We start from the raw sequence: 72,089 nt of genomic DNA on the forward strand, positions 1-72,089 counted from the left end.
AAAAAAGGGATGTAATGGAAAACCTTCCACTCACTTGTCATCGTGACATATTTTTGAAAACTTACGTATTTAGAAAGATCACAATGATTCTGGCAAATTTTGCTCCATTAAGCAGAGCTTCCTCCTTGTTATTCCATCTTGCATGAGCTCCACGCCCAAGAGTGTTCCCGTAGCCACATTCCTGGCAGGTGAGCCAGTGGGAGGGGTAATGGCAGAAGGATGGGGAAAGGGCAGGTAACAGAGCGGCTGTCCTCTATTTATCTAGATTACTGAGACTGTATGAGTAAGCATTTTTGTCTCCCTGGCAGTCACAATGTATGTGTATAATTGAAATTCTTTTTTTTCCAGTCATTTACATTTTGCTTTGTAATTCTTAAGACTTTTTTATTGTATGAATGTATCTGTTGCCTGAAATAACTGAATATTTCTATCTAGGTCAACATACACAGCGAAAATGATGACTGACCAACAAGACCTGGGAAATTTGCATATTACAGCTGCACCACAACTTTATTGTTTGCTTCTACTATCAGAATCCTCTCGGCAGTCCCACTTCATCGGTCAAATATTCCATTGGGACAAAAAAGAGCGAAAGCCTATGTAGTCCTTTTGTCGTTAATTATAAAAATCGAATCTTTTCTTCCTGGGAGATCAGCTACTTAAAAAACACATCTCCAAAAGAATAGTTAAGGGTTCTAGTCTAAATAAAATATTCTAAGAATTTATTTCTCTCAGCATCTGTTTCTTCATTTTCCAGCTCATATTTTTTCATGGCAACAAAATAGCGAATGAAAGTTTCCCCCAGGGCCTGTCTCAGGCACTGATCTTCCTCCAGTGCTACAAGAGCGTCTTCCAGTTTCAAAGGGATCTCGGCAGATTTGGCCTGACAGAAGTCTGTGCTGTCATTGGGACCGGCCAGGACACCATCACTGCTTTGAAGTCCATCCAAGCCCGCAGCAACCGTCGCTGCCAGCACCAGGTATGGATTTGCAGTCGCGGAGCCCAGTTTATTTTCTATCCGGCTGCCTTTCTCACCGTGACACTTGATATTAAAAGCACAGCTGTTGTCATTGTATCCCCATGTTGTAGGCACACTCTCCTTGAGGTCTTTACTCTCCTTGGAATAACGCTTCCGGCAGCTAACAGCAGGAGCCATCAGGCAGCTGAGAGCAGCAGAGTGCTTCAAGAGCCCTGCCAACCATTTTTTCCCAGTGATCGTGAGCTCCTCGACTCCAGAATTGCTGCAAAACATATTTTTCTTCCCCCCGACATCCCAGAGACTGTGAGACAAAATTCCTGAATTGCAGAATCCCGTCTCGATGAAAAAGCTGGCGATGTAATTATATTTCCTCGCAACTTCTTTGACACCTGTTCTGAGGGTGAATGCATTATCAGCTGCACTGATGCCAAATTCGGGCAAAAAACAGATTTCCATCTGACCGGGCCTGGTGGAGGAGGAAAAACTCTCGACATTGGCTCCAGTGTGATACAAACCATCAACGAGCTCCTGGATGAAAGGCTGGTCATGATTATTTAGCAATGTTGAAGCAGGGAAAGAGATGGTCTTTGAATTGATAATCTCGGGCACAGCAAAAATGCAAAAATCATAAATGAAGGCGGAGAGCAGGGAAAAGCCAGCCTCCTGCAGCTGGCTCAGCTGCCTTTTGGCGATGTACCGTGGGGAAGTCAAAAGAGGCTCACCAGTCACAGTGAACGTGTCACATATCACTCTGGCAGTTCTCTCAGCCCATGGCAAAACCCGGAAGGTTGAGAGCTCCGGCATCAGGACGATGTCACTATTAAAACACGTTGCTCTTATGTGATCCACTTCATCGTCCTTAGGATTCGGTATCAGTTCCAGATAACCTCGGGGCATGCAGACGCCATGGATCACTTTTTCCTGAGGAAATTAAAGGTCAGAGCAATCAGGTTTTGACCCTTGAAAGCAAACAAAAGGGTGGGGGTGGGGAGACACATTGCTCATGAGGAAAAAAAAAAAAAATGTCTTTAACATCCGTTGGTTAACATTACCTTAATTTCAAATAAATTCTAAATATTTTAATTTTTTTCAGATATATTTATTTAGGGGAGCCTGGGTGGCTCAGTGGGTTAAGCCTCCGCCTTCGGCTCAGGTCATGATCTCAGGGTCCTGGGATCAAGCCCTGCCCCGGGCTCTCTGCTCAGCAGGGGACCTGCTTCCCCCTCTCTCTCTACCTGCCTCTCTGCCTACTTCTGATCTCTGTCTGTTAAATAAATAAATAAAATCTTTTTTTTAAAAAAGATGTATTTATTTATTTGAGAGAAACAGAGAGACGGTGAGGGCTGGGGCAGAGGGAATGGGAGAGATAGTTTCCTCAAGCAGACTCCCTGCTGATGGGGAGCCCCCACTCACACTTGATCCCAGGACTCTGACATCATGACCTGAGCTGAAACCAAGAGTTGCCTGCTTAACCAACTGAGCCACCCAGGGGCCCCCAAATTTAAAATATTTTAAAATAAATCCCGAGTTACTTTTATAAACAACTCTTAATATTTTTAGCCTGGAAGGTTTTATATGTTTTGGGATCTGAAAATAGCAGTCATTAAATAAAAGGTACAATAATAAAGGAAATGTCTTTATAGCAAATGACAAAGGTAAAGCCTTGTGAAATTGTTTGAAATGATCATAACCTAGTCCTTTTTAAAGCAGTTTTTATTTTATGGCATAGTTGCTAATATCACAGCTAAGGTTTTATTTTTGGCTTATTTTGTTGTAATCCCTGTAGTTAACTGAGAATCTTCAGTCCTTCCAGGAACTTGAGAGTGGTCAGTCCTAGGACAGACACAACAGTCATCCTAAGGACCCTGGTCTGTCATCCAGAGGTCCTAGGTCTGCTGACAACGGCACTCCTCTCTTCATCCACTTACACAACCCACTAAGAATGAATACATAACAGCCTCACAGTCCCCAAAACTTGGCCTGTGAGCGTGGACCTAGATCTCCAAAGCTATAGTTTCAAAATGTGTTATCGCCTTCAAGTCAGCCACGAACTGAGCGTCACCAAGTCTGACTTCTAGGTCTAACTCTTTCATTCATAACTTGGGTGAAGCTAGGCAAATCACTGGACCGAGTGAGTCGGCTTCCATGTCTGTGTAACAAACGTGTTAGGCTCGATGGTTGCTAAGGCACTTTCTAGCCATAGACCTCTTGGGGTCAGTATATTTGGTCATTCATTTAACTTTTGCTATGTGCCAGACAACAGGGACATGATGAGGTTATAAAGTTGAGCAGACACGTTAAAACGGTTTCTAGAAATTATGTCATAGCAATAGAACAAAGCTTCATGTGTTGAAGGTTACATTAATGGTAGGGGAGAAGCTAACTGTAAGGTTTGGTTCCCATTATGTCAGTGCGTATCATGAGGTTAATAACATATGCTAACATTCTGTAAGCCAAATTGTTTCTTCTATTACCTCCAGTCCCAAAGAGCATGGTACCAAAGACAGATGCTAAGAGGGACCACGCTACTGGTCCCTCTTCTGCCTTTGACCGTGAGCACCTGCACTTCCTCACATCTATACATACACTTTCAAATGCCATTTGACTTGACTGATCCAAATCTGCTTTTGCCAGTAATAAAGTTGAGAAAGTCAAGTACTATTCAGTGCCTGCTTAATTTTTTCAGTTCCCTCAAGGACCTGTATACACACACACACACACACACACACAGACATTTTGAAAATCCATATGTTAATTCTGTATATCCCTAAAACAAAGGGTAATGTATTTTATTCAGGAGATTTCCAAGAGTTCCTGCAATTGAAATCTGTGTTTGTATTCACCTGGTTGTGAACAATAGGGAAGAACTTGTTACATTTCATTCCGCTAGGCCTTCACAGATTTAAAGAATAGGAAAAAGTCACACTTTGTTCTTCAAACTATTTAACCTGTATTTTTCTGAGCACTCTTTTTTAACACTGTCATTTTCTTTGTTCTTTTTTGAACATTCTGAATTCAAACGACTCTTTATTAGTAGTGGGAGATATATAAATATACATAAACATGTCTTGCTCATGACAACTAATGAAGTTATCTTCACATGTGTTTATAAATACAAAGTATTGGGACAACTTCACACCCTAATATAGATCACCAGGGATTCAATAAAAACTCTAGCAAAATAGCTCAAATCTCTATGATAACTGAAATTTGGATCACAGTAAAGGCCACCGAAGAATTAGTTATAAATTCTGTTGCAATACATCATGTTTTGATTAGATCAAAGATAGAAAGAATCTACATTATCTGCATATAATTTAAATAAAAACTAGTCTTTTGCTAGAACAGAGACAGTTGGTTGTAAGGTTTAATCAGCTAATGTTTGTAAGGCATTTAGCACAGTGCCAGGCATATGATAAGTTTTCTTTAAAAAGTAGCTACCATCTGGGATGCCTGGGTGGCTCACTGGGTTAAGCCTCTGCCTTCAGCTCAGGTCAAGATCTCGGGGTCCTGGGATAGAGCCCCACATCGCATCAGGTTCTCTGCTCAGCAGGGAACCTGCTTCCCCCTCTCTCCCTGCCTGCCTCTCTGCCCACTTGTGATCTCTCTCTCTGTTAAATAAATAAATTTAAAAAAAAAAAAAAAAAAACGAAAAGAAGGAGGAGGGGGAGTAGGGGAAGGAGGAGTATTGTAACTGGAAGTGAAGAATCAGAGGTGGACATCCCAGCTCTGCCTGTAATTACCTGTGTAATTTGAGAACACTTTCCTTAACTTTTCTGGGCCTCCCTTCACTCATGTATAAATGAAGAAGATGGGTTATATTACCTCCTGTATTTCCCTGCATGGTCTAACAATAATTTTTAAATTGACATTTTATTTTCCACAAATAGAAAAAGGTTTAAAAATTACTTTGGAAAGATTGAAATTACTTTCACTAAGTTATAGGCAAATTCAAATCATGGATCCACTCTTCGTTTAATGAGTTCCCCATACAGAATTGTATTTATATCAGACTCATGTTGTTTATATTGTTTTGCACAGTTGAACTTATTTTTTATGTCCATTTGCAATGAATTTCACAAAATGAATTATTTAATTTTTAATTACAAATACTCATGATGTAAATATTCACTATTACCTATACCTTCACAAGTTCCAAAATGAATTCAAAGTGTTTTGTTAAAAAATAAACAGATATTCTATGATCATTAAATAAGAATAAAATAATGACTAGGTAATGAAAGGAGAAAGTGAGTTTGTATTTGCAAATTAAGACAAAAAATAAATACAGCGATTGAGAAGAAGTATAAGTTATATTAAAATTCTTATGATAGACAAACTTTTTCCCTGCATGAACTCCAGAAGAAAAAAATTGATTCTAATACATTGGACATTGAATGCGATAATGGAAAGTATTTTCAATAGTATTTAAAAAAAGAATTGTAGACGTTTTCTTTTTATGTCAATTTTATCAATCCCCAGCAAGCGGAGGGAGCATATTAAATTATATTTTCATAAAAGAGTTTCTTTGAGTAACTAGAATAATACTCTAAATATGTAGCTTTGAGATGCCGTTAGTGGAATAAATGATTAGGATTTGACAAAAACTGAATAGCAAGCAGTTTTATATTGAGGTCTCTGGCAAGTGCCTGAGGTGTCAGTTGTGTTTTCTTATTGATTGAAAGAAATTCATATAAATTAGATTCTTGGTCTGTTCACAGGAAATTTCACATTTTCTTGTCAAAATTAACCAACATGTATTCTTGCATGGATGAAGAGAAAACAATGTCTGCAAGCAGGTCTAAAGGATTTCTTAAGAGACAAATTTGGGGGGTCCATTTACATTTTTTTTCATTATTATTATTAAGTAGAGTTGACATAAATATTTTATCAGTTTCAGGTGTACACCACAGTGATTTGACAATTGTACACGTTATACTGTGCTCACCAAGATAAGTGTAGTCAACGTCTATCACCATACAATGTTACTACAATATTATTGACTCTATTCCCTTTGCTGTACTCTTCATCCCTGTGACTTAATTCTAACTGGAAGTTTTGTACCTTTTAATTGCCTTCACCCATTCTGGAAACGATCAGTTTGTTCTCTGCATTCATGAGTCTGTTTCAGTTTGTTTGTTCATTTGTTTTGTTTTGTTTTTTTAGGTTCCACATGTAAGTGAAATCATACAGTATTTGTCTTTCTTTGTCTGACTTACTTCGCTTAACCTAATACCCTCTAGCTCCATCCATGTTGTCACAAATGGCAAGATCTCATCCTTTTTATGGTTGAGAAATATTCCATTGCATATATACACCATGTCGTCTTTATCTATTCACTTATCAATGGACATTTGGGCTGCTTCCATATCTTAGCTATTATAAATAATGCTGCAATAAACATAGGGATACATATATCTTTCTAAATTGGTGTTTTCATTTTTGCAGAGTAAATACTCAGTAATAGAATTACTGGATGGTATAGTATTTCTACTTATAATTTTTTGAGGAACCCTCATCCTGTGATTTTCCATAGTGTTTCCACCAATTTACATTCCCATCAATAGTACACAAGGGTTTCCTTTTCTCCACATCCTTGCCAAGACTTGCTATTTCTTGTCTTTTTGATACCAGCCATTCTGACTAGTGTGAGGTAATATCTCATTGTCATTTTGATTTGCATTTCTCTGATGATGAGTGAAGTTGAGCATTTTTAAAAAACAAATTTGAACCTGTTAGAATTCTTTTAAAAAGTATTTTTGAAGGTGCCCACTTTTTCTCAACATAAAACAAATGAGAAAATTACAATTTTATATTAAAGTGATAAAAATAATCTATACCTTAGAAATAAAGTTAGAGGTGGCTTAACTTTTGTACTTTCATATATAATACTGACTGATGTCCCTTCCTTCTAAGAAATGTTTCAGTGACACAATAAATCAGTCATTAAAACAAATACATGACATAAACCAAAAAAAAAATTTTTTTCAGAAAGTCTCAAAACATATCCAAAAATACAATATTCTCAATATCACTATTTTCAAGAATTTAATGGTATTTATTAAGTCATCCAACAACAATAGGGTCTTTTCTTATCAGAATTAGAAGCTGAAAGGGATATGCTTTTTATCTAGCAAATTCTTTCCATTTAATCTTTTTATTTTTTTTTTTTTTCATTTTATATCTGCTCTTGGGTCTTCTGTTGCAATTTTCTCATGTCAACCCAAATATAATCTCCATAATTGCAATAAGAGAGAAAAGATAATTCTATGGAGGGAAATTATTCAAGGCAGAAAGACTAAAATTACCAGTCTTAATTAGTTTTATATTTCTATTGGGTAAAGGAATTGCCATTTGGGCCCTGAAAGTGTATGTTCAGCCCCTTAGGGAGCAGTAATGTGTTTGGGGAGGGACAAGGGAAAAAAACAAAATAAATTACTGGTTTTCAGCTTTAATTACTGTATAGATTACAAGAAAATAAGAAAGAGTAGTAAGGACCATTTGTTTGCTCATGGTCATGAAATTACATTCACTCATACCTCTACCTGTAAAACTCACTTGGAAAAAGTGTGCAGGGATACTCTTAGATCTGGACACACCATGGAGGTCTGTTGCTTCAAATCGCACAAACTGAAGGTGATTTTTGGCCATCTCTTGTTTAATGTGCTTCATTCTAGAGGAGAGATGAGGTGTGGTCGGAATTTGAGTGCCGTCCCTGGTGTTATCTGTAGGATAGAAGATGGCCCTAAGTCATTAGATCATGAAGAACAGAAAAGCAAGAGAAGACTACAGAGGGTGACTTTGTCATGATTGTTAACAAGATCATCATATACTCTTGTCATTGACTTACAGGTAGAGATCTTACCTTTCTTACCCTGCCTTTACCATAGTCCCAAGAACACAGTCTCTAAACAGCCTAAGCGATTATTTATAAAGCACTTGGGGTTAAGCGAAAATTAACATTATTTGAATAAGCATAGAGCAATATCATATGCAAATACTTACTGAAAATGCCTTTGCTTATGGAAATTAGGATACATTTGCATAACATGACAGCTTAGGCACCATACAAGTCTGTGTACAGATAACTATCACTGAAAAGACTGAGCTTCTTGCACTAACTGGTAATACTTAAAGGTTCCTGTATGATTAAAGGCAAAATTGTTTGGTTTTGTTTACCTTGTGCAGATTTGCATTTTTTGTTTTTGTTTTGTTTGCCAAAAGGGATTTATGGCATCTGAATCTAAGACATCTACATGTCTCTGTCAAATTTAAACTTAAAAATCAGTATAAATGAGCAAACGAAATTGTTTTTCAAGGAGGAGACTGTAAGAGATGAAAAATCTAGACTGAAAACCAGAAACCTAAATATGTATATTTAAAATAGACTGCAAATTCTAAAACTTCAGATCTAGAAGAGAGTTTGGCAATAAATCACCTAAGCCAACCAATTTGCTAGCTTGCAAGCAAATTGCACCCAGAGAGGTGTAGTGAGGTGGTCCAAATCACTCTCAGTTCATTGTCAAAAATTGAAGCTACAAACCAAACCTCTTAACTCCCAATGGGTGGCTCACTACCAGAAAATGAATGAATATATCCAAAGCATTTAAAAGGTCAGGCACATAGTACACATCACAAATGTTAGCTACCGTCCAAACTTTCAGAAGAGGTAACAGACTGTAGAGATTTAGCATAAACACCAAAGCCATCTGCCTCCCTCAGAATCCTGCCTGTGCCCTAGACACTTCCTTACTTCTCTGAGTCTGGGCTTTCTCATTGATACAATATTATCCACTTTATAGGCTTGTTGTGATGATTAAACAAGTTATTTAACAGTTCCTGGCAGACATTAAGCACCATATAAGTGCTTCTTAAATACGTAAAGTGAACACAATTACTCTAGCCTTGGTAATGGTACCATGATCATGCCTGAATCTGAATATCCATCAACCTGTCACATCACTGATGCTGAGCACCTATAATTTTAAAGTGATACCTGAATATCCTTTTCTGAGATATAATTGGCTTTAAAAATAAGCAGAAAGATTGACAGTTTAAAAACAGAGATTAAGTAGATTTTAAGTACATGAAGCATGAGGAAAACAAATTACTGGTTCCACCTATACAAATATATTAGAGATAATGTCCTGTCACTGATACATTTGGCTACTCAGAGACTCCTGAGGCTTTATAACTACCTTCCATTTAACACAAACAATTAAGCTGTAGCAATTACAATGTTTCATGCTAAATTAGCAGTTGCTGTCTTCCCAACCTATCCTGAAGTATTGGGTATTCTGCCGAAGTTGAACAATTCTCTTTAAAGAAAACACAATTTGTAAGCATTTTAAAATATGAAAAATTCCAGACAAGCAGCATTCTAAAAATAATGAGGAATTACATACAAGCTATAAATATTTTAATAACATAAAAAAATCAGTAAGCGTCTCCTACTAAAGGAGCAAAGACATTTTATTGGCTCACTAGTAATACGATCACAGACAATCTCATTAGTTCTTTGCTTTATCTGTATCTTCTAATGTTTCTACAATAAATATGCATTCTTTTAAAATAAGGAAAATATGCGCCCACTCAAGATGGGTTGTTTAGTTACCATGTACTATTTATATTGGACATATATCTAGAAAGAAGCCAGAAAAAGCCCTGCCCTCATAGAGCTTTATATTATTGAATGGGAGAGCTATAGACAATACATACACCATCAAATGCAAAGGCGGTATATTTTGTCATTGTTAGAAGTGCTGAAAATAGATAAATATAATCATCTGGAGTATTGATTCTATGAGACTTAATCACAATATAAACAGGTCTAACCTCTGATTCACTTGAAGATTGTCAAATTGCACTATAGCTGGACAGTAAGTACATGAATTAGTTTGCTAGGGCTACCATAATAAATACCACAGACCGGATGACCTAAACAGAAATTATCTTCTTACAGTTCCAGAGGGTAGAAGTCAAAGGTCCAAGTGTCAACAGTGTTGGTTTCTTCTGAGAGTTTCTCTCGTTGGCTAGTAAATTGCTTTCTTCTTCACATGATCTTCCCTCTGTGCGTGTTCTAATCTTCTCTTCATATAAGAATACCAGTCATGTTGGATTTGGGCCCATGCTATAGACCTCATTTAACATTAATTACTTCTTTTAAAACTCTATCTCCAAATATAAACACCATGTGAGGCATGAGGGGATAAGACTCCAAACACCTATGAATTTAGGGGAGACACAATTCAACCCATAATAATATATCATCCCATTTCCATTTTCTTCAGAGTCCTCATCACCACCCACCATATTGTAAAATCATGTGCTTATTTTCTGTCCTTCCCCACTCACATGTCTGTTCAAGGATGTCAGGAGAATAGGGGCTCAAATTTACTTGCTGCTATATCCCCAGCACCTGCAGCCATACAGACATATCATAGATGCTCAATGACTATTCCTTTAACAAGGAGGTGTGTGGGTAAATTAATTAATTAATACACTCTGGGTGATTTGACCTTGTCTAATTAACAAGTGGAATTGGTATCACATATTTCAGTGAGTATGTTAAGTACCATCTCATTCATTTGAAAGTTTAATTCTTTCACCAAATATGAGAACTCTATCCAATCTAATTTCATTTTCAAGGAATCAACTAATCTTACTGAATCATTGTCTGAATTTCTTTTCTTCAAATAAATCATACTTGTTAGTTACAATTAAACCTTTTGGTCAGACCTTCCCAGATGCACATGATGAATAGCGGGCAGATAATTGCTAGTTCAGGGACTCGTTTGTTTTTCTTACAGTATGGTTCCTGGGAGGTGTTCTCCTTTCCCATCCCCTCAGAGAACCAATAAATTAAATCAATCTGCTTTTACAGAGAAAATTTTCCTACTGTGAGTGTTTACGGGGCAAAAATAAGAAAACACTAACAAAAAAAAGTTAAAAGTTAAAATAAAACCTCAAAGCTCTATAACAATTAGAAGGCCTTAGAGAAATGTTGTCTGTGTTCAAGTGACAATAGGATATATTTTAGTCACAGAGAACAAGCCATGGTCACTTATAAAAGGCAGATTAAATAGGCATTTGAGCTTTCAGAAATACCAACTCAAAAAGAGAAAAGTGCATTCAAGAATATATTCTGAAATACATTGAGTTTATGGAATGCCTGGGATGATCCGCCAAACTCCTTTCCCAGAGCCTGCCTTCCTTCATCCACGTGGCTAGTCTGAGAGACACCCTCTTAGAGCAAGTGTGACCCCAGTCTCCAGCCATATCATGTTAGCCCAGGCGGCAGAATAACCAAGTAAAAGCAGTAACAAAAGCAAAAACAATTAAAAAGTGGGGAGGGGGAGCTTTTCTTTGAAAAAAAAAAATTTTTTTTAAGTCAAAGTGGTATCACAGAGAAGAAAACACAATGTCAAAATTTTAACACTGATTGAGGAGTAGAGTTTCATATTTATCTTTAAATTCTGTATTGGTGACTTGTTGGAAGCTATCAACTTGTTGGTGCTTTGGGCCGGTAAAAAGCTTAATCTAGCCTGGGGCAAAAGGAGGGAGCTTCTGAACGAACCAAATCAGGTTAATAATGATACCCTATCTTAGTCACAGTCGGTTGGTGCAAAGAGAGCTCACCACATGAGTTCGTTCTTCAGATTCTTTTGATATAAGACTAAGAAATGGTCAATTTCATCTATGTTATGGCTGAGTCTATATAAAACAAGGGTCACAAATGGCAGAAGAACCAAGGTGGTCTGGAGATACTTTCTTACTAGTTGTCCCAGTGTTTGAAAACATTTGTAATAGTCAACACCTACATATCTGGAAATTTTGTACAAAAGTCTTGAGTTCAAGCTTCTCTTAAAGAAACTAAATTTGGGGGGGGCGCTTGGGTGGCTCAGTGGGTTAAAGCCTCTGCCTTCGGCCCAGGTCATGATCCCAGGGTCCTGGGATCGAGCCCCACATTGTGCTCTCCGCTCCGTGGAGAGCCTGTTTTCTCCTCTCTCTCTGCCTGCCTCTCTGCCTACTTGTGATCTCTGTCTGTCAAATAAATAAATAAAATCTTTAAAAAAAAAAAAAAAAGAAACTAAATTTGGTAACACTGGGTGGTTATTTCTCCATAGTGACCACTGGCTAGAGGTCTGAGGTGGCCTGAAATGGGGCATGTATCCTCTAATCCATGGATTGGCAAACATTTTCTCTAAAGGGCCAGATAATAAATAGTTGCACTTTTGTAAGCCATTTGGTATCTGTTGCAACTTCTCAACTGTGCCATTGTAACACGAAAGCAGTCATAGACAATACATAAACTTTATTTACCAAAAACAGCCAGCAGACTGAATCTGGCCTGTGGGCCAGTCGTCAACCTCTGCGATAGTTTCTCACAAGCCAGCCTCATTGACTGGTTCCCTACACTAGCCATCTCAGTCATTTGCATTATTTACCTGGCCCCTGTGGCATTTGGATTGATAGTGTCCGATGCTAGGCTGTCAGTGCTCATCTCCATTTCATGGAGAATTTTACAAAGCCAATGGACACAGAAGCGCACTGATGAGAGACGCTGTGGTAGGCAGAACAGCCCACAAAGATGTTCACATCCTAAACCCTGAAACCTGTAGAACATGTCAAACTGCAGGCCCTAAGGGACTTTGCAAATGCAAATAAGGCTATAACCCTTAAAATAGGGATATTGCCTTGGATTATCCAGAGTTCTTAAAAGCAGCAAACTTTCTCCAGCTGTAGGCAGAAAAGAGGTGTGAAAGGAGGAGAATTTCAAGAGGTTCCAAACATTAAGTATTTGAGGGATTGTCTTGGTCCTGAGACACCAGACCAGAGCAAGGTTTCCAGGAGCTAAGGGCCACTCCAGTGGACAGTCAGCAATCCTACAACCCCAACGAACTGGATTCTCCCAACAATCTGAGCACTCCCTAGAGACTCTGGATAAGAATCCAGATGGCCAACACCTTGACTTCAACCTTGCAAAATCTGAATCAGAGAAACCAGCTGAGACATCCCAGTTGACATATGGAGTCCTGACAGCATTCACTTCCCAGGCTCTAGCTCCTCCTTAAGCCCTGTGTGTCATAAAGAATTTAACCTTGCCAAAAGAGACCTCTTTACCCTTGGCTCCTGGAAGATAATCTGGAAAGTCCTGCCTGACAAGAGAGTCTTAGTTTACCTGGGGCTTCTGGGCCACACTAGAAAATCTAATAATGTCATTTATTCTGGGAGCTTTGAGTCATGTGATATCAGCTTGACTCCCAGGGAAGCCAGAGGTCAGCCACATGAAACCCCACTATGGAGTCCCCCCCCAAAAAAAACTCTGGACACCAAGACTCAGGCAAGCACCCCATGGTTGTCAATACTCCATGCATATTGTCACATATCATTGCCAAAAGAGTGGTGCTGTCCATGACTCCACTGGGAGAAGACAAATGGAAGCTCTATGCTTAGAACTTTCCTGTACTCTCCCCGCTGGGTCTCTTCCCTTGGCTGATTTTCTTCTGTATTCTTTCACTGTAATGAACCATAACCTTGAGTATAAGACCTTTCAGTGACTTCTGTGAGTCCTTATAGCAAATTATCAAAACTAGGGTTAGTCTTGGGGAGTTCCCTAACTTGCAATTGGTGTCACTAGTGAGGGTAGCCTGGCGGACACTGTCCTTCTAACTTCACACCCTGCTATATTTCTGTCTTTCCAAACCTTGTTTATTCAACCGTTTCATGATGGATTCCCTTATGGAATAAATACCTCATTTTAACTAGTTTCCACTTAACCTGGATCCCAGAGATTTTGGGCCAATACACTGATAGGCCAAAATCGTTGTATTACTGTTAATAAGCCAGAAGCTTAGAATAACAAAATTTCACTTTTAGAAAAGACTAGAAAGATCATCCATTGCAACCCTTCCATTATAAGTAAACTATGTAGCCTTTTATAAACAATAGGTGTATAAATTCTTCTGACTCCCAGATGACCATTCCTCCATCCATGCCACATTAACATTAATTTAAATACAAATTTGGGATTAGTGGCTAGAATCTCGTGTCAGTTTGTTTCTGCGCCCTTACCGGTATGGTTGGAGTTTGCGTTAAATTCACGACAAGGAGCACTGGCTGAAGTTTTGAGGGGTGATGGTTTTATCCCTGTTGTCTGATTCTCGGAGTCCTTGTCATCTTGTGGCAGATAGGAGTCTGCGGAGCCAGCTCCCACAACCGGTTTGCTCACATCCTCCAACTTGTGGCACACCATTTGGTTTCGGATCCTTTCTTCAATAAAGAATGGAAAAATGTTAAAACACACTGCCTTTGTTTTCAACTGTCTTTTAACATGAGAAAATAATTTATTCCTGGGCAGTGACATACCAAACGAAGGGCAGTGGGAATGACCTGCACTAGTCGTGGGCCATAAAGTGGTGTGTTGTCTGTAGAAAATCTAAACTCTGGTTGCTTTTTACCATTACCATGCACGGGCCATTCCTATTACCCCTGCCTTGGAACACCACTGTTCTTGGATTAAGTCTCTTGTTTGATTATCTCCTAGTTTCAGCACTGTTTCAGAATCTATTGAGTCTAGTTGGAATTCCAACATGTGATACGAAAACTTGTTCCACATCTTTACTACGGTCTCCCAAATCCTTAGTGATGATCTTTACACTCGGTCTTGGAGCAGAAATATGCTTCCCTTCTTCCATATATGTTCCTTCTGTTGTGTTCTTTCTTTTTTTGCCCCCCTCTCCGCCATCCTACTTCTGCTCCCTTTCAATTCTGAATATTTTGATTGGTTAATTTTATATATTTATGTTATACCTTGACATTTGCTATCTTTTATGTTGTCTATGTAGAAATAAATTTTAGGTCTTTGTTTTTGCTTCTCCCTTAGATGAAAAGAAAATGTTTTATGAAAGGAGAACAAAATAGAGATTGTTATTGGCATCATATCTCTGAGAGGTCATAATAGCTAAGATACCTTTTGAGTTGGATATATCCATTTCTCCTACTTCAGTTGAGAAAACATGTTTTGTGACTTTCTTTCTTGTTCTTCTTAATTTACTCATCCTGCTGGCTTCAGTCTCATTACTTTCATCTCTCGTATCCTGTAATAATTCATAGACAAAAAGGCAAATAACAGATCTTGCATGCAACTAAATTTGCATGTCAAGAAAGTATGACAATTGGAGAGCTGAGTTTTCAAGTGAATATAAGAGACTTTGATAATGAGGTAAATTTTGTCACCTCCATGTGCTCTTGAATAATTCAAAATTAAGAAGACCAATATTCTGCTTACAGTCAGGATATTCTGCATTCCTTTTATATGTGGTATAGAATTGTTGTTAAATAAATTAAGATCTTGTCCAGTGAGTGAAGATTTCTATCCTTTTTTTTTTACTCTGGGATATTTTATATTATCAATTCCTAAAAATATTTTACCAAATCCATTTCAGCTTCAAAGTCCTCTTTTTATGAGTTCCATCTTTTTTAGAATCTCTAACCTTTCTACCAGAAGCACAAGTACCTGAAGAATTCAATTTTATTCTTTTTTCTTACCCTCATCCTTATTACATCAATATTTACTTTACTTCAAAAAAGCAGCTGCATTCATAAAATACTATTTTGCATATGTAAAACAAGTGTTATACTCAAACAGTTTTTTTTTTTTTGGAAGATTTTATTTATTTATTTGACAGAGAGAGATCACAAGTAGGCAAAGAGGCAGGCAGAGAGAGGGGGGGAAGCAGGCTCTCTGCCAAGCAGAGAGCCCGATGCAGGGCTCGATCCCGGGACCCTGGGATCACGACCCGAGCCGAAAGCAGAGGCTAAACCCACTGAGCCACCCAGGTGCCCCTCAAACAGTTTTATAGCCTGGGAAAATCTAAAAAATATTTTAAAATGAAACAATCTAACTTTTACAATCTAGTTCTAATCCTTGATAGACGGACCTGTCAAGGACTATTCCCAGCAAGGAGCTGGGCAGTGAAGCAGGAGCAGAGGGTGAAGAGCAGAGACATCTCTGCACCAGCAGTGGGCAGAATCACCCCTGATGTCCCAGAACACAAAAGCTAACACTGAAAAAAAAAAAAAAAAAAAAGAATAAGAAAAGCTGACACTGGTATTTTTATGTTTTTTACAAACTCTCATTGTAGTTTGAAGACAGCGGAGGAAAGGGGCAGGGGCAGGGTCAAAACTATAGTCTAAAATGTTTTGAGCTATTATCTTTTTGAAGAGCAGATTCTGAAAGATTCCATATCTTGGAGCAACTTCTAAATACGTGTCCAGAGTGGTTTCTGGGGAACAGCTGTACTCATTTGTCAATACCAATTCAGCCTCCGAAAGCTAAAAGGAGAAAAAATAATTTAACTGGTATTTATGTGTAATTAGGACACTTTGTTATTATTGTTACTATGCTTAAAAAGATGTATTTCAAAGGACAAAATCTTTTTTGTCATTTTAAAATCTCACATCTTAGAAAATTGTGGTCCTTTTTACTCCAAATAAATTTGTATTTGGATGATGTGATACTTATTGTGAGATATAGTAGCTTATTTTTTTCAAGCAGTTTATTATTTTATTTAAATATTTTTCCAGGGGCACCTGGGTGGCTCAGTGGGTTAAGCCTCTGCCTTCAGCTCAGGTCATGATTCCAGGGTCCTGGGATCAAACCCTGCCTCAGGCTCTCTGCTCAGCAGGGAGCCTGCTTCCCCCTCTCTCTCTGCCTGCCTCTCTGCCTACTTGTGATCTCTCTCTCTCCGTGTCAAATAAATAAATAAAATCTTTTTAAAAAAATAAATATTTTTGCAATACACTCCTGATAGAATTCTGAAAGTGATTTACTCGCCTATTGTACATAGTCACCATTTCTAAAATGGCATTGCCAGAAATACACATTAAGTAATTGCATTTTTTGTGTCTTTACAAATACATGACTCTAACTTTTTAAGAAGTCTTGTTTAAGGGTGCCTGGGTGGCACAGTCAGTTAAGATTCTGACTCTTGGTTTTGGCTTGGGTCTCATGGGTCCTGAGACCGAGCACAGCATTGGGCTCAGCAGGGAGTCTGCTTGAAGATTCTCTCCCTCTAGTCTCCCCACCTCTGGCACGCACACTTGTGCTCTCTCACTCTTTCTCAAAAAAACAAATAAGTCTTTAAAAAAAGAAGAAGAAGAAGTCTTGCTTAGAAATGAAATACTTGGTCAGGTATATAAAAATGAAAGGAAATTGAACAGACTAACATTTGTGTTTGTTTTACCCGTTGGGGATCCTCTCACATACAGATTAAAAGAATCAAATGAAACAGACTTTAAGATTTCTCTCAGCTTTAAACTCTAACCTGTAATTGAATAACAATGTGCTAAAACTGAGCACTTTGTCAGGCACATTTCTCAGCATAACCCTAAATAGAATCTTTATTTTACAAATGAGAAAAGTGAGGCCCAGAATGACTTGCCCAAGGCCACAAGAGTGAAGGAGAGATGCAGTTTACAAACAGGTCTTCCAGTTCGAAATGCCATTCCACTTCCTAAATGCCAGAGATTCGAGTTTACAGGAAGTTCATTTTAATAACATTCACCTGCTTTCATATAAACCAGATCAAAAGGGAAAGTTTAAGAAAAAAACAAGGACAATTCAAATTCACCTAGTTACTAACCTGAGATTTTCATCAATAAAAGCCCAAGAACTAAGTCATAATACATGCCTCTGACTCTGTAATAGATGTTCAAAAGAATTTTTTTTTCAAATGAAGAATACATTTAGTTCAGTCCTTTGAATTTTTTTTTTTTATATACAAGGATGATCAAAGTATAGACACAGTTCTAACAGCTGAACCTAATTTATTGTATCCCTGGGTTACCCTGCCCCCAGTAGAATGTTTTCATTCTCCTAAATCTCTCAGTTATATTTGGTTACAATATGATAATGTTTCAGTAAAAAAGCCTACTAGCCAAGATTCATGAAATTTGGGTTCTGACTTTTCTACTAAGTAGCAAGTACTTCTGGAGCCTTGTTCTTTTTATCTGTAGACACTGCTATAAATATAAATATACCCAGCAAATATATTCACATTTTATAAGTATTTTCATTACCAGGCAATACTTTATATTTCATTTAATATAACAACATCAAGAGAACATTCATAATTACCTACATTTTGCCAAAGCAGATATAGGTCCACAGAGGTTAAGTGATTTATTCAAGGTCATATGACTGCCAAGGAAGAATGGGAATTCTTTAAGGAGGTTCCCACATCATTATTACCAGAAGTGGAGGAAATTTCACTTCTGTTAGTTGGTGGATCCTGGAAAGGCCCAAATGCTCAAGAGGATTAGTAGGATAGTCACAGAAGTTAAGAGTTGGGAGGAACATTAAGGGACTCTTATCAGCACCTGCTTACTGACTAGTTTAGAAAGTTTTCACCATTTCTCATGCATTCAGTAATATAGTTCCAATTTACGAATGTCCTGCTTGCACCATTATGTTGGACAAGCAGTGCCTTATGTATGTATAGTAAGTATTAAACAAATGTTAATCCTGATTATTATTACCTAAGCACCATGCATTATTGGGAATCTCTGTTGGGAACATACCTCATTCTAGGTTACCACATGGGCCCCTGACTCATGGGCGATGGCTCTTACTGAGTCAGGACCTAGTCCTTTACCTGAACAGCTCTAGATTCTGAACAATAAACTAGGAGAACCTGTCAGAGAGGTTAGGATATATCAAGCAGTCTGAGGGTTCTCAGAGAGAGTACTGTGACCTATATGCTCATGCTCGGACTCTAGTATTATTATTAAACAGGCACAGTATTTTATAAATAGTCTTTACACAGCCAGGGAAACTAGGACAAGCTTAAAAAGAAGAAGGGACACTTAAGCTGAAGATAGAGGTGAAGTATACCAGGTTGGAAGAACCAGAAGCATAAGCACAGTTATGCAATTTCATTTTGATCGCTTGGCATAAATATGCAAATCTAATTCATGCTTAATTTAGACAATCTCAAAATTCTACTACAACAGGTTGATCCCGACTTGATTTGACATTTCCAACAGAGAAGCTTTTCCTGCTTCAGAAATGTTTCTGCTCTCATTCCATTAGATGACTCCTTTGTCTCATACATGGGCCTGGCCTTAAAGAATGTTTCATATCACAAGAATTTTCATTATTCAAATTTTTCTCATCACATTGTTTCTTTTGAAAGTTGTTTTATGGTTTAATACAAGTTTGTCTTTTTGCATTTCAACGCAGTGGTTTGATCAAATTAACTAAAAGAGGCTTCATCTAAAGGGATCCTGCCAACCATTAAATTTAGACCCTAATTTGACCTAATAAGTTTCCTTTCAATGTATTAACTGGTGTTATTCAGAATCTAAATATCACTGATTTTATTCATTTGTTTTTAATTTTCTCTAACAGCTACCTTTTTACTATCAATACTTTAAAAACCTTTGTTTTGACCTCTGTATGTTGGCTACAGTCTGAAATATAATCATTAAAGCATTTACCAAACACTCTGATTTCATTAATGATAGGGGTGCATGACAGAGAAAGCAACCCAAAAAAACTCATAGAGTTTTAACCTCTGTTTGAAATAATGGTAAAAAATGAACAATGGTTACCAGGTGCAAACGAATATGAATGTATCTTCAGTTTCCCTAATGTGTGCTCTTCAAAGAAAAAGGGAGGAAAATGTATTCAAAATATTTACAGAAGAGATCCTTGAAAGAACACATCGCAAACTCCCATCGACTAATCTAAAAATATCCATACCTGTTAACTACTAGTTCTACTTCTGGCAATTTGTTCTAAGACTATAATACAAAATATATAAAGTTGTATGCATGTCCAATACTGCCTTTGTTATAGCAAAAACTTGAATGCAGCACACATTGAAGTGGGAAGGGCTAAATGCATTGTGGTAATTCTGTCCAATGAATTCACCATTTAAAAATGAGTGATTCCATTTCCTTTCCATGTCACCTGGATTACCAGAATGGTTACACCAAACTGTCCTCCCTCTGTTCTCCACTTCTCTCCATCCTCCAGACTACTGCCCACAGTGCTTCTCTAAATCACAGTTTTGGTCTTATAATTTCTCTGCTTGGGATACTTCCACAATTTTGCATCACCTTCAGGAAAAATTCAAATTAGTATTCTCTGAGGCCCTGCAAAGACCAGTCTCACCAATCCCTGCACACTTTCATGCACAAATTTCATCCCCATCCATGCAGAACTAGTGTGCAACAAGACCTACACTCTTCTTTCCTAGGCTCTTATCAATTTTCTAGTCTGTCCCAGGGAAACAGTTATCTACCCCTCTTGTCACAGCTCAAAATTAACCCCTTGGACAATTTGCTATAGCCACTCCATTCAAAGAAGTTTAATATTCTCAAATTCCCGGTGAAAGTAGATCCCTTATTGAATTTTGTAATCTGTTCAAAATAACTCATAATTATTGTCTTCTTCATCACAAATGATGAATGTTTAGCCTCTTCTAAGAGATCTTACTTAGTGCTTTGTAAAATAATTCTCAGAATCCTTACCATTAACTCTTCATTTGTATACTTTTTTCTCTACGCCAAAAGGCAGTGATTACTTTAACCTAAGAACTGTGGTTCCTTAAGTGCCGAGAATGTATTTAGGCGTTCCTTCTAGAATTAGGAATCATTGCAGCCCAAAATACAAGGAACTACTTACTGCCCCAATATCCACTTGGGCAATGTAGAATAGAGATCAGGTTGATCTGACTATGGTCACGGCTCTGGGGATGGAGAAATGAGCTTATTACAGATAGATTTGGGAGGTAGATTTGGCAGTTCAGTGATTGACTTGATATAGGAAGTGCAAGAGACATCGGGTCAAAGATGACAGTCTGGTTTCTGACTAGGGAACCCAGAAAGAGGAGGAGACCTGAGGGAGGAGTTGCTGGCTTCTGTTTTGAGTACCTGAAATCTACAATAACTATGTCATCTGAAGTCATCCAGCAAGCAGTGGCCATATGGGTCAGAATCCTAAAGATGAAATGGAAGGAAAAAAGCAGAGCCCTGAAAGTGGTTGGAATCATTAAGAGAAAGAGCAGAGCTTGAGAAAAGAAGAGGACTGAGACAGAACTGAGAAACAATAATGTGTGCTAAGTAAACATAGGAATGTTCCAAAAAAGCAGTCAGAGGAAAAAAATGACCAGAAGGTGAAAGAAAAAGTTGGGACAGAGTGGTTTCATTGATAGCAAAAAATAAAAGCTATATTAAAAGAAGGGAACACCAATAGGCCTGCTACTGAAATTATGAACAAGGTTCCTATTAAGACTAGTCCATTGTGTTTTGCAACCCAGGTCCCTAGAGGCACTGGAAAAGGCAGGTTCAGTGAAAGAATGTGAGCAGCAGCCAGATGGCTGTGAGTTGAGGAGGAACGAGAGGTGCTTATCCCAGGGTCCACATCTGATAAGCACTCTAGAAATGTTCTCTACAGTCAAACGGAGACAGTCAGGATATACAGCTGAAAAGTAAGAAGAGATGGAGACAAACACAATGAGCCCTGGAAAAGTGCATCGGGGTCCGCCCAAGAAAAATTTATGTTGCTTTTAGGAAGATCAGACTTACACGTTTAAATGCTCAGTGAAAGGAGTTAATAGAGGTGTTGAGGAGAAAAGAAAAAGGTTTTAAAAAAAGGTCCTTGAAAGGGTAGAAAAGACGGAAACTAGAATTGAAATGAAGGGATTAACGTTAATGAATCCTCCTCCACAAGAGGAAGAAAAAAAGAAGGAATATTAGAAGGAGAGAAGAGGAAAATTAAGGAGGAAAGGAAAATTAGGTGGAGGAGAGGACGGAAGGAATTTCAGATGACAGAACAAAGCCTCAGGACAATTAAGTTTACCTAGTAAGTGGCAGAATCTGAAAGTGAAACTAATTTTAAACCCTTGATCTTTCTTATCTATTCTTAGCCAGTTGCAGAACTTCCAATTTTCTCTGCTAGGAGATGCTCAGACAGTTTACATATGGAAGACTAAATATTTAAAGAGAATGCAAATGGTTTGCCATCGTCATAGCAGAGAATGTTAAAAAAAAAACAAAAAACAAAACTCAAAGAACAAAACTGTTCAGTGCCCCACAGAAACTGGAGATTTTTAAGTTATAGTGGCATCAAATCTGCACAGGTAAACTATTTTTCTTCCAGCAAAGCTCTTTCAGAGAAGTGAAAAACACAGGATAGAGGTTTTGTAAGGATACAAACTTAGGAAGACAATGACAAAAATAAGTTGAGGATATTTGCAAGAAAGACTAAAATATGAGATATGGAATCCAAGATAGATGGAATAGGAAACGAGATCAAGAAAGACCGACAAGGGATTGGAGATCCCTAGAAGGTAGCATTTTAGATGTATCGTTGAGCTGAATATATTGGCTAGAATAAACTAGGAATCAAGAAATACTTTCTAACCTGGCGATTCACAGACCTGCACTCCGGGGATAAAAATACATTATATGTTTATTAAAAAAATAATTTTAAAAAAAAAGAAATACTTTCTAATAAATGAAAGGCAACCAATGCTTACCATGTTGAAATATAAGACCAGAAGGAAATTTTGACTCACATCTCTCCATAAATGATTCAGAATGAAATATCTTTGAATGTCCAATAGAACCTGATGATAATTCAGTAGGCTGATGTAATCAAAACACTTTCCCTAGACAAAACATTACATGGACTCCCTCGGTTTTCTGAAGAGCTGAGAGAAGAGAAGCTCTGCTGGTGACAAGCTGCTCCACAATGACTCTTCCCTTTACCCCATTAATTCCACCTTTCTTTGAAGATTTTTTCACTGTATTTATTCTCAAAGCCACACCTATCTTCAAGGTTATGATTACTCCCTTTAAGACATAAACAAAATCTTATTTACTATGCTTCTTCATAGCATAACTAAAACATGCGATATTTCAAAAAAAAAGTTTCTAAACATTAAGGAAAATATAAACTAAAATTAAAAAGAACCAAAACGACAAAATATTTGCTTTCTATTATACTAAATTAGAGTCCCTGAGGTCACTAAGGACAAGGACCCAAATGACCACCCTCTCCCAACTTAAAAAAATGAAACACTCTTAGGGAGACATTAATCACAGATCTACTTATCCCTAACACTGGACTTTCATCTGTATATTTGTAAAGAATTTTAATCTTTAAACTCTATTGCATTTTAGGAGATTCCATCTGAATACATGGAATCTCTGGAGATTTTGTTGTAATTTGTTCTTTATTACAAATGTAATACTCTTCATTATAAAAACTGAAAGGTCAGAAGCTCATAAAGTAAAATGGAAAACTTAAAAAACAATACAAGTCCTCTGTTTCCCTCTAACCTTTATATTTTTGACAAGCAAATATTTTCAGAAAGAGTTGTTTCTACTACTCCAAATAATTCTTATAATGGTTCATTTTCTAATATAAGTTCTTTAATAATTGTTCCTAGTAATGATTTAATGTGTCAATATTGATTGGGACTAGCCACATATTGAAATATACCAAAAAGAGAAATTGAAGAGAGTAGGAATAGTACATTCATACCCGTTGTTGACAGGTGACCTACTGGGACCACCCTTTGTATGAAATTCATTCATTTACTCAGCAAGTACTTAGTGAATATCTAAAAGAGGCCAGGTAGGTCTGGATGCTCTGTGAGAAATAAAGATGAGCTACTTTTTCCATTGAACATAAATATAATACATGATAAAAAGTGGTATAGGTATACTATATGAATGAGGAAAGTACTCGTGGAACCATCTTCCTGAGGAAGCAGCTAAGTCTCTCAAAGTTGCAGTAACTCCTCTGACTTCACACATAGAAAGTAGCAGAAGCCAAATGTGTACTTGAAAACACTTCTTTTGTTTTTTCAACCTACGTACAAAGTTTACAGGCAACAAAATATTGAAAACTAAAAATATTGCCTAAAAAGTAAATATTGAGCAATTTTATATAAAAGACAGAGGGAAATTCAAGTGGGTTTTTGGTGTGTTTTTTTAACTTCACAATTCAACATAGAGTTCAGTAACATCCCTGCCTTTCGAAGTAAAATTAAGCACAGAAGGTAAACACAGATAAATTTCTTGGAAGTTACATAGAATCAGAATTTTACTTAATATCATGGCTAAAAATGGAATGGGCTACTTAGATATGTGTCAACTTTCTCATCCTCGAACATATTTGTGGAAGGGATAGGATTAGATAATCAAATGTCAGGGATGACCCAGAGAGTTTCCATTTCTTCCACCACATATGCTCACCACTTTTGCAATAAAATAACCTAGATCCAAGTTAGTCGATTAGATGGAACATTGTTCCACCTATATATCCCCCTCCACCCAAGAATTATAGAGAAACCACCATTGTAAAAAGCTTCTATGTGAATGAAATGTCACATTGTAAGTGATGCAAAGAGCTCTGGATCTCACTTCCATTCCCAGCAAGATGGCAAAATATGCAACAGCAGCTGCATGCCTGGAGCAAATCTCACCTCTGGGAGCAAGGCAATGCAAAATCTGCAACAGAACATTCCATGTGAGACAAGAGTACCTAGCCAATAATTTCAGAGAGGGAAAAATGACTTTATAAACATCTAACACCATGTCATTTTTCACAATATGAAGCTAAATAATAAACGGAGCTAAAATAATAAAGGATCAAGAATTTGGCTATTACCCGAACATGGTGCTAGCACTGGCTTTCTTTTTTATTGAAAAAGAAATCTCAGTATGTTCCAGAGAAATGAAGATTTTGTCTCAAAAATATCTGTGTAAATAAGATCAAAGTATTTTTTGAAGGCTTTGTGATGGGCAGAAAAGCAACAAATATGCTTCAAAGGTGAGAGATTTGTAGAAAAATTTAAATATACATGTAGTATATAATATATATTTATGGCGATGATTTCTATAATATGGTATGAAATAAGATCCAAGAACATTATAGAACTGTCAGCGAAGATATCAGCTAATAGGCTGCTGCAGATAAAAATATTGGGCCTCAGGGCGCCTGGGTGGCTCAGTGGGTTAAGCCTCTGCCTTCAGCTCAGGTCATGATTTCAGGGTCCTGGGATCCAGCCCCGCATTGGGTTCTGCTCAGCGGGGAGCCTACTTCCCCCTGTCTCTCTCTCTCTGCTTGCCTCTCTGCCTACTTGTGATCTCTCTCTCTTGTCAAATAAATAAATAAAAATCTTTAAAAAAAAACTGGGCCTCATCAAAAAGAATATTTTAAATGTGACAGCAGAAGGTGTTCCATCTTTTAAAAAAATATGATGTGCTTAGGGCTAGAATACTAAATATAGTTCTAGTTACTGTCCCCAGAAAAACATTAATGGGCTAGAAGTGGATCAATATGTGTTTATTTATATAAATATACACTGCATAGAATAGTTATTATCATACAGAAAGGCATATAAAATTCTACTGTGTAAAAGAAGTGCAAAACTCTACAAGGCTATAAAAATGAAAACTTAGGGGAGCTATTACTGGTATCTACAACATAATGAAGTATATATGACGAGGAACTGCTGTTATTCACTATGTTCTAAGCACTGAACATACATTAATTCATTTAATCTCTCCACAAAATCTCTTGCAGTCGGTACTATTAATGTCCAAATGAAGCACAGAGAAATCCAACGACTTGTCCCATCTCACCCAGCCAGTAGGTAGTAGAGCCAAGACTAAAATACAGGCATTCCGGTTTCGAGGAATATGCTCTTTTTTTTTTTTTTTTTAAGATTCCATTTATTTGACAGAGATCACAAGTAGGCAGAGAGGCAGGCAGAGAGAGAGGAAGGGAAGCAGGCTCCCTGTTGAGCAGAGAGCCCGATGCGGGGCTCGATCCCAGGACCCTGAGATCATGACCTGAGCCGAAGGCAGAGGCTTAACCCACTGAGCCACCCAGGCACCCCACGAGGAATATGCTCTTAACCACTGCACATAAATGAAGCACAGACCTAATTTTTAACATCGAGAGAGGCACTTAAAGGGAGATAGATTTGAGGTAAATAAAAACAAATATAAAATGAACTAAAAACCTTGGAATCTAAAAACAAAACTGAATTTTAAGAGACCAAACACATTTAAAATATAAAAATAGAATCAGGAGGTCTTTATAGAGTTCCACAGACAAGCATAAAGCAGGGAACATTTGGGTAAGCTGTGGTAGGAAAAACCCTAGCCTTGAGTCCTACTTCTAGAAAGTCAGGCCTAGCTTCCCACAGAGCTGCACTTAACAACACAACGCACGTGCACACACACACACACACACACACACACACGTACACATACACAGATGATACAGACTACAGAGCAGAATGAACCTCTGGTCTCACCCAGATGGAATCCATTCTTCCTGCAATATGGAAACATCACCTCTATGCGTCTACCTGTGCAGATGTTTTCCTTTGTGTCTACCTCACAGATACTGAGTCATGAGCATCAGCCACAGGGCAGAGAACAGATCTTCCCCAAATCGCTTGGCGTATCACCCAGCTCAGTACCACACACAAGGCTTTATTGATAAATAGATTTTAATTATCATGATGTGCTTCCATTTCCTTCAATTTGCAACTTCATACACCCATAGGGTCTACTTTGGGGAATAGGAATGTGGTTTTGATCTATTTTCTGTTTACTACTGCTAAGAATTTGGCTGAATACATGACTTTATGACACTGTTTTGAATAGAGAATCTCAGTAAAATATTCTTTAGGGAAATGCCAAATCTAAGGCTATTAACTATTCATTTTCAGTGAAGATTCTACCGAGGAATTTGTTCAGGTTGGGGAAGTAATCATCCTGGGATATTTTTTCACACATACAACCTGCCCTTTTGATTCATCGAGCCTTTGTTCAGCTGCTGTGTTTTTTGCAGTTAACCTCATGCTGCTGCTGCTCACGTTACCAGAGCATCTGGTATGGAACAAAACCATTACCCTTTTCCAGATATTAGTTAACTGGAAATGGAATGTCACACACCACCTCCCTCCCACCTCCCATAGTCTTTCCCTTCCTGAGAATACAACCCTACATAAGGCAGCACAGGGGCTATTCAATGGAGAGTTGGGCAATCAAGGCTCACTTTTATTATATCTCTTAAATATAATGTTCCAATCCCAGTTATCAAGGAACTTCTTCCCAAGAGACAGGGTTTGTCCCTTGCTGTGAAAATTGTGTCCTTTCAAATCATACTGCTAGTTTTTCTACTCTCCAATCAACATTGGTCTAGACTGGTCTTGGGAGATTGTGACTCTTAAAGATTTTCACAAAATCTGGGTCACCTGGAATCCTTGGCTAAAACTGTAGGAGGTGGAGATAGGAAACACAGTTTTGACATAGGCTCACCAGTAGTAAAACCTAGACCAAGAAGACGTTGAATAGTTAGACACCAGTATCTCAAAACGGTATTAATGTACAGGGGCACCTGGGTGGCTCAATGGGTTAAGACTCTGCCTTCAGCTCAGGTCATGATCCCAGGGTCCTGGGATCGAGCCCCGAATCCGGCTCTCTGCTCAGCGGGGAGCCTGCTTCCCTGCCTCTTGGCCTACTTGTGATCTCTGTCTGTCAAATAAATAAATAAAATCTTAAAAAAAAAAACAGTACTAATGTACATACTAGTTACTTTCTCTAAGCCATCATTTGCAGCTACAAATTTACTTTCAGATAAATTCGTTCTATGAAACAAATACGTCTGTAATTTGACGCCTCTGACAATGACAGGACACTACCTGATGAGCCACAGCTACTCCCCAGTGAGTCCCTTCTTTACCTACTGTCACCCAGTTTCCTTATGGAAAGTACATTTGTTGTCTCCATCTCAAAGCATGCTGCCCATACTCATTATACATAGCAGCGACCCCATTCTTCCTTCATCTTCTAGATGTCTTTTCCACTAGATGGAGGGGTAGGGATCAGGTCTATTCTCTCTCTGCCACTATTTCAAACACAGGGCGTTGGTCTACCACTGTGCTTTGCACATGGTAGTTTTGCTTCTTGTATTTTATTTTCTTAATTTCATCTAAAGAAAACCCACATCCTCCCAGACTTGACCACAGCGTGCCTCGCAGTCTGCATTTCAGTCTTGCAGAATAGTCTACCAGAAATATAAGAGTAGAAGTTGGGTACATACACATTAAAAACTAGGAAGAAATGCTACATGTTGACAACTGAGTGTTTTAATATATTCAAGAGCAGATGAGAGGCTATCACTATTTAAAATGCTGTGAGTTTCAATTATAATTTGAAAATGGGTTCTCACCTTTACCCACTTAACCTCAAACCACTTTTAATACAATGAGACAAAAGCTTTGAGAAAAACAAAGATCGTGCTCTTGGTAACAACCAAAATAGGCATAAAAGAATTTTATAGCATCCTTATGCTTCTGAAACCCAGTGTCTAATGAAGTTATTTTCAATGATCTTTCAAACTAAGTGAGCTGTTCTAACGCAAATTCTGAATTTCACTTTTATTATATTTATAAACCTAATGCTTAGTAGAGTTTCTTCGCAAACTTCTCCAAAGCAGATATAAAGCAAGTATAACCATGCTGCCCTTATTCATACTGGCACTTATATAGTTGACATAGAATAATAAAAAGCTTTGCTGTCAGTATTTTGGTAAATAACATTTTAACTATTAACTTCATACCTCCTGCAGAAGGTCCCCTTCATCATTCATCTCACACTTTTTTATTTAAGTCGACTTTGGAAACCACAATATCCCCGACAAATGCATTCAACATGTATTTATATGTATACCTGAACCAAACACTGCAGATGATGAATTCCATGGAGGCTCTTTCCAGAGGGGTCTGGCACGTAATAAAAGATAAACACTGGACTCTGATGTGTCACGCCCAAGGCACAGTATGCTGGAAATGCACTAGAAGAGTCAAATGACAAATGCTCATTTATGCCTGAATCCCTACAAACAAAGGACATTACAATGCTTAAAACTGTGTTGATTGACTTTTTCTCCAACATACTGAATTTTGTTATATAACAATTGTATTCTAGAATGAATCTATTGTTAGACTTAGATGATGACACATTTATTAGACAACTATGCAATCACGGTCCACAGACAAAACACAAATGGAAAAATACAGCTGTCAGTGACCCAGATTTGTACCAATGGCAAAGACCCACTCATTTGTAATTCCCATTATTCTTTTCCTTTTTTTTTCTAGGGTTCCTTCTCGCCTCTAAATTAATTCTGGTCCTTCATTATATAATCACAGCCATCTCACTTTAGCCTTTCTAATTCTACAAATGTCAGTCTCTGACAAAACCCAGGCCTTCCCAGCTGGCCACAAGGAACATAGAACCATCTACAGGTTGCCCCACGTGGTCCCAGGAACAACCCCAACTCAGTTGGAAGGAACAGGGAATGCTTTCTCAAAGAGAATTTGAAATTATGCTTCTGCTGCCTTCAATTGTCACTTCGAGTTGGTGGGGGAGGGTAGGGGGTTTTTCTAAATCAAATCAAATCCTCTCTAAGTATTTTCCACGTACGAGTGTAAACTCTCCATAGCTGATCACTTCCATCCTGGACTTTGCCCAGCTTAGCACTCCAGCCCATCAGCCAGGCCTGATTCTCTTGTTCTATTTCCACAGTTGCATCGTTATTATTTTTGTTTGTGTAATCAACTCCACTCTTCCCTTTGTATCTTTGCTCATCTTTCCCCCATCTCCATCTTTGGGTCTCTTTTTTACCTTACAAATTTCGGTATCTTCTCAGTTCACCCTCTGTTTCTACTTCTAATCAAACCATAATACAGAATTAAACACACTGTTTACAGTAGTTGCTATACTGCTGACAAATTTTGTTCTTTGTTCTTAATTACAAAACTTAGTATCTAAAAAGCTTTTTGTTTCTCTCTTAAAACTTAAAAAATCAAATTGGACCTGTTTAATTACTTTCAGTTGATTTTTTGTAATTTCATCCAAATCCAAATGTTGATTTTCTTTAAAAACTTCAATAGATCAGGACAAAGTAAAAAAAAATATAGCTGAAGTTTTCAGATAATATTATTTATATAAAATACAACATCCTACATACTGCTTATACCCATAACCATACCCTCTTTCTTTAACCTCCTTAATTTATAATTCCCATTCTAATAAGCAAGATAAAATTAAAATTTTGTTGTATCATAAAACAGGGAGTTGGTACATTTCTGAAAAATAGGGCAGACCAAAAGTTAAGTCTAACTAAGTTGTTCTAACAACTTAGTTTTAGAACTTAGTTGTTAGAACTCCTTTATTATTCATTTGTAAGAGTTTTCATGTCGCATGCAGAGCAGTTTTATCTGCACAATAGTGGCATGAACTGCACACCATAAGTCAGTGAGATCTCAATTCAGAGATTCTAATTTCCAGTGACAACTTATTCATTGAGCATCTTTCCAATTCTGTTGTACTCATTAGATTTGCACCACATCATCTCCAATCTCCCAGTCAAATAGTTTTTAGACATTCCTCACTCAAAACCTCAAGATAAGCTACTTGAACAAGTCCCCTCCACAACCTCTTCCACCAGTCTAATTCTATATTTACTAAAATTAATTGTAGTTATTTTCAAAATTACTTACCCAAATTGTACTAGTTATTGCAAATGCGCAGTTTAATTAAAACTAACTCAAAGGAAGATGTTTAACATTGCTTCAAAACTAAGACGAATGCTTTAGAAGGACTTGAAAATGATATGTCTTAGTTTTCTATGTTTTAACAAAAATACCATTGACTAGGTAGTTTATAAATAATAAAAATATATTTCTTACAGTTCTAGAGACTAGGAAGTCCAAGATCAAGACACCAGCAGATTCAGTGTCTGGTGGGGGCCCACTTCCTGGTTCATAAATAGCAGTCTTCTCACTGTGCCCTCACATAGAACTTTCTGGAGTCTCCTTCACAAGGGTACAAATCCCATTCATGAAAGATTCAGTAAATAGCAGTACATGTCTAATAAAAATGGTTGCTAAATTCTGTTTAAGTAATATGCCTGTAAAAAGTTAAGATAATTTATTAAAGTATAGAATTTTCTTTTGGTTTGTCTTAAGATCTTACATCACTAAATAAACAAATAATCTTATATTATTCTTACACAATGCACTATGATAATGGTTTATGTGAGAGACAATATGAGATTCAAATCAATGAATGTATTGATCCAAAACAAAGTATTGATCCAAAAGCAATAGATTGGTTGATAAGTGTATAATTACATGACTTACGTTAAAAGAATGTCTTTAAATAAGTACTCCTTTTTAGGATACTTTACTTCAGCTGACTTTCCTGATTAACCAACCAATTTTTTACTTGATTGTTTAAGATAAAAGATCTCCTTTATCTTTATAAACTTTTCTTTAAAAAGTGGATGAGACCTTTTCGAGAGAGATATCAGATATAATATGTGCATTTACTTTTGTTTGTTCAAAAAGAAAAAGAAAATCTAACCAAAAGTCATAAGCAAAAAAGAAAATAGAAATGGGGACAACAGAAAAAAGATATGAGTGGTAGAAAGCACATGGACAAATTGTAACAAACTTTTAACAAACCTCCAAAAGCTAATCCTAAATAATCAGTGGAAAAAGTCAAGAAACAATGCAATGTGCATTGTAGAACTTTCCAGAAAGAAGAAAAAAAAGCAAGGAAATGAAAGAATAAGATCAAAGGGACTAAAAAAAAAAAATGACCACTCTAGGAGGTTTGACATATGAATAATAAGAGTTTCAGAAAAAGGAAATAGAGAAAAATAGAGGGAAAGGTATCTTCAAAAATAGTCATTTCCCAGAATTGAAGGGCATGAGTTTCCAGAATGAAAGGTACACTGGAAAATTAGCTAAATGGAGTAAAATTCATACAGATCGAGACTTGTTATAAAATTTCAAAACTCTGACACATACAATGTATTTCTTCATACAAGAGACCCCAGACTTCTTAATAGCAGCACTGGAAGCTAGAAAACAATGAAGAAAATATTTCAAAATTCTGTGGAAAAATACCTAACCCATAGTTCTATACTGAGTCAAAACTATTGATCAAATGAACAAAATAGAAATATGTTTCACATACCACTCATATACCCTTTCTTGGAAAACTAATGATGCATATGATTTTCCAAAATAGGAAACCAAAACAGAAGAAAACCAGAACTCCAAGTAACAGCAGATCCAGCATGGGGGAGAATAAAGGGAATCCCTGGGAAATTGATAAGGTAAAATCTCAGAATGATATCTGAATACCAAGAGTAAAGCACTGTCAGACATCTTCACAACAAAGGCTCGAGAAATAATTTTCAAAAAGGGTAAATTCATAAAAAAACCTCTTGTGTCTGAATGTTTGGGGAATAATTGAAACTGAATTTTTAATGTATACAGAAAATCCTTACACATAAGCAACTGGAAAAAAAAAAGACAATTAATAACCTCATGGAAAAGAAAAAATGATATGCGCCAGGAAAAATAATCTTGTAATAATACCACATGGCTCAACTGTGGATAGCTTTACATATTCATGGTAATGTAAATACTAAATATTGATCCTAATAACATTTCAGTGTTTTATTAGAACAACTGTGGGAATTGGAAGTGTGCATGTGTATTTAGGAAGGATCAAGGAAAGAGAGCTAAATGCTCGTTTATCCAATGTGAGAAGTCCATAGTTAATGCCAAAAAATTAAAGATGAGTAAATAGTAATATAAGTGCAATTTTTAGAGATACCGAGTTAAAACAAAAAGATCCAGCTAAAGAAATTGGGACTAAACATCTTGGGAAGGGAAACAGAAGTGGGATGAGGAACTGTTTGACTCTTTAAACCATGGCATATGTGTCTTTAATAAACTGAAAATTAGTGTGTTGGGGGAGATGAATTGCTAATATTCTCTCTTCAAAAAGCAGTTCTTGCAATTGTGTTTACTTGATTTTTTTCTTTCTCTCTTCCTTCCTTTCTTTCTTTCTTTTTTTTGGGGGGGGGGGTGTTAAGATGTCTTATGTAATTTCTTTATGTCCAGTTACTCACTTTATCTTTTAGCATAACTTTATAGAGTGTTTATCATATCGTGGAGTATTTTACCTGCCTTTATATCTCCCACCTAAGCTGTGAATTCTAGAGGGTTTCGATTCTATTTTGTAACTCGAGCACCTGGAATGCTGCCTATTTCACAATAAGAGATCAATATACTTTTGTTGAATGAATGAATGGGGTATAAGAAACGCTGAATTTATTATCTACGGAAAAAAACACCACACTTCTGTTATGAGAATTAAGTATATATTGCCAAAAAAAATCTCTTATGCTTTTCTAAATCAAAATTTTATGATGACTTAGTCTCAAGTGAGAACCTCCATTCTCCAGTCATTCACTGTAACTACTGAAGTTATCACGAGTGCTTCATTTCTATTAGATAAAGGACTAAAAACATCCATTGTCACCCAGAAGTGACAATTTGTATTCATGATTATGATTATGTTTTAGGTAAAGTCAAAGCCCTTCATTCAGTTAATATGCCAAACACTTGAGTGTTCTCTGACCAGGTTGCTACTTTAGAAAATAACATATATTATTTCAGGTTTATTGAGAATCACTATAGGGGTGTTCAGTTAAGGATGATTCACAAACTGAATGCAACATTCCCACCACATTGCCTCCTAGATAGTAGACAGAGTTAAGTTTAAGCTGTACCTTCTACTTAAATCTAGATGACTTATGAATAATTTTTTCTACAAATTAGAATTGTAATCTATGTACAAAATATTTTTAAAAATAAAGATAAAAGACTCTAATAGGGCACAATCTCATTTGAAAAATTTGACTTCCATTGTGTGCTGGCTGTTATGAAAGATGGAGGTGATAATCTAAATGGTATATATCTCAAGTCCATGGGTATATCTTATGCTATTATCACAAACAAATGTCCAATAGCATCATACATTTTATTTTTTTTAAGATTTTATTCATTTACTTGACAGACAGAGGTCACAAGTAGGCAGAGAGGCAGGCACAGAGAGAGAGGGGGGAGGAAGCAGGCTCCCCGCTGAGCAGAGAGCCCGATGTGGGGCTCAATCCCAGGACCCTGGGATCATGACCTGAGCCGAAGGCAGAGGCTTAACCCACTGAGCCACGCAGGTGCCCCTAGCATCATACATATGTCTTTAATTAGGCAAATATACTTTAGAAAAAGAAGAAAATGAAAAGAAAAAAAAAAAACAAACCTTCCAAAGATACCCTTTTCATTGGCCCACGAATTGAGCTTCTTCAATGAAAGCCTTTTTTTTTTTGCCTAGATAGTGGGTTTCAATCTCTTTACTTTGGAACTGTGATCTAGATGAAGCTGGAGGATCCACACGCTTCCTCTACTTTAGTTGTAAAAGTTTGTAATTATGACAAAACCTTTAGGAATTTTACAAATGTTTAACACTGTTGCAATATTATAATAGATAAAATAATTACACTTACATAGTTCTCTGTGTGCACGGGTGAACATTTAAGTGCTTCACAGATACTAACTCATTTGATCTCCCCAAAATTAATGAAGTACTATTATTACCCCCATTTTACAGAGAAGTAACTGAGGCACAGAAATCTCATGTATCTTGCTGAAGCCCCACGGCTTAGGTGGCACGGCCAGGATCTGAACTCTAATCGCCTGACCCCAAAATCCACACTCTTAACCACAAAGGCAAGATGGGAAGGGACTCAAGCTTAAAAGAACACAGAACCCAAGAAAGCATAAATATATGCATATATATAAAGTGAGGAAATTTCAATTACCCTTGTCCCTTTGCAATTATGCAAGCCCATCAGGAGCCATAGAGGTTAAAGGAAACTCTGCTGGTATCCCCTATTTCACTCACACATGTTCATGTGTATATATTTTATGTCATGTTAGGAAATTCTTGAGGTTTTGCACGTCCATGTATTCACCCCCTTATTTGATACAGTCCAGCACCTGCATGGTGAAGAGCTGCCATCACAGGCAACTCAGTAGGCAGCTACCATGATCACTTGTTGTGCATGGAAAAATGGTATATAGCCAAATCTGTGATATTAGCATGAGATACATTAAAGGTATTACTGTTGTAAAAATCAGTGTCCAAGAAACCAAATGTTAAGAAAGGGTTGAAGAGATAGATGGGAAGAAACAATGAATTGTTCTAAGTCCATATTCAACATTTCTCATTCACAAGCACTTGTTCAATACCTACTATATTCAGGGACTGCATCAGGCAAATGACTACAGCCACTGAGCCACGAATCTATGATTCAAATCTTTCCGCTACCCCTCTTCTGAGACTACATATGGGAAGACTGTTCAACATGAGCACTTCTCTTGCCAAAAAGAGGTAATCTAATTGAGTGGATCAAGAGGAGAGTGGCTAAAATGATTAAAGGAATGATGGGATTCATTTTATGAGAACAGATTGCAGCAGCTCAAGTTTACTAAGTACCACCAAGGGGAAACAGTGAGTTGTTTACCACTAAGTTACTGCCTTCTGATGAATTACTTAACAGGACTGGAGGAGAAAAGGATGCAAATTGAGTACAAGATTAAACCCATTCTTTCATTGTAGAAGAAAAGTGGGAGAAAATGAAACCACAATAATTCTGGTTTTATTTCATGTTTATGTGTATTATATGTTACAAAACAATGTATGAGAAACCCAAAGTTCCCAGCACTGACTGCTAAAGAAATAGGATAAAACACGCCCAAAGTGACTAAGGGCCTAACTGATTTGTGAGAATACTAAATGAGTATGAAGGAGAGAAGAGTCTTTCTAAACATCTCCCCTCAGACAAAATCATAGTTTTGGGTCAACGGGAAGCCTTGACAACAGGGACAGAAGGATACTCCCTCTTTATCTTTCTCCAGATTTGTGGTTGTTCTAGAAGTTGCATGGGTTTGCTCCTCATTCACATGTATCCAGTTGTGACAGACAAGCAGAGAACCTGCCATTGACACCCTCAGTTGCGGAGAGTGTGGCCAAACATTGTGAAGAGTAATATTTGGGTTCTCTCAGTAGTTCCGGAACTCCTGATCACAACAGCTTCCGGTAATTCCCTCCACCTACACAACCTCTCGTCTCCCCAGTTCTGCCCAGAAACAGCTCATTTTCTAAGGAAACAGGAGATTGTTTACAGGATTGAGATTCAAAATCTATCATTAAAAAAATACTTTGGGTAGGGCTGAGTAGAGGATCAGTGATTTCATGAATAAGCAGAAACACACACGGGGTGGGGGGCTCCTGGGGGGCTCAGTCAGTTAGGCAGCTAACTCTTGATTTGGGCTCAGTTCATGATCTTAGAGTCCTGGGATTGAGCCCCACACTGTGTCCACATCTACACTCAGCACGAGTCTGCTTGAAGATTCTCTCCCTCCCTCTCCCTCTGCCCCTTCCCTGGTATACTCTCTCTCTCTATCTTCCTCTCCCTCTCTCTCTCTCTCTCTTTCTCAAATAAATAAATAAATCTTAAAACACACACACACAGGAAGGGATGGGGGATTTTTGTTGTTGCTTTTTCATTTGTTCTGGAAAGGGAATTTCTCCTGTCATCTGACCCTTCTACAAATTCCATTAAGTAATAAGTACAAAACAATGCTGCTCCCTGAAAAAAGGACTCGACAACTACGTAGAGTTGATAAAGTAAAAAACTCGTTCAAAATCGTTTTTAAACAGCATTCTCAATTATTATTCATATATTAAGTCAAACTCTATAAAGTTAAATCAAGTGAATCATGAATGTAGGAGCATGAAATCTGAGTTCCAAGGCGCATAAGGAGCTTGCAGTCACATGTAATGAGTTAAAAATTACTCCAAAACAGCCAGAGCTCTATTTAAAAAAACAAGGGGAGTATCACAGAATACACTGTTATGACACCATTAATTTAATAACTTTGCCAGTTGGTGTTATCCATGTTTTCTTCTCTAATGGGACAGTGCTCAAATACTGGGACAGTGCTCAAAAATGTTTGGAAATTCCATGATCTTTCATTTATGTAAATATGTCAATCAGCATTTACCATATTTAAAAAGAGAATAGTAATGAACCTAGTATATATTAAGATAAATACTATATTTTATTCTCCAAAGCATAAAAAAGTAATAGAAGCTTGACGCCATTTTACATTTTTGCAAATCTTTTTTTAATATCTAGAAGTCAAAAATCACTAGAATCTCATCTCGGCTTTTGCATTCATCCTGTTGCTGTACCGCATGCCATGCAGCCTCTGGGCAACTCCACCGTACATTGTGAGAGAGTGAACGTGAAAAGAACAAATAGCATCTGAGGATGGAAATAACTTTGACTTCATAGTCTCCTCAAAGGGTCTGGGGGCTCCCGGGAGCCCCTGGACCACACTGAGAACTCCCGTTGTAGTGGAACAGCCAGCAGATTGAAGACCTGAGTTCCAGTTCCGGATGAAGCCGGAAAGGCACATCACCTGATTTTCTTGATCTCGGTTCCCTTGCACAATGAGGATGGGGTAAGATGATTTCTCAGATCCTTCCCAATTCTAATATTCCATGATTATGTGATACAATAAAGAAAAGGAGACACACCCAGGGTCCCCTACACTTATTTCTTTGGGGGGGGTCCCCTACACTTATTTATGCTCCCTGGGGTATATTCCAAGTTTTACGTAACCCCTTCACTTCCCGGCTGTAATTGTTGTGATAGAAAACTAACCTTACACATTAATTCCAACTAAGCATCTAGCATGACTGGCCCAGGTAAGAATTGTAAAGTTTCCGTGTATAGAGTATCGGGAATAATAAAATAGAATAAAAATTTAAATGATGGCATTCCTAAACACAAGGTGAGATCTAAAACAAATATAGAACATTGGAAAAACTGGTGAAATCCAAGTAAATTCTCTAATTAATAGTATTGTGCCAAGATTAATTTTTTAGTTTTGGTAAATGTTCTGTGGTTACGTAAGATACAAACCTAAGAAGAATGTAGAAGGGCCTACTTGAACTCTGGATTATTTTTGAAACGTTTTTGTAAGTTTAAAATTATCTCAAAAAAATAAGCAAGATGGCATTGAGGGCGCTGTGATATCACTGTGACTGAGCTGAGGGGGAGGGGTAGAGAGGACCTTCCCATCCCCCCAGAGCAGCAGTCATCTCTTCAGGCCCTCACTGTCTCCTAATCATTTTCTCAGAATCCAAAAGAGAAAGGGAGTAGCCCAGATATCTCCGAACATGATGTGAGAGCCCATATAGGAAATAAACTTTAAGGGAAAAAAATGATTAAAACTGGGACAATCTAAATATTGTCATCAGGGAATATTAAAAGTACAAATATTCGATTTGCTTCTTGCTTGATCAATTCAATTAAATTCCTAATGAGCATTGTTCACTCATAGCCCATTATGGATATCAGTGCTGTTTTGTTTCATTTCGTTTACTGCCCAGAATCTAGAACCCTTCCTGTGTCGGGGAAAAAGACCTATTTGAGAGTCTTGGTGGAAACAATAGAATAATCCTCACTACAGAAGCTGAAAATAACAGATTCTCACATTTCTTATCCTACAGTTCACCTTCATGCACCTCATCTAGGGACAGGGATTTGTCCTCTACTCAGCCAATCAAGCAGAGCTGGCAGGATTTTCAGTCAAAAGCTCCTGGGCAATGGAGCAGGGACAGGGAAGACTTCTTTTTGGACATGATAGCAGCAGCTGAAAGATCCAGTTTCCGGAGGCAGAGGGGGCAGGATTTGGTGTCCCATGAATGATTCAGGGACAAGCCACATCACCCAGTGCTCAGTGGTGCAAATACATTTGTAGGGTCAGTATGGTGCCATTCTTCCAGCTATAGCCTGTTTCTCTCCATTTCCTGGGGCCAGTATCATCTCCCTTGAAGACTCCGAAAGCTGTCTGTCTTTACAAGTTTGTTTTCTGTTTAAACGTATAAGAGTTGATTTCCATTACTAAGTACCCTACCTGATACATACTCATTTATGCAACTATAGCATTCGTTCACTCCGAAGTACAGAGTTACTGCAGTAGGCAGAATTCTAAAGATGGGCCCCCCCAAGATTTCCATCATCAGGTTATTCAATTGAATACTAATCTAGGTACTGCTATGAAGAAATTTTGTTAATGCAATTAAAATTCCAAATCACAGATTTTTAAGATATGGAGATTATCCAAATGGGTAATCGAATCCCACCAGCCTTTTAAAAGCAGAGAATTTTCTCTGGCCAGCAGCAGAAGGGAAAATCAGAATGGGAAGCACCAGGAAGATTCAAGACACCATTCATTGCTCACTGATGATAGACGAGACCACTTGACAAGCAATGTGAGCTGCCCCCAGCTGAGCTCTAGCAAGAAAATGGGAGCCTGGATCCTACAAATGAAAGTCAAATTTAGCCAAAAATTCTAAAAGAGCTTGGAAATAGATTCTTCTCCAAAGCCTCTATTTGAGGGCCCAGCCTGGCTGACATGCTGGTGTTGGCCTGTGTCTCCTTAAAAGCAGAGAGTCCAGCCAAAAGCATTTTGACCTCTCACTTACAGAATATGAGATAATTATAGACATTGTTTTAGTCTCTAAAATTTGTGGTAATTTAGTATACAGCCGTAGAAAACAAATATAGTTATGAAAAAAGGACGAAGGATTCTGAATGGCTTGAACTTCTCAACAGAAAAGCTATAATGTAGAAAAAAATGGAATGGTGCTTTTGAAGTTCTGAGGGAAAGAAATCTAAAATCTCCTACCCAGTCAAACTATGGAGAACGTGTGATGATATACTAAGACATTCAAAAAACATAGCATTCTTCATTTTCGTCCTTCCATCTCAAGAGACTAGCCGAGAATGTACTCCACCACAATGAAAGTAAACTAAAAGTAAGAAATGATGTAGTCCAGAAACAGAGAATCTCAAAGATGGGCAGGGGAACAGAGTTCCCAAATGTACCCAAGACCCAGAGGGTTCAGATGGAAGCACATCTGAAGCTCTGGGAGACATTCTTCAAAAGGATGAGCCTTGTAAGAATATCTGGTGGGTCTGAATGTATTAAGAGATTCAGACTATTGATTGAGTGTAGGGTTAAATTAATAATTAGCTCACAGAGAGATAAGCAAACGAAAGAAGTAAACTGTAATTCACCCCAGTGAAAACAAAGAGTTGTAGTAAAGGAAAAATGATGATAGTATAATATTTGGCTAAGCAATCAATAACACTTGCATTCATGATAATACAAAAACACATAATACTATAAACTTACCAATGTGATCATATTAGAAAGATAGAAGACTAAAAGTACACACTACTGTCAGTATTCTGATTCAAAGTCCTGTGTGTTCATCAAAACCCACGATGATCCTCTGTAGCACTGGCTTAAAGGGAATCCAACCATCATCTGTAACTTTGCTTTTATGAGAAAATATATTCCAGATCCTAATCAAGAAACTTGCAAATGAACTTTTGGAACATATACCATTATCCCACAAAAATAAAGACAACCCTTTAAAGCAGTATTACATCAGCAGTCAAGAGATGAAACCTAGGCTCATCCCTCTTTCCTCTTTCTTTCCTCTTTAACATGTTTTAATAAGGTGGGGGGGGTTAGCTTAAGTTGTAAGGTTTTGAATGTTTTTCAAATATGCGATTTTAGAATGCAATAGCATTCTTCATTATCGTCCTTCCTTCTCAAGAGACTAGCCGAGAATGTACTTTACTGCAATGAAAGTAAACTAAAAGTAAGAAATGATGTAATTCAGAAGCAGAGGATTTCAAACATGGGCAGGGGTACAGAGTTCCCAAATGTACCCAAGGCCCAAAGGGAAACCGTTTCAAATGGAAGCACATCTGAAATTGCTTCGGTTTATTTTGTAATCCATTTTTCCATAAGTTCATTCACTTTTTTCATTCATAAACTAATTCTTTTTTTCCAAAATAACTTATTCTAGGATGTCCTAAAAGGGATCTCTAAACCAAGGTACCATTTTTTACAGCTGATGAGTTATATGCTTTATGAAATAAAATTAGATGATTATGCCAAAGTCCTTTGAAAATGCAGAAAGTTACCAAGTATATACTTATTCTGTTCTTATTTTTAATTAATCATAACTGGAAATGTGCAAGCTGCATCTCAGAATGACTAATAATGTTTCTGAAACTCACTTAAATAAATGGTAAGTCACTTAAAAATCCAGAATAATCGCTGAGTCACGCATGACTCATACAACAGAGCCCACTAGTCAAGGAATGACTTGTAGAGAAATATTACTAATACTAGATAACAGTTAACTCTGTGTAAATGAGAAAATAAGATCTGTTTCTGATTCTTGAAAGTTTTCTTAAATTTAAACAAAAGAAAATTTTCTCTAGTTAAAAAAAAAATAGAAGGAAACATAAATGAGTTGATCTTTCACTATTAGGTAAGCATTTGAAGAATACAGTTTAACTTAAAGACCACAGCTCTGGAGTCAATGACCTTGAAATACAGTAACCACAAAAGAAAGAACAGAGTATCAGTCCAAACTGCCAAAGAGGTGGAGATGTAATTAAGCTTTTACAACGAAGATGTACGAATTCTTGACCCCTTCTGGTTTCTATTTTGATTTTTAGTTAATAGTTCAACAAACATTTTGCAACATAAATCCTCTACAAGGTACTATCCAGTGTGGTAGGGAGATAAAGATGAACCAAATCCAGAGGAGGAGTCAAGATGGCGGAGAAGTAGCAGGCTGAGACGACATCAGGTAGCAGGAGATCAGCTAGATAGCTTATCTAACCATTGTGAACACCTACAAATCCAACGGGAAATCAAAGAGAAGAAGAGCAACAATCCCAGAAACAGAAAATCGATCACTTTCTGAAAGGTAGGACCTGCGGAGAAGTGAATCCAAAGCGACGGGAAGATAGACCCCGGGGGGAGGGGCCGGCACCCGGCAAGCGGCGGAGCGACGGAGCACAAAATCGGGACTTTTAAAAGTCGGCTCCACTGGGAGACATCGCTCCAGAGGCTAAACTGGGGGGAAACCCAGGCGGGGTCAGCATAACCCCAGGACCCGCGGGGTCACAGAAGGACTGGGGGTGTCTGAGTGCCGCAGAGCTCGCAGGTATTAGAGCGGGGAAGCCGGCTATAGCGACAAAGCCGAGGAGTGAGCTCTAAGCCCAGGGTTACCTTGTGCCGGTCGCAGGCTGGGTGGGCTCGGAGCGCGGCTGGAGGCCACGGAGACAAAAGCGACCCGGCGCTTTTCTCCAGCTCCAACAATTGACTGCTTTCCTCGAGGCGCGACCGCAAGCCAGGGAGGCGGGACTGTTGGGCGCTTTGCTCTGAGAGCGCACTGAGGAGCGGAACCCCAAGCTCTCGGCTCCTCCGGGCCGAGAGATTGGGAGGCCGCCATCTTCATTCCCGTCCTCCGGAACTCTACGGAAAGCGCTCAGGGAACAAAAGCTCCCGAAAGCAAACCCGAGCGGATTCCTTAGCCCGGCCCCTGGCAAGGGCGGTGCAATTCCGCCTGCGGCAAGGACACTTGAAAATCACTACAACAGGCCCCTCCCCCAGAAGATCAACAAGAAACCGATCCAAAACCAACTTCAGTCACCAAGAACAGCGGAATTCCACAGCAGGAGAAAGCAAATCCTACCTGGACAAAATGACAAGGCGGAAAAACTCACCTCAAAAAAAAAGAACAAGAGGCCGTACCGAAGGCTGGAGACCTAATCAATACAGACATAGGTAGCATGACAGATCTAGAGTTCAGAATGACAATTCTCAAGGTTCTAGCCGGGCTCGAAAAAGGCATAGAAGATATTAGAGAAACCCTCTCCGGAGAGATAAAAGCCCTTTCTGGAGAAATAAAAGAACTAAAATCTAACCAAGTTGAAATCAAAAAAGCTATTCATGAGGTGCAATCAAAAATGGAAGCTCTCACTGCCAGGATAAATGAGGCAGAAGAAAGAATTAGTGACATAGAAGACCAAATGACAGAGAATAAAGAAGCTGAGCAAAAGAGAGACAAACAACTACTGGAACACGAGGAGAGGATTCGAGAGATAAGTGACACCATAAGACGACACAACATTAGAATAATTGGGATTCCAGAAGAAGAAGAAAGAGAGAGGGGAGCAGAAGGTATATTGGAGACAATTATTGGAGAGAATTTCCCTAATATGGCAAAGGGAACAAACATCAAAATCCAGGAGATGCTAAGAACGCCCCTCAAAATCAATAAAAATAGGTCCACACCTCGTCACCTGATAGTAAAATTTACAAGTCTTAGCGACAAAGAGAAAATCCTGAAAGCAGCCCGGGAAAAGAAGTCTGTAACATACAAGGGTAAAAACATTAGATTGGCAGCGGACCTATCCACAGAGACCTGGCAGGCCAGAAAGAACTGGCATGACATATTCAGAGCACTAAACGAGAAAAACATGCAGCCAAGAATACTATATCCGGCTAGGCTATCATTGAAAATAGAAGGAGAGATAAAGAGCTTCCAGGACAAACAAAAGCTGAAAGAATTTGCAAACACCAAACCAGCTCTACAGGAAATATTGAAAGGGGTCCTCTAAGCAAAGAGAGACCCTAAAAGTAGTAGATCAGAAAGAAACAGAAACAATATACAGTAACAATCACCTTACAGGCAATACAATGGCACTAAATTCATATCTCTCAATAGTTACCCTGAATGTTAATGGGCTAAATGCCCCAATCAAAAGACACAGGGTATCAGAATGGATAAAAAAACAAAACCCATCAATATGCTGCCTACAAGAAACTCATTTTAGACCCGAAGACACCTCCAGATTTAAAGTGAGGGGGTGGAAAACAATGTACCATGCTAATGGACATCAGAAGAAAGCTGGGGTGGCAATCCTTATATCAGATCAATTAGATTTTAAGCCAAAGACTATAATAAGAGATGAGGAAGGACACTATATCATACTCAAAGGGTCTGTCCAACAAGAAGATCTAACAATCTTAAATATCTATGCCCCTAACATGGGAGCAGCCAACTATATAAACCAATTAATAACAAAATCAAAGAAATACATCGACAGTAATACAATAATAGCAGGGGACTTTAACACTCCCCTCACTGAAATGGACAGATCATCTAAGCAAAAGATCAACAAGGAAATAAAGGCCTTAAATGACACACTGGACCAGATGGACATCACAGATATATTCAGAACATTCCATCCCAAAGCAACAGAATATACATTCTTCTCTAGTGCACATGGAACATTCTCCAGAATAGACCACATCCTGGGTCATAAATCAGGTCTCAATCGGTACCAAAAGATCGAGATCATTCCCTGCATATTTTCAGACCACAATGCTCTGAAGCTCGAACTCAATCACAAGAGGAAATTTGGAAAGAACGCAAATACATGGAGACTAAACAGCATCCTTCTAAAAAATGAATGGGTCAACCAGGAAATTAAAGAAGAATTGAAAAAATTCATGGAAACAAATGATAATGAAAACACAACAGTTCAAAATCTGTGGGATACAACAAAGGCAGTCCTGAGAGGAAAATATATAGCAGTGCAAGCCTTTCTCAAGAAACAAGAAAGGTCTCAAATACACAACCTAACCCTACACCTAAAGGAGCTGGAGAGAGAACAACAAAGAAAGCCTAAACCCAGCAGGAGAAGAGAAATCATAAAGATCAGAGCAGAAATCAATGAAATAGAAACTAAAAAAACAATAGAACAAATCAACAAAACTAGGAGCTGGTTCTTTGAAAGAATTAATAAGATTGATAAGCCCCTGGCCAGACTTATCAAAAAGAAAAGAGAAAGGACGCAAATAAATAAAATCATGAATGAAAGAGGAGAGATCACAACCAACACCAAAGAAATACAAACAATTATAAGAACATACTACGAGCAACTCTATGGCAACAAATTTGACAACCTGGAAGAAATGGATACATTTCTAGAGATGTATAAACTACCACAACTGAACCAGGAAGAAATAGATAACCTGAACAGACCCATAACCAGTAAGGAGATTGAAACAGTCATCAAAAATCTTCAAACAAACAAAAGTCCAGGACCAGACGGCTTCCCAGGGGAATTCTACCAAACATTTAAAGAAGAATTAATTCCTATTCTCCTGAAACTGTTCCAAAAAATAGAAATGGAAGGAAAACTTCCAAACTCATTCTATGAGGCCAGCATCACCTTGATCCCAAAACCAGACAAGGATCCCACCAAAAAAGAGAATTACAGACCAATATCCTTGATGAACACAGATGCGAAAATTCTCACCAAAATACTGGCCAATAGGATCCAACAGTACATTAAAAGGATTATTCACCACGACCAAGTGGGATTTATTCCAGGGCTGCAAGGTTGGTTCAACATCCGCAAATCCATCAATGTGATACAATACATTAATAAAAGAAAGAGTAAGAACCATATGATACTCTCAATAGATGCTGAAAAAGCATTTGACAAAGTGCAGCATCCCTTCCTGATTAAAACTCTTCAAAGTACAGGGATAGAAGGCACATACCTCAATATTATCAAAGCCATCTATGAAAAACCCACCGCAAATATCATTCTCAATGGAGAAAAACTGAAAGCTTTTCCGCTAAGGTCAGGAACACGGCAGGGATGTCCGTTATCACCACTGCTGTTCAATATAGTACTAGAAGTCCTAGCCTCAGCAATCAGACAACAAAAAGAAATTAAAGGCATCCAAATCGGCAAAGAAGAAGTCAAACTATCACTCTTTGCAGATGATATGATACTATATGTGGAAAACCCAAAAGGCTCCACTCCAAAACTGCTAGAACTTATACAGGAATTCAGTAAAGTGTCAGGATATAAAGTCAATGCACAGAAATCAGTCGCATTTCTTTACACTAACAACAAGACAGAAGAAAGAGAAATTGAGGAGTCAGTCCCATTTACAATCGTACCCAAAACCATAAGATACCTAGGAATAAATCTAACCAAAGAGGCAAAGAATCTATACTCAGAAAACTATAAAGTACTCATGAAAGAAATTGAGGAAGACACAAAGAAATGGAAAAATATTCCATGCTCATGGATTGGAAGAACAAATATTGTGAAAATGTCTATTCTACCTAAAGCAATCTACACATTTAATGCAATCCCTATCAAAATCCCATCCATTTTTTTTAAAGAAATAGAACAAATAATCCTAAAATTTATATGGAACCAGAAAAGACCTCGAATAGCCAAAGGAATATTGAAAAAGAAAGCCAAAGTCGGTGGCATCACAATTCCAGACTTCAAGCTCTATTACAAAGCTGTCATCATCAAGACAGTATGGTACTGGCACAAAAACAGACATATAGATCAATGGAACAGAATAGAGAGCCCAGAAATAGACCCTCAACTCTATGGTCAACTAATCTTCGACAAAGCAGGAAAGAATATCCAATGGAAAAAAGACAGCCTCTTCAACAAATGGTGCTGGGAAAATTGGACGGCCACATGCAGAAAAATGAAATTGGACTATTTCCTTACACCACACACGAAAATAGACTCAAAGTGGATGAAGGACCTCAATGTGCGAAAGGAATCTATCAAAATCCTTGAGGACAATGCAGGCAGCAACCTCTTTGACCTCAACCGCAGCAACTTCTTCCTAGGAACATCGCCAAAGGCAACAGAAGCAAGGGCAAAAATGAACTATTGGGATTTCATCAAGATCAAAAGCTTTTGCACAGCAAAGGAAACAGTAAACAAAACCAAAAGACAACTGACAGAATGGGAGAAGATATTTGCAAACGACATATCAGATAAAGGGCTCGTATCCAAAATCTATAAAGAGCTTATCAAACTCAATACCCAAAGAACAAATAATCCAGTCAAGAAATGGGCAGAGGACATGAACAGACATTTCTGCAAGGAAGACATCCAGATGGCCAACAGACACATGAAAAAATGCTCCGCATCACTCGGCATCAGGGAAATACAAATCAAAACCACAATGAGATACCACCTCACACCAGTCAGAATGGCTAAAATTAACAAGTCAAGAAATGACAGATGCTGGCGAGGATGCGGAGAGAGGGGAACCCTCCTACACTGTTGGTGGGAATGCAAGCTGGTGCAACCACTCTGGAAAACAGTGTGGAGGTTCCTCAAAAAACTGAAAATAGAGCTACCCTACGACCCAGCAATTGCACTCCTGGGTATATATCCTAAAGATACAAACGTGGTGCTCCGAAGGGGCACGTGCACCCGAATGTTTATAGCAGCAATGTCCACAATAGCCAAACTGTGGAAAGCGCCTAGATGTCCATCAACAGATGAATGGATAAAGAAGATGTGGTATATATACACAATGGAATACTATGCAGCCATCAAAAGACATGAAATCTTGCCATTTGCGACGACGTGGATGGAACTAGAGGGTATCATGCTTAGCGAAATAAGTCAATCGGAGAAATATAACTATCATATGATCTCTTTGATATGAGGAAGGGGAGATGCAAGGAGGGGGGGTTTGGGGAGAGGTAGGAAAAGAAAAAATGAAAAGATGGGATTGGGAGGGAGACAAACCATAAAAGACTCAATCTCAAGAAACAGACTGAGGGTTGCGGGGGGGAAGGGGGACGGGAGAGGGTGGTGGGGAAATGGACATTGGGGAGGGTATGGGCTATGATGAGTGCTGTGAAATGTGTAAACCAGATGATTCACAGACCTGTACCCCTGGGGATAAAAATACATTATATGTTTATTAAAATAAAAAATTAAAAAAAAAAAAAAAAAAAAAAAAAAAAAAAAAAAGATGAACCAAATCCAGATCTGGCCTAGAAGAATTTACCATTCAGTGGGAACAAGGCATTTATTACTTACCTTAATCCAAGTTGGAGCACTACATAAAAAATAAAGGAAAATAATAAAGCAAAAGCATGCAAAGGGGAAGAGGTTAGTGCAAAGCTTTTTGGAAGAGTTGGTATTGGGATGCAGCCTTTAAACAACATTTGAGATTTGTAAAGATAAAGGTAAGGAAAAGAGGGAGAAGCCAAAGCTTACCGAGCTTACCATACCCAGGACGAACAGGGTGAATTCTCGATTTAATGATGTGTGAAGGAAGGTGGAGAGAAACAGGTGGCACAGATCTTGATTTTCAATGACCTTACTTACATGCCATGAAAGACCTTCAAAATGTTGGTTGTTTTATTATCAATTTAAGCAAGATATTAAATTTAATCAGAACTGTGCTTTAGAGAGATTCATTGAGGGTCGTACTTTGTAATGTGAATTTATGGAGTATTAAGGGAGAGACTGGAGATTAGAGGCCAAATTAGAAAATCCGTGTAGCTGCACAGATGACACGCATGGTCAGCAAAATTCTGAAAAGGCCCCCAAATTCCCAGCCCTTGGTGTGCCAACACCTTCTCCCAGTTATTCAGTCAAACATTAATCAAGATGTTGCTGTGAAGGGACTTGGGGGTGGAATAAGTTCCCAAATCAGCTGACCTTAAGGTGAAGAAGTCCAGGAATGCCTCACTGAATCACATGAGTCCCTTCAGTTTATCTGTGTCTAGAAATCAGAGACAGGGGGGCACCTGGGTGGCTCAGTGGGTTAAGCCTCTGCCTTCATTCAGCTCAGGTCATGATCCCAGGGTCCTGGGATGGGACCCCCCCCCCCCCCCCCGCAGCAGGCTCTCTGCTCAGCGGGGAGCCTGCTTCCCTCTTTTTCTCTGCCTGCCTCTCTGCCTACTTGTGGTCTCTGTCTGTCAGATAAATAAATAAAATCTTTAAAAAAAGAAATCAGAGACAGGGAAGTTAGAGAAAGTCAAAGCAGGAGAGGGGTTCAACAAGGCAAAATTTTTCCATTACTTGCATTGAAGATGGAGGGGATTCATATGGCAAGGAAGATCAGTGGCCTCTGGGAACTCAGATTGGCCCCAACAGTCAACAGCCAGAAAAGAAATGGGGTCTTCAGTCTTAACAATGAAAAGGAACTGAATTCTGTCCACGATCTGAATAAATTTGAAAGTGTATTGTTCCCTAGAGTCTCCCCACAAAAACTCAGTCTGGCCAATGTCTTGATTAATACCTTCAGCCCCAAATTCACTCCCATCTTGTCAAGATGTCTGACCTACAGAAGTGGTGATATCATACATTTGTGTTATTTTAAGCCTCTAAGTTTTTTGTAAGTCGTTAACAGTAATAGAAATATTACAAGTAGGAGCACCTGGGTGGATCAGTCAGTCAAGTGTCTGCCTTCAGCTCGGGTCATGACCCCGGGGTCCTGAGACGGAGCCCCACGGTGGGCTTCCTGTTCAGCAGGGAGTCTGCTTCTCCCTTTGAGCCTTCCCCGTCTCATGCTCTCTCTCTCTTTGTCAAATAAATAGACAAAAGAAAAGAAAAGAAAAGAAAAGAAAAGAAAAGAAAAGAAAAGAAAAGAAAAGAAAAGAAATAGTACAAGTAATGAAATGTGGTACTTTATACCATTTTAAAGGATCTGTTCTTCACTAACCAAGCATTAAGCACGTACTTAGGAAGGGTAGCATTTTGGGACCCGCTTCTCCAGATCAGTTTCAAAGGATAATAATAATTTCAGTAAATTTCAGTTATTAGAGACTTGCTCAAAGATTTGGAGGTGAATGGCATGATTTTTTTAAAACACTTTAAAATTAATCACTCAACAGGCAAAAGTTGAAAAAGACTTCAGTACCTACCATGTAAATTAACTAGTTCATAAGGAATAATAAGTGAATAAGCTTCAGAGTTAAGAGAATTGAATTTATAGTTATTTTGGCCATGTAGTATTCAATGAGTAAGTCGATTTCCTTTGGTCTTACTTTATATGTAAAATGGAAAAATTTTTGTACTAATTACTTCTCAGTATTGTTACTAGGACCAAATTTATTAAAATAAAACAAAAAATTATATGTTATAAAACAGTTCACAGATTTTAATTATGATTATTATTGGGTCTAGAACAGTTATTTGTCTGCAAGCCATAGATTATCTCAGTGCATCTAAATTAGATTGAAATAGGGTTGCAAAGATTTAAAAATTTTTACTTTATTTCTAGTTTGAATCAACACCACACTTAAAATAATGCTACACACACCTCATGAAACTATGGAGTAAATATTGGTTAGTAGAATAATTGGCATTTTATCCTAATAAAAAGACCTTGACAATCAGAGACATCTAAATATGTTTACAGGGGGAAAAGCAGATTTTTGCTTTATAAATATCCTAAATTTGAATCTTTAAACTAAGAGCAATCCCATAATCTTGACTTCTTTGAATTTGATTGGCAACTAATGTATTTTTCATATGGGGTTTCAATTGCACATACTGTATATATTTTCAAACCTAAAAATTATTTCTATATACTGGGGAAGATTTAAGGAGAAAATCATGTCACTTATTCAGGATTTCCCAATATGTCAAGGGAAGAATTTCTTCTGATTATTTTGTAGAGTGCATAAAAGTAAGTCATTCAATAAAGCATTTTAAAAGTAGAAGGAATTGAGATGAAAATGGTCTTTGTAGAAAAAGAAATGCAGTTAGAAGGAAGAGTATAGTTATGTAAAGTGAATTACACGAGTATGTTTCCAGGCAAACAGTAGGTGGCAACATTTACACAGTCTTGTTTTTGAAATGCTTGTATAACACCAAGATAAAACAAGCTAATGATTCATGAAATACGGGACTTTCCAAAACTCGTGTATTAAAAGGGCTATTTATGCACGAACACGTTCTTTGTTTTTATTCTTTCTATTTTAGAATATTATGCTGCTGCCTTATCAGAAAGACTTCACTGAAATCATTAATCTTAATGTTTTATTTGTGAGGCATATTAGATTGTTCATCTAAACGAAGGGATAGAATTTTTTCCCCCTCAGGCTTTGGTCAGATGAGGTGGCTGAGTTAGACAAGAGTGAAGATTAGTGGAAGCACGGATGCTTTATTTTACATTTAAGAAAAAAAAGAAAGAAAGAAAGAAAGCCATAGCGTGAGGTCAATAACTAGAGTTTGCAGCAAGTTATTACAGGAGGCACATCTAGGGGCCAAGGGAAGGGGGAAGCTGCATCAAGTTTCCTTTTCTCTTTTGAGCACATCTGATTCTGTTGGTAACACTGAAGCCTGAAGACTTGTGACCCTTTGTGCGGTTCTCACAGAGGAGTTTCCAAACCTAAGAAGCCATTTTAGGAGATGAGTGGCGGAAGTCACCGTGACGTTTGAGGCTTAGGGGTTATTTTTTATTTTCCAGAATGATGAGATTTGTTACTGAGCATTTTCCTGGTGGGAAATCAGAGGGCAGCCCTAAGAGGTGAGCAGAGGTGCTGCTTTATAACAGCAGAGGTCAGTAACAGCAAAGGGGAAGGAAATGGAGCAATCCTGCCAGAAATTTTGTCACTTTCTTTGAGTTGCACAATCAACAGGCAAGAGGCTGGCAACACACAGGATATCCTAATCCTAATACCCAACAGAGTCTCCTGGACAGCCAATGTCTCCATCCTGGTCCTAGGGCCTTCCTGGACATGCTCAGAAATATTTCAGACTCTCCCTACCAGAGAATTAGTTTCTACCACAGAGTATTTTTTTTAGGGAACCATAATAGAATATGAAGTAAAACTTTCCTCTCTACTCTTTTACAGTTGTTGAAACTTTTTCCTACCTCTCCAATCCTGAACTTGGACTTATCTTTAGATAAGAAAAAACAAACAACAGCAAAGAAAAGGATAGGAAAAAAAATAAAATATTTTATCCTTACATTTGGCAAATACCTATTGAGTGCCAAGGACTGTTCTAAGTACTTGGGGTACAAAGTAAACAAAATACATCACGTCTCTTTCCTCATGGAACTTAGAATCTGGCGGGGCCAGGCAGAAGTTATACAAATAAATGGTATATGCCAAGTGGTATATTCATTTCTTAGAGCTGCCACAACAAAGTGCCACACAATAGACGAGTTCAAACAACCAACATTATTGTCTCATGGTTCTGGAAGCTAGAAATCCAAGATAGAGTTCTCTGCAAGGCCATGCTCCCTCCAGAACTTGGAAGGACACTTCCTTGTCTTTCCTAGCTTCTAGTGGTTTCCCAGCAATCCTTGGTTTTTCTTGGACTGTAGGTACATCACCTCCATCCTCTGTCTTCACAGAGGTGATCTCTTCCTGTCTCTTCATATACTCTTCTTTCTGTCCATGTCTATGTCTGTGTCCAAATGGCTCCTTTTTGAAAGGACACCCGTCTTTTCAGACTAAGACCAACCCTAATAATCTCATCTTAACTTGGCTACATCTACAAAGACCCTATTTACAAATAAGCTTGCAATGTGAGATGCTAGGAGTTACATTTTGGTGGGGACACAATTCAGCTCATAACCTATATGACGAAAAAAATTAAAAAGGAAAGGAAAGAGAAAGTAGTAAAGGGAGGGGAGGCATGTTTGGAAAAGGTGGTCACGGAAAATGACATTTGAATAGAGTGAGATTTGAACAAAGAAGTGAGAAGCGGGAGCATGCAGGGAACTAAAAGAAGAGATATCTGCTCCTGAAAAAAAAAAAAAAAAAACAGGATTTTAAGTGCCAAAATTGTAATGTGACCAGTTGTCTTCATTCTTTAAAATATGCTCATGATTATAAAAGAAAGTTCTATGCATATTACAACCACAAATCATTCTTTTTAGCTCTGAACAAGTTGACGGTTTTCAGTTAACTTATCTTCAGCAAGAATAGAGGAGATGTGGATTGATTATAAGCTTACATGATTTTTCTTTAAACAAATATTTATTTTGCTGCAAATATTCATTTTGCACACTTTCGGGTCCTGGGGACAAAGCAGTGAACAAAACTGTAACACTCTGCCTTCGATGAGTTTACATTTCAATAAAGGGGAGATCAAGTTTGACTTTTTTAATCCTTTCTCCGCCCAGTGGGAATGTGAAGAAACCTACCCCGGTAAGAGTAAGGTGCATCTTCACAGCAACCCAGAATCATAGGATCTCATTAGGACCCATAAAAGTTATCTGGTCCGAGTATTCATCAGATAGTGATTCTTTGATAAGACTCTCCTTAAAATGGCTCGAATTGTATGCCAACACCTTTAGCAACAGAAGCTCACAATCCCTCCAACTTCACCATCTATTAGAATTTCTCTTACCCTCTAGCCCTCCACTCTAGCAAAACAGAATTGATGCTTTTCCTGGGAAACACCAGGCTCTCCACTTGCTGTTCTCCAGATACATTCTTGGCTAGCTGCTTCAGCTCCTTCAAATATTTATTAAAATGTCACCTTCTCAGTAAGTCTTTCTTGGCTACCCCATTTAAAAATAACCACCACCACCCCCAACATGTTGCTACCTCACTGTCTTTATTCCTTTTCTTTGCATTATTTTTCTCCGAAACTTGTATCATCATCTAATTTTTTAAACTCATTTATTTTATTGTCTCCCCCATTGGAATGTAAGCTTCATAAAGGCAAAAATTTATATCTGTTTTAATTTACTGCCATGTCCTCTGGAATGAGAAGCACGCCTTGCACAGAACAACTGCAAAATGAATGTTTGTTTAAGGAACGGTCATTTAAACTTACAATTAGCAGCCCCTCTATTTGTGCTAAGGCAGAGTCGAGTGACAGCTATCAGCTCGTCCCAGGGGGGCCATATCTGAATTAACACTGAGCACTCTCTTCAATTACAGTTGTGGGAAATTCAGAGACATTCCTTCAAATCGGTGTTGCTCATATTTGTCTTTATAAAGGGTGAGGGTGTGTCTTTAAATCTTAATAAAGAAGGGAAGCTCAGTTCAAGTACGCTATTTCGTGATGAACTAATTCATACACAGATAAAACTTGGAGAGATTGGCCAAGAGAGGTCCTACAGTGATTTCACCAAACACCCAGCGTGATCTGTAGATGGAATAAGTCATGTGACTTGCATGCATACGTGCTGCTTCTTAAAATGTCGGTAGAGGTCCATTATGATGAGTTAGTGCATATGGGAGAAACTGGTGTGAGCTTGACCACATTTATATGTAGATATATTTGTAAATATTACATATTAGCTGGAAATGATGCTAGGTGACTTGAAATTTATTCTGACAATGAAAAGGCTCCTATTGTGGAAGAACTTAGTCTACATCAGGCTGGGCTCTATGCAGAACTGTGGTTCTTGACCCTATTCGCAAACAAGAATCACCTGGGAAGATTTGCCAACACTGGTACCTAGTCCTCCCTCCCAGAGGTTCTGCTCTTAGTGAAGGGTAGGGCCAAGCATTTTCTTAAGCTCCCAAGGTGATTCTAATGTGCATATAGGTAGAGACCCAATGCAGTAAAGAACTATTTTCTGGGAAATGACCAAGGATACTATTAGACTTGTACATCGAGTTTACAGAATTGTTCCAAGAAGCACACTGTATTAATAGGAATAGGGTCTTCGGAAAGGTTCAAGAAAAAGAAGCAAAAGTCATGTTTCTCTTCCAGGTATTTACAACACAGAGATTTATAGGCATTATCATTTATGAGAGCGGAAATGCAATTATTTCAGTCCGTGATAAAGCTATTTGAACTGTGTATGACATTCCCCTCAAGTGAGAAATCACACTGCAGGGATGCCTGGGTGGCTCAGTCAGTTAAGCGTCCAACTCTTGATTTCAGCTCAGGTCATGATCTCAGAGTTGTGAGATCGAGCCCTGTGTAGGACTTGGGCTGGGCATGGATCCTGTTTAAGATTTTCTCTCTCCCTCTTCTTTTGGCCCATCCCCTCTTCCTCTCGGAAGAAAGAAAGAGAAATAAATCCCATTACAAAGCTGGAACAAACTGCTGTGGGTACCCTAAGGTAGATTCCAGAAGAGAGTAATGAACAAGATGTGCTGGCATGGTATCCCAGGCACAGGCACAGAAGTCAAACCAACATGGGTTGGTTGTCTAATTCTGTCATTTAGCAGGTGTGAACATTCAGGATTTAACTTCTTTATCAAATAAAGATAACAAAACCTACCTCAGAAGGACTTGTGAGCAAGGCCATGTGACCAGTAGAATCTCACAGGGTCCCACACTCAGATGGGCCTTTTGTTTGCAGTCTTATTGCTTTGTGATCACTGTCTTAAAATTCTTGATAATTTTATCTTTGATTTTCTTTGGTAAGTGAGGTCTTACAGGACAAGGCACTAGATGCTTAGAGCCTGGGTTTGCATAGGGTCCTGCCTACCCATCTTCCCTGGAAGACTGTTTCAAGGATGCTCTCCTCACTCTCCAGCAACAACAGTGGCCCCCAACCCTACTTGGGCCTGGGCATGGTTTGGGGTCTGATTAAAATGCCCTGCTTGCCAAGTCACGGGGCAGAGCAAGGGTCTACGCTTGCCCCACAAGTAACTCCATGCCCGGGGGAGCAAGTTACTAAATAACTAATACACAAGACTATCACAGGTAGGGAAACAAACCTGGGAAAAGAAGAAAAAGCATTCTTCCTACTCTTTATACGAGGAGCCTGCATTTTCATTTTGCACTGAGCCCTGCAAATTACATAAGCTGCTTGCAAACCATAGATTTGTATCATAGATAATTTCTGGGCATACATCAGAAAGAAAACATGAGACAAATAGATTAGCTCTGTCAGAGTGGATAGCCTAGCCACTTTCTCAAAAAGAGCTCATTGTCTTCATCTCTGTCAATGTGTTGTTCCCTCTCAACAATGCAAGTGGTTAATTATTGATGGACATGTCTCTATCCAGTTTTATCTAAGAACTTTCAGGATAATCGAGAACATGTTTCGGATGCTTTTCTTCTGACAGTTTCTCTTTTCTAGATGCTTTGGAACAGGACTAAGGTGGGGTTCGTGACACCGCAATTAAATTCACTGGACCTCATCATGCAAGAACCAAACAGAGTCTCTAAACCACTGAACCACAAGATTTGCTTTGTAAAGCAATAGAAATGACATTTTCCTCTAGAGAGACTTCCATCCAGAATACTAAGAAGTTTCTACTCTGCAAATGATTTGAGACTTTGAGTTTCTTTAAAGTCTTTTTATTAGAAATAGGACATAAATAAAAAAAATCAATGTAATCTCCTTTAGAGCCATCTGGTTTTGATTTTTCTGCTGTACCTCCTTGAGAACTCAAAAGAGCCAAAAAGAGAAGGAAGTAATTGTTCTCTGTTCACTGCAGCTGCCAAAATAGTCACCATTTTTTTTTCTACATTCACCTGTAAATGAGAACCAGCACTCAAAACAATATATGTTTTATTAATCTAAAGGCGTATTAGCCAAATATGGAATGATTTGGATTGCTATGAGCCAATGATAATGACACTTGGTCCTTTAAGGTTCCAGTAGTTGGGCAATGTAATTTCTCATGTCCAGGGTAATAGTAACAAAAGGAAAGTAGTAGTGCTGTTAAAGAGCAGTTCTGTTAGATTACTGCTTATTCCTAGTTCCAATTTTTATAGCACCAAACACATTTTCCCCTTAATCTTTCCTTTTGTAGAATAAATACAGTATTTCCAAGTCTTATCATTTTTCAAGATAAAGCTCTTTAATCTATGCTTATGGTCATCGATGTCTGCAGAATCCTCCCCAACCTGCATCTTCAAGTTGTTGACTTCAGGAATGATGTGTACATAATTCATACGGATGAATAGGCAATTTTGTGACTGAAAGTCTGTGGTTATGCTACTACTCCTGTTACAGTTATCGTGCAAAAGAGATACTGTGAATAAAACAGAGTTCTCTATTAAGTCTCATTTCATCTTGAGAACCAAATTGGGTGAATATCTCATCCGTATTTTGTCTAGAGGTTATGTGACTTCCCTAAAGTCACACCTTAAATATAAATAGCAATGATGAGATTTGAGCCTAAGCAGTCCGGATCCCATATTCTCAAACACGGTGCAGTGCTCTCCCCACAATGTCTGATTCTTTATTCCATAGACCCTACTTTATACCTGTTTGTCTTGCCCATATTCCCTTGTTGCTTTCTAGCAGGGCTTGAATTCTCTGTGTATTGTCTCTCCAATATACTCCTCAAAGGCAGGGAAAAAGCTTTCTCTTTCTGTTTTACTTACCCAAAGGGCTTCTTACTAAAGGCAGACCACAGTGCATTTCTGGAGAAACTCCCTTGAGGCTCTCAACAGAGAGTAATGCAAATAACAAACACCCAAGAGTACTATTACCTAAGAAACATCAAAAATATTCCCCATCCTCACTTCTCTTAATCAATACTTTCTATTTATTCAGGCCCAAGCTTGTGAAGGGTGAAGATTGTCTTGATGAAGAGCAAGCCCTCTGGCTACTAATGCTGACATCTAGAAAAATCACAATGCTTGGATTCAATATTCTGCACTCTAACTCCCTAATAGACTCAAGCAAATGGCAATGGATACACTCAGCCTTTTCTGAGCTTCTAAAAAACCTCCAACCATTGCATTTCTCTTTAATTTCTTTTCTAATTATCTGACTGCATTTACTTGAGCCCAGTAGAATTTTAAATATGAGAAAAGAACATTAACGAATAGGTTTAAAATGAAGAGGAAAATGGGAAATTGGTATTTTATTTGATTTTTTTTTTTAATCAAGTCATCTACTTTCAGTGATTGAATCAGTTTGCTAGCTGGAACAAGATTTCTGGGTGAATGACTTTCACTAAAATATACGGGGTGCATTTTAACAATGGTATACATTCACAAATGACCACTATTTTTATCCCAACATCACTCAGCAGAGGGAAGTGGTGTTCCTGGATTACCAAACCCAGAAGAAAACAGAAACAAAAGAAAAATACATTATGTGGCATGCCTTCTTTCAGCTTTTCCAATCTGGAACAGACCGCTCCCGTTTTAAGAAAATTACTTGGAGTGCAAAGGATACTTCAAAAAGAAACAGACAGATATGCCCTGATCCTCCTTGACATTATAGCAATCAAATTTTAGATTAATTTTCTTCTTACACAGAAGCAAAATACAGCATGGGAACAGCCTGTTTTCCTCTGGCTTATAGTAAACATTTGCCTCTTAGTATTCGGGAGCCAGTTGGATTTTTTTTTTTTTTTAAATCTTTGGCAATCGACACAAACATATCTTTGATAAACTATGGCAAGCCAACAGGTAGAGAGCAACTCAGGAAGGGTGCTCTGGTCCCAGCAGCCAAGCAGGCAGGAGAGCAGAGATGGAGAACCGCAATCCATGTGCCCTGAAGGCAAATATACAGCAGGCTTAGAGTTGTTGCCCCGCTGTCTCGCCGCTCTGCCTTCTGCCCTAGCCTTCCAAGCTTAGCCCCAGCTGGGTGAGTTTGTTCATTCAGTCGTTCTTTCAACAGATATTTACTGAGAGCTTCCCCTGTGGCTGGTATTAGTCTTCATATGAGGACTATAATAGCTGTCAAAACATACATGGTTAGATACAGGACAAAAGAATAAGCAGAGAACTCATAGTGTGATAAGCGGAGGGGAAATTCAAGTCGCTATAGAAAGGGCATCTGATGCAGACTTGAAAGATCAAAAGAAGTTTCCCAGAGGAAGTGATGTCCTGATTGAGGAAAGGAGGATGAAATCTTAGACAAATGATGAACTGGAAGAGCAATCAAGAAAGGAACTAGCGTCAGAGGATCAGAGGTGGGCAAGGTCAAGAAACTTGAAATTCGGTATGGCTGAAGCTTTACTGTAAGGAAGAGGACAAAACATGAAATGAGAAGGGTAAGCAAGTTCTATGTATTGGCCAGGATTATCTAGGTTATACTCAAGTAACAAATACCCAAATATCAAATGATGATTTGACACAGTAACAGTCACGTCTCATTCACGATCTATGTCCAGTGTAAGCTGGAGACAAGTCAGAAGTGGTACAGTCGGGTGCACCGTCACTTTGGGGTCTAAGATGATGGCCACCTGTCATCTTGTAGCTGCAATACCAGGAACAGTGGGCTTTCTTCATCACCCCAACAGGGAAAGAGACGCCTGAATGTCTTTTATGTATTTCAGCCTGGAAGAGACACCGATCACATATACCCACAGCTCGCTGGCTAGCACAACTTTACATGTCTCCTGCCCCGACTACACCAAATCTGCAGTTTTTCTCATTATATAAATGTGGGTGTCTCAACGCATTGCTCTAAAAAGAAAGTTTTCCAAGAACCAGAGACCCCATTCCTACAGTTGAATTTCTGTGCCATGTTGCACATTTGTAGGCACCCAGCTAACACCTCAAAAATCCAGACTAAAAAGCAATAAAATCAAACTGAATGGGTTTTCTGGAGAGAGGTGACTCTGGAGATGCATATCACAAGGAAAGAAATAGCATTCCTCCCTAGAGCACAAAACTATTTTTACGTTCAAGCTGCTCTCTTTTGGTAGAGACGTCATAAGCATCACCAACCTAAATCTGCCATGTTTGACAGGTAGAATCTTACATGATTGACTCAAGAAGATTCACTTTCTAAATACATTTTTTTAAGTCCTCCTAGGAAAGTTACAAGGAAGCATTTTTATTTGTCATGTTGTAAGTTGGCCAACAAGGTAATACTGTGTGTCATTGTTGCATCAAGATGAAAAATTGTTGTTTTCTTTTTTTCCCCTAAATACATGTGCCCCTGACCCTCATTCTACAGGTCACAAGTTTTTTCCTTTTACATTGGTGGTTTTGTTTTAAGTCTCATACAGGCTTAAATATTTTCAGTAACTTTACATCAACACAGAAACTATTTAGAATTGGACCTCACTTTGCAGAGGGAAAGCATGGGAATTTTTTTTTTTTTTCAGTTGAGAAGCTAAGAAGTTGCTATTAAAAGTGATGGGTATTTAGCCTGTGTAGTAACAGTGAGACATCCCAATATAAAATCTTTTTTTTTCTTTCCAGTCACAAAGATATGCTCAATACTGATAACCTTAGAAAACATCACATTAAAAAGGATGACATTGAAATCAGTTTTTAGGTCCACTATGGCATATTGGTTCACAACTCTATTCCAATGCCCCGCGGCACTTTCGGACGATGGAGAGCTCTAGATTAAAAGACACGTGGAGATGGTGTCTATGTATGTCCTAGCTTCCACGAAGCAGATATACCCACACAGATTTGGAAGATGGAAAGAGGTTGTGTCTACGCCTCTACTTCTTGCTGTCAGGCACAGTCCTGCTGGCATTGGTTTTTCTGTTAGTAGTGCTAACAGAAATAACAGTGACTGTTCCCTGCCTTAGTGGCTGCACCATTTTGCTGGTATGGATCTCTGCTGAGTTCATCTACTCCTGGAGCCAATGATCATGGTGGCGGTTTTCAGATTATGGCAGAGAAAGCAGACAACTTAGCAAGTCTAGGAGTCATTGCTGGAAACTCAGTCCTAAGAGCCTGCTTCTCTAGCTCTTCCGATGATTTTGTGAGCACTGAAGTCTCACATTCATTTCTTTCCTAGAATATCTTTTTTTACTTGCAACTGAACCCAAATTGTCTTAATGATAATCTCATAAATCAGAGGCAATCGCTATTAGCCTTTCATTGTCTCCCTTTATATATGGATACATACAGGTTTTTTCTAGAATGGTATAGAATATACTGGTTTTTTAGTCTAAATCTTCCCTTAACTATAGACCATAAACACTTTCCCTAATCAATATACTCATTCCTATAGCATAATTTTAATAGTTAAGTTATTCCATTGTGTTGTTATACTATGGTTTATTTAACTAATCTCATATTTTTTAGATCACTATGGTCATGCTCAACTTTCAGTATTATAAAGCACTGGCAAATATTCTTAATATTCATGAAAATAATAATATCTTTGATGTCCTTCAAAATTTTTCTAGGCATGGTAGTGCTAAACCAAAGAGTATGCTAAGTCTTCCATCACTTATGTTACCAACATTCCCCTTAGAAAGTAACCCATTTTACTCACACTAGGAGAACAGGTATAAATTTCCTTAGCTGGAAAAGAGAAGGCTTAACGATTATGTGAACAATATGTTCTGTAAACTATATGCTATGTAAACTATATTTTCCTACATATATATAGGGAAAATAATTGGAAGAAAATACCCACAAGAGTAACAGTGATTTTATAAGTGTTGCAGGCTTTTTCCTATTCCTAAAGTTTCTGTGAGATCACTTTTATCACTTAAAATGCATGTAATAATTATAATAAAGCAAGCAAGTCACCCTTCTTTAAATGTGTGTCCGTTAGTAGCTGCGGCAGATGGAAATATGCCATACAGTTGTAGGAGAGGCTAAAACATCTGGAAATTATTTACAACTCAAGAAAAAAGTTTACAGTGGCAAATAAGCAGGTGGATTAGTTTAAACTCACTGATAACCTGTGTGCCACTGTCACATGGGAAGAAGTTTGAGTCATAGATTAGGGTAGTAAATAGGTAGTCACAATACACTATATTCTTCTGGCTAGGAAAATACTTTCTTCTGTTCAAAATGTAACTACTACACTTAAATTACATCATTAGATATTTGACCTTGGTACTGAAAGATGACATCTATACCAAGACAAACTTTGCCTTCTTCTCTAGACCCCACTCATCTGGGAAATAACTTCTTTGTAATTAATATCAAACAAATGGATTTTGTCAGTAAAATTCACCCAATAGAAAGCCTTTTCAATACAACTTGTGATGCTGTTTGAAATTGTTGTTCCTAAAAAACAAAGGTTACTAAAACTTACCTCATCACCATAGGTTTGCAAAGCCACATATTCATCTGGAAAAAAATTTAAGTTGAATCAATATATGGCCATGATAACTATAATTACAGCAAGAAATTTTATTAAAATGCAGGTGACTAGTTGATACTACCTGTCCATCTTGTCCAAACCTAGACAAGCAAGCAATGGAGCCCAGATATTGGCCCCAGAATATGGCATTATATCCAAAAGCATTGGGCTTTCTAGGAAAACAGAAATCTCTCTCTCTATGTCATTAAATTGAACATTAACAAAAAGTCACTAAGGAATAATATTGCTTCTTTAATTCCAAAGATGTTCTTTTCTTACTACATGACACCTTTTAAATATTATATCATGTTTCCCCTCTCATGGTGGACCTACCAGCACATATGTTAAACTGTCTGGTAACTTATTAAGGCAATTCCCCAAATGCCACTATTTTTCAGTCATTACTATTTCTCCTAATTTTCAAAAAGAAAAGGAAAACATAAAATTGGACCCATGAATGTTGTATTTCCTCTGCAAAATCTATTAAATTGGGTAGGTAAGCATTTTAGAATACATAGAATTCCATCCACATTGTAAAGAGCTTCATATTTCTAAATACATGCATATAGAATACCTCTTCACTATAAATCCTTCCCAGAAATAATACTGATTTCAACAGTAAACAGTAAACAGGGAGCACCTGGCTGGCTCAGTCAGTAGAGCATGCGACTCTTGATATTAGGGGGGGAAAAAAAAAACCTTCAGTTATCCCCAATTTTTTGCATGTATACACACATGCACACACACACACTTACGCGCAGTGTGTTGGATATGTCTTATGCCGCCCTTCAGATTCTCCTCACTTCATTTCTCTTTTATTCCATCCACGGGTGAAGCAATCAGTCCATGTACCTTCAAACACTTCGGTGCATGTGGCCCTTGACAGTGCCTTGCCTCAGACCAGTCCCAGAAGCCTCTTGCCTTCTGCCAAGGTGTTCTCCATTGCTGCCACTATGTGGGCTGAAATAGAAGCAGGCTTTGCATCCATGCATGTGCTACCCAGAAAAGCAAAGACAATTATTTCATCAGCAGTAGGTCAAATAGGTCCTTATCAGAGAAAGACAGTCTTAAGACACATTTTCTGTGGCTGAAATGATTGAGCAGCTAGTTGTCTGTAGAGATATCTGCTTGACAGTACATTCTCATTTTGTATCCCTCTTATTTCCTGCTCCATTGAAGTTGAATCACTGTTGTACACCTGAAACTAATATAACACTGTGTGTCAACTATACTTGAATTTTTTTTAAAGTTTTAATTAAAAAAAGATGGATTTTTTTTCTATCTTTCCCAAGGCAAAAGAGGAATCAACAACTCATAGGTTCATACCCAGAAGAAAAGGAACATACACCTTGCTTAACACACACATGAACAAGCATGCACGTGCCCGGAGTGACAACTGCATATTCACTAGGGATAAGAACACACCAGAACAGACTAGACTAAAACATAGAGACAGACATTTTGAACGGGGCTTTTTTTTAATCCAGCTATCTCCCATTACCTGATGATTGCAGTGCAAATTATGCCCTTGTGAAAAAAATGAGAATCATGACAGATTATATTAATACTGCTAAGTTTGACAAAGACAAATCAAAAGAACTAGAATAAACATTGTAATTATGCATTAAAATAACTTCTAATATCTGTATAGTACTTCATAGCTTCATAACTTTTTTCATCTAAGTTGTCTTTGTCCTTTAACTCTGTGAAATAATTGTTTTTACCATCCCCACTTTACAAGTAAATAAAGTTCTGAAGAGGTACATAGCCCACTTACGGCACAATTTACCACCTGTCCTGAAAGTCAGGATCTGCGTGACTGTTTCTTGAGCTACCCTTTTGAACTCATTTTACCTCAGTTTTCTCTGGTTATCCATTAAAATCCCCTTCCATATACCAACTTCTCTCTTAACTACTAAATGCTTTATTATCTCCATTGTTCTATGAATGAATGAATGAATGAATAAGGTGTTTATATGTTGGGACCAGATAGTAGTCATTCAACAGTTTTGAAAGAATTAAAAGGTGAAATTATAGAAATGCAAAAAATTTCCGATCAATTTTACAAATAGCCAGATGTTTAATGACTCTGCTGGGTGTTGAGTTATAAACGTCCTTATTATTAGTAATAAATCTATTATAATAAATAGATTTATTATTTATTTTGAGAGAAAGCACACACACAAGCAGCGGGAGGGGCAGGGGGAGAGGATATTCAAGCAGACTCCCCGCTGAGCATGGAGCCCCAAGGGAAAAAAAAGTTTAAGAAATTTCACAAGTTATCAAGTTGGTCAGAAAAATTAAGATATGAGCTTCTTAGTAAGCAAGGTAAAGTTCTATTGTGAACTAAATTATCTTCTCCCCAAAATTCGTGCAGTGAAACCCTAGCCCCAGTACCTCAGAATGTGACTGTGTTTGGAGGTGGAGACTTTAAGTGGTAATTAAAATGAGGTTATTGCAGGTGACTAGAGTCCTTATAAGAAGTGGAAATTAGGACACAGACATGTCCAAGAGGAAGAACATGTGAACACACAGGGAGCAGCCTGCCATCTACAAGCCGAGGACAGGGACCTCTGAAGAAACCAACCCTTCTGACTCCTGGATCTCAGGCTTCTGAACTCTGAGTAAATACATTTTCAGTGCAAGCCGCCCTGTCTGGTATTTTGTTATGGCAACCCCTACAAAGTAACACAGGTCTAGAGCTAGACATAAAGAGTATAAATAATAGGGAATAATGGGTTCAGAAAAACAAAAGAGAGTATATGGTCAGCCTAATGTGGTTCTAACAGACAAAAAAGCCATCAGACCACTCAGCAGTGCAAGACAATGAGTTGAAAGCACAGTAGATGTTCTTATCCTTGGTGCATTAATGCACCATGTACATTCACTCGAAAGTCATATTGGAAAGCACATGTTTAAGCACAATGCACAGGAAATGGTAACTCTTGCTTAGTCTATAAGAATGAAATACAAAGAGAATGAAGAAAAAGAAGAGGAGGAGGACTCAGGGACAGGAAAGAGCTAACAATTACCAGTGTTAACCCCATTTCTAGGACCACCCTATGAGTAACTAAATTTAATATTATTGCCCCCACTTCACAAAGAGGGAAACTTAATCATGGAGAGATTAACTAAATTGCCAGGAATCCCACAGTAAGTGGAAGAGCTAGAACAGATAATAGATCCATAAGAAAAAAAAAAAAATCACAAAAAATAAAAAATAAAATTAAAAAGCTTCTATTTGCTAGTACTACTCTCACATTTTGTTACTGACAGAATAGAAAAGAACTTTATCTTACTTTACATTTTCAGATAGAGAGGGAAGGATATTGGCTAATTCATTTCTTATCTTCTTGTATTTCTCTGCACTCATTTTTTAAATAAGCAAATGTAACACACATTCAATTTAGTACATGCCAGGCTTATTCCAGCAAAACAACCCATTGTCTTCTTCGGCTTGTACCCTTGACCCCACTGCAAAATAAACACAATCTGGTATAATAGGGGGAGAGAAAGGAATAGGAAAATTTGAATGAACTGTGTGGTTTAACCCTCATGAAAGCATGGCTTATGTTTTGAACAATGATTCTTTGTGGTTCCCTCAAATCTTATTTATGTACAGAACTCTTGGTGGCTACTATGTGCTCTGAAACTGCTACATGATTCCATTGCAATAGTAAGTATGCAAACCAGTGAATAAACAACAGTATTTTGTGAATCTGCCTTCATTAATGGAAAAGATCATGTCAGCACCACTATTTCAGTACAGGAATACTCAAAGATGGTGCATGCAGAAATAAATTGTCAAGATCATAAAGTGCAATTATTTTAAAATTATTTTTGGCAACAAAAAATAATTTGGTCAGTGCTCTCTGGAAATAAAGCACGTTAGTGACAAGTACACTTTTCCAAGTTTAACTCCTTTTTCTCTCTCCCCCACCCTGCCAAAAAAAAAGTGAGAGAATTTTTTTTATGTTGAAATTAATCTAGCCTGAAGGAGAGGTACCTTCTGTGAATGTTAAGTAGGGAGACTGTGGGAAAAGGAAGGGAAAAGACCCTAAGGGTCTCAGAAACCGCATAAAGATAAAGAATAATTCTAAAGCTGAGGGATTTGGGCCCCTTCTTTGTGAATAAGCCTCTTTGGACTTTTCTGCATAATATTTATTGAGCTCCCAAGTGTGTTTGCTGCAGGTGGGTTCCTTTAAAAGAGAAGCACAAAAATCTAAAGTTTAAAAAATACTAGATTTTAGAATAGTTGAAAAAAGGCCAAGAAAGATTCCATAAAACTGGTTTCACTCTTGCCTCAAGGTACATGATTTACTGCCAAATTTGCCACTCGATGTCACTTATACTTTTTTATTAGGTAGGGACCATATTACAGATAAATTGAATTTGTTTTATTGAAAATCAGAACTGAATGAGTTCAGATAATATCCTCTCACTTTCTTAATTCACTTGCAGTTATTTGAATTCTAACAATGTGAGTTGGAGAATATGCACTACTTTTACTTTTCCTTTGGATTACAGGTAATCTGAAATAAATGGATAGCTTCGGTTCAACAGACAAGTAACATGACTAAATACTGTCAGACATATTTGTTTTATACGATTTATGTAATATATAGATGCTCTTAATGGTCAATCTTATTCGGGTTTCAAAAACCATGACATTTTCAAGTTATCTTAGTTGGTTTTGGCTTAAAGAAACACAAGGAGGGGAAGGACCAAGAAGCTGTGCCTTAGCAACTGCTCAACCAGGCAGCTGGAACCGTAGGTCATTCAGGACATACAATATCCTTGGAGGACTAACAGCAGCTCTTACAACCAACAGGAAAACCTTCAGAAGTCCGTTCAGTAGTAAATTTTTGTTGCTGTCTGTGCCGAGGACTCTATCCCAACTTGGACTGGGTTGATTTTAATCTCTGCTTCAACTATTTCTGTTGATCTATAGTCTCCCCACTTGGCCTTTCTCGCCTCAGGTTACCTGCCTTAAGGCTTTTACTGTCCTATGACTTCTGAAGCCTCAAATGCATCTCTTGGCTTCTGCTCCTTTAAGTTTTTCTCCGAAGAGAGCTAGTCACCACCCAATACGGACCACCCTTATTGGGCACAGTTTAGTAACAGAGCATTTCATTGGCTAATGGCTAGGGATTTCACTCTCCAGATTGCTTCACAGGTTAATCCTTTCAACTAAGTCAACTGACCCATAATAGCAGGAGTCAAGTGACACGAAAGCGTGATGATCTGATGAGCTGGCTGGTTGTTTTGTTTGGTTTTGTTTTGCTTTGTTTTGTTTTGCTTTGCTTTGTTTCTTCACAAAATGAGGCTGTGAACACAGAAACCTCTCAGAAAAGGACCTTTGGCATTGTAAGCACACAGGGCAGCATGGTCTCTCTCCAGCGCATGCCTTCTTTTAAGAAATCAATGATATTAATGTTTAAAAATGCATAAAAACAACAATGCTGGTCTCATTCTCTAACACCAAAGATGTGCTTGCTTCATTAATTTCAGGATTTTCTTGCTCTCAACATAGACGTAATTCTCTGTTAATATATTTCTACATAATTTTGATAAAGATTTCATATTCATTCTAAAAAATTAGCCTTGTCTTGTTTACTTCTTAATACCTAGCATCTTGCAGAGTGCCTGGTATAGGGAAGATATGGAATAAAAGTTTAATCAAATCAAATCCATGAAACAAATCAATAATGACAAAAGTATTTGGGTTGATTTTACCAAGGAGAGCCTCAGCTTCAAGCCTGAGAAGTGAGAAAACCTGTTTGGCAGGAGCAGGAGTCCCAGGCATCCAGTCTACTGGGCAAGTGCACTATTAACATGGAGACAAGAACATTTCCTTATAAGTAGTTAACTTCTTCAGGGTTCTAGGAATGGGGGGAGGGCTGAAAGAACAGAAGCATAGCAAAGGCTCTACCAAAAAGTGAAAAAAGTAGAGACATCCAGAACCTTTAATGAGCAAGTGACCTTGTTAGACAACAGTGAACATCCTCTTATCTTAGTATAAGATGAAATACAGTCAACTGTCCCACATGAACATATTTATGTTCATGTTCTTACAAATTCATGTTCTTACAAATATTTCTGTTTCTAAAAATGTTATAATGTTATAATGCACATGTATTTCCAGGAACTTTTTAGAGAACGACATTTTATCCTGGGGAATTCCATATGGAGATTCCATTACACTGGCATTATTGGTCATCCAATCTTGAAAAATTAATATTAAGGAAATAAAACAAATGTAATATTAATAAACATTTGGTGAAGCCATAGTTAAAAGGCACAGTGAATATGTAAATATAATTGGATGTTTATATCAACCTGGTCACAGGTAAATTCAATAAATTTTTCTATAACAATGTCTTGATCATACACAGGCATAAACTCAGAGTTGTTTGCATTCTCTAGCTATAGGACGTTTAGGATTTATAGGATTTTTTATATAGAATCATCCTACTGGTTCTACTAGGATTGGTTTATTAGGATGTATACATATATTTGTTCGCGTATGTGTATATATGTGTCTATACAGGTCCTATTCCTTCTTTTTCTTTAGAGAATACTGACTAACATAGGTAATAAAAATGGATGTTAACCTTAAAAATGTTTGCCATTGGGGGCTGGCAGCCATGGTGTACCTGGGAAGGTAGGACTGAAGTCAGTTGAATACAATACTAAGGATGCAATACAGATTATTTATGAGACAGAAAAGGGTAAGAAGATGGATACTATATATCAAATCTGTGAGATGACATAGAAGAAGAATTTAGGAGGGAGCTTATAGTACTAAATGCCTAAATTAAAAAATAATAAAGGTTTCAAAGCAATGACTATAATTTTCACCTTAAGAAATTAGAAAAATAAAAAATCTAATGAAATCCAATGTAAATATAAAAAGAAAATAATAAAATCCAAGCATCAATTGATTAAATTGAAAACAAAAACAATAGGGAGCATTTATGACACCAAAAGCTGATTGGGAAGATCAATAAAATTGATAAAACCCTAGCCAGACCAGTTGGAGAAACACCAAGAAGGCACAAATTAACAATATCTGAAATAAGAGAGTTGACAATGGAACAGGGAGAAACTTAGCATGCTACTGTATACTGCTTCTATTTCCCTTCCCGCTATGACTTACAGCTTAGAAACTTCTGCTTAGCCTTGCACATAGGCATGGTACAGCTAAGATTTGCAAAAACTGCTTTTTACCCGAAATCTCCCTCATCCAAGGAGATGAAGAGATATGTAGGGAAATGGCTATGTTTAAGATTTACAGGAATGACATGACCAGACTCCTGTACACAAAGATCAACTGACCAAGGACAGAGAACTTACATGACCCTCAGATGTAGACCCTCACATGTCCACAGATGTCAGTCATCTTTTGACTCCAACCGCTTTTTACTTTCCCCTTTTGCTAACAGAAAAGAAGCTCAAATTTCATGCTGGAGTGGGGGGAGGGTGGTAAGAAAATAGTCCACCACCTCCTTAGTTTGCTGGCTTTCCAAATAAAGTCACTTTTTTTTTTTACCCCAAAATCTTGCCTCTCAACTCATTGGCCTGCCACACCACAAACAGAGCAAACCTGGACTCAGTCGTAACATCACTATAAATTCTACAAATAGTAAAAAATAAATAGGTGGTGGACAGACATTAAGATGTCCCCCATGATCCCCACATTTTGGTGTTCATGACTTTGTATACTCCATTCCCCTTTAGTGTAAACAGGACATATGATGTCTTTTTTTTTTTTTAATTTCTTTTCAGCGTAAAAGAATTCATTGTTTTTGCACCATACCCAGTGCTCCATGCAATACGTGCCCTCCTTAATACCCACCACCTGGCTCCCCCAACCTCCCACCCCCCGCCCCTTCAGAACCCTCAGATTGTTTTTCAGAGTCCATAGTCTCTCATGGTTCACCTCCCCTTCCAATTTCCCTCAACTCCCTTCACCTCTCCATCTCCCTATGTCCTCCATGTTATTCGTTATGCTCCACAAATAAGTGAAACCATATGATAATTGACTCTCTCTGCTTGACTTATTTCACTCAGCATAATCTCTTCCAGTCCCATCCATGTTGATACAAAAGTTGGGTATTCATCCTTTCTGATGGAGGCATAATACTCCATAGTGTATATGGACCACATCTTCCTTATCCATTCATCCATTGAAGGGCATCTTGGTTCTTTCCACAGTTTGGCGACAGTGGCCATTGCTGCTATAAACATTGGGGTACAGATGGCCCTTCTTTTCACTCCATCTGTATCTTTGGGGTAAATACCCAGTAGTGCAATTGCAGGGTCATAGGGAAGCTCTATTTTTAATTTCTTGAAGAATCTCCACACTGTTCTCCAAAGTGGCTGCACCAACTTGCATTCCCACCAACAGTGTAAGACGGTTCCCCTTTCTCCACATCCTCTCCAACACACGTTGTTTCCTGTCTTGCTAATTTTGGCCATTCTAACTGGTGTAAGGTGGTATCTCAATGTGGTTTTCATTTGAATCTCCCTGATGGCTAGTGATGATGAACATTTTTTCATGTGTCTGATAGCCATTTGTATGTCTTCATTGGAGAAGTGTCTGTTCATATCTTCTGCCCATTTTTTGATATGATTATCTGTTTTGTGTGTGTTGAGTTTGAGGAGTTCTTTATAGATCCTGGATATCAACCTTTTGTCTGTACTGTCATTTGCAAATCAATTCCATTTACTATAGCACCAAGAACTCTAAGATACCTGGGAATAAATCTAACCAAAGAGGTAAAGGATCTGTACTCAAGGAACTACAGAACACTCACAAGAGAAATTGAAGAAGACACAAAAAGATGGAAGACCATTCCATGCTCTTGGATAGGAAGAATAAACATTGTTAAAATGTCTATACTGCCTAGAGCAATCTATACTTTTAATGCCATTCCGATCAAAATTCCACCGGTATTTTTCAAAGAGCTGGAACAAATAATCCTAAAATTTGTATGGAATCAGAAGAGACCCCGAATCGCTAAGGAAATGTTGAAAAACAAAAATAAAACTGACTGCATCACGTTACCTGATTTCAAGCTTTACTACAAAGCTGTGATCACCAAGTCAGGATGGTACTGGCATAAAAACAATAACATCGACCAGTGGAACAGATTAGAGAGTCCAGATATGGACCCTCAACTCTATGGTCAAATAATCTTCGACAAAGCAGGAAAAAATATACAGTAGAAAAAAGACAGTCTCTTCAATAAATGGTGCTGGGAAAATTGGACAGCTCTATGTAGAAGAATGAAACTCGACCATTCTCTTAACACCGTACACAAAGATAAATTCAAAATGGATAAAAGACCTCAACATGAGACAAGAATCCACCAGAATCCTAGAGGAGAACATAGGCAGTAACTTCTTCGATATCAGCCACAGCAACTTCTTTCAAGATATGTCTCCAAAGGCAAAGGAAACAAAAGTGAAAATGAACTTTTGGGACTTTATCAAGATCAAAAGCTTCTGCACAGCAAAGGAAACAGTCAACAAAACAAAGAGGCAACCCACGGAATGGGAGAAGATATTTGCAAATGATGTACTTTTAACCAATGGAATGTAGTGGAGGCAATGGGATACATGATTATCATGACTATCTTGCTGGAGTGTCTCTTTCTTCATTGCTGGCTTTTAAGAAACAAGCTCCCATGAATCTTCTGACTACAAGTGAATTCTGCCAACAACCTGATAAAGAATGGATGCAAATGCTTCCCTGTCAAGCCTCTGATGAGAACCCAGCCCTGGTCTACACCTTGTCTACAGCCTTATAAGACCCTAAGCAGACGGCCCTGCAAAAGAACTGGACTCCTGATCCTCAGAAACTGTGAGATAGTAAGATTGAGATAATGAGTTTGTGGTAATTTGTTACATAGCAATAGATAATTGATATAACTATGTGTGAGTTTATAGTCATGAATTTGATAAATTAGATAAATTGATAATTTCTTTGAAAAATACAACTTACCCAATCTCACCCAAGAAGAAATAGCTAATACAAGGAATCTACTATGAAGATTCTAGAACTAACACGTAAGGTTAGTAAGATTTCAGGATATATGACCAATATAAAAAGAATATATTGTATTTCTATTTAGTTGCAATAAATATTCAAGAACCAGAATTCTTAAAAGTATCTTTTATAATGTGAAAAATATTAAATACTTAGGGTAGGTATATACGACAAAGAGATACTAAATGTTTCTCTAGACTAATAAAATCTTTCCTTAGATAACTTTAATGACCATCAAATGTTATCTGCTCCATCTCTCAAGCTCTTTAAAATTGCTTTACATGTGTCTAAACTTCACAATCACGTATTCATTTTACATAACTATCAGAAACAATCAATTTATCTTTTGCTTAGTCTGAACTATTTCCAATTATGTAGTTCTTAATTATGTAGTTGGGCTTTGAGGTCAGACAACCTT

General features: G+C 37.9%; 1 protein-coding gene across 2 annotated transcripts; it reads right to left on the minus strand.

The window, feature by feature from the left end:
- Positions 1-700: 700 nt before the first annotated feature.
- Positions 701-28,670, minus strand: LGSN (lengsin, lens protein with glutamine synthetase domain; the record flags this gene model as incomplete). Of its 2 annotated transcripts, XM_080806618.1 has the most annotated exons (5): positions 1,183-1,280; positions 1,702-1,900; positions 7,538-7,704; positions 14,952-15,078; positions 28,641-28,670. In XM_080806618.1, 5 exons carry the CDS (start codon positions 28,668-28,670, stop codon positions 1,183-1,185), a joined length of 621 nt encoding a protein of 206 aa, XP_080662744.1. The 2 variants fall into 2 exon arrangements, with proteins under 2 accessions (XP_080662743.1, XP_080662744.1); XM_080806617.1 differs by having other exon boundaries at positions 701-1,900.
- Positions 28,671-72,089: the final 43,419 nt, after the last annotated feature.

Source organism: Martes martes (assembly GCF_963455335.1).
Source record: "Martes martes genome assembly, chromosome: 6".
Classification (NCBI taxonomy): Eukaryota; Metazoa; Chordata; class Mammalia; order Carnivora; family Mustelidae; genus Martes; species Martes martes.